Source organism: Pristis pectinata, chromosome 38, assembly GCF_009764475.1.
Source record: "Pristis pectinata isolate sPriPec2 chromosome 38, sPriPec2.1.pri, whole genome shotgun sequence".
Lineage (NCBI taxonomy): Eukaryota > Metazoa > Chordata > Chondrichthyes > Rhinopristiformes > Pristidae > Pristis > Pristis pectinata.
The window spans coordinates 3,450,858-3,520,051 of NC_067441.1; the positions used below are offsets into that span (position 1 = coordinate 3,450,858).

Here is a 69,194-nt window from a genome sequence, read left to right on the forward strand (position 1 = left end):
CTCCGCTGACTCTGAACTCTTCGAATCCTCCAACCCAGGGTTGAGCACGCTGTGGGTGTAGACAGGGCTGAGGGCTGTCGAATTTTGGGTGCGATAGAGAGCTTTGGGACTGGCAGGAAGAGTTGGCCAAAGGGAAAAGATCAGCCATGAGAGGCAGAACAGGCTCGATGGGCCGAACGATCTTCTCCCCTATCATCTCATTATTATTATTAGTTATTTGTTGTAACTGATTTATATATAGCAATTATGCAGTTACTTATTTTGTGGTTAGTTTATATTTAATTATGCAAATAAGAATTATATTCCTGAGTACAGGAGCTGGGACATCATGTTACGCTGTATAAGTTGATGGTGAGACCGCACTTGGGGTGTTGTGTGCAGTTCTGGTCGCCCAGCTATAGGAAGGATGTCATTAAGCTGGAGAGGTGCAGAGAAGTTTCACGAGGATGTTACTGGGACTGGAGGGCTCCATTTGTAAGGAGGGGCTGGACAGGCTGGGACTGTTTTCTCTGGAGCGAAGGAGGCTGAGGGGTGACCTTGTATAGATAAAATCACGAGGGGTGTAGATAAGGTGGATGTTCACAGTCTTTTCCCAGGATAGGGGAGTCTAGAACTGGAGGGCAGAGGTTTAAGGTGAGAGGGGGAAGACCTGAGGGGCAACTTTGTTCACACAGAGGCGGGTGGGTAATATGGAACGAGCTGCCAGAGGGAGTGGTAGAGGCAGGTACAATTACAACATTTACAAGACACTTGGACAGGTACGTGGATAGGAAAGGTTTAGAGGGACATGGCCAAACCCAGGCAGATGGGACTAGCTCAAGTAGGTAATTTGGTTGGCATAGACGAGATGGGCTGAAGGGCCTGTTTCTGTGCTGTATAACCCTATATGTTCCTATTGTGATTTAATTAATGCAATTGTATCAATAATTATTGAAATATTTTTAACTGATCAATGGCATAACTAAGTGTGCAATTACCTATGGGGGAGAAAGGTTACCAGGGTAGATGAGAAAGCGGAGTTCAGCGTATAGTGAAATCAACTGTGATCCTATCGAATGGGGCAGCAGGTTCGATGGGCTGAGTGGACTCCCTGCTCCTAATTTGTATGTCAATAATTATTATTCATATGTTATAATTTAAATGCTTGCATATCATGGTGCAATTGCATTATTTTGATAAATTGTTATTAATGTTTAACAGTTAAATTGTTATCGGTAGTTTCAATTAAATGTGATTTATTAGAACATAGAAACCTACAGCACAATTCAGGCCCTTCGGCCCACAAAGCTGTGCTGAACATGTCCCTACCTTAGAAATTACTAGGCTTACCCATAACCCTCTATTTGTCTCAGCTCCATGTACCTATCCAAAAGTCTCTTAAAAGACCCTATCGTATCTGCCTCCACCACCGTTGCTGGCAGCCCATTCCACACACTCACCACCTCTGAGTAAAAAACTTACGCTTGACATCTCCTCTGTACCTACTCCCCAGCAGCTTAACCTGTGTCCTCTTGTGGCCACCATTTCAGCCCTGGGAAAAAGCCTCTGACTATCCACACGATCAATGCCTCATCATCAACTCATAATCCATAATTGCTATAATCATTGGCAATTATTATTAAAAATGTTTAATAAATAAGTAGTTAATTGCATAGTTAATTATTAGAGATGGGTGGTTGCAATGAGCTGCCACTGTCTTATAGGATGGGTTAACAGTCTCGAGGGGCCAATTGGCCTCGCCTTGCTCGTAGGTTGTTGCCTGTAATTGCCCCGTGATCCTGTCGTGAACCACCCCTCTCTTGCAGCAATTTAACATGACCCTGCCAAACCCTCTGCAAATCTTCGAGCTGCTGGTGTTCCCGGACGAGGAGTACCCACAGGTGTGTCTGGGGGTGCGCGCTCCCGCACACCCGAACCAGGTGCTGCAGTTCGAGACCGTCCAGCTCGTGTCTTCCGGGACCCTGGTTCGGCATTCACGGCCAGGTATGGTGGGACAGAGGGCGGCGCCGGCTGGCATCGGGTCACGGTCAAAGTCGGGGTTATTGTCAGATGCACAAGTCCATGTGTGCACAGGGGCAATGCAAAACTTACCTGCAGCAGCATCACAGGCACAGCGCATCAGAGACACAACATCCACAAGAAAAACATAAATTAAACACAATTTTTACAAGAAAGAACACAATTAGAATGGAAAAAAGTCCATCAAAGTGCAAAATGGTCCCAGTGTTGCTGCACTGAGGCAGCGATTAGGGTTTGCCGGTTGGTTCAAGAACCGAATGGTTGAAGGGAAGTGGCTGTTCCTGAACATGGTGGTGTGGGACTTCAGGCTTCTGTACCTCCTGCCTGATAGGAGCTGCGAGAAGATGGCACGGCCCAGATGGTGGGACCTTTGGATCCCTGTACCTCCTGTAGATACTCCTGATGTGCCCCCCAACGCGCCCCCCCCCCCCCCAGCCCCCCATGTCCCCCCCCCCCCCCCATTCAACCCACCCCATCCTGTTCTCACTGATGAAACCAGTAACTGGTTCTCAGTAAAATCTTGACTTTGAAATTCCCATCCTGGGGCCCAAACCATCTGCGGTCTCGCCCTACTCGTCTCTCAGCAACCTTGTCCCCTCAGAGCTCCTTCCTCCTCCAATTCCAGCCCCTCCCTCCCTCATCCTCCGATTTTTCCCTCCCCCTGCTTCCTCAGCAGCCGGACCCCTCTCGTCTCCTTCCATATGATCCTTAAAACTGACGCTGAGCTTCTTCAGAGCTCCGATGCCAAACGATGTCCGATTGCGTGTGACGATCCTCCTGTGTGTGTGTCCAGAGCGCTGCTTCTGTGTGTGACAGGGAAGGGGGTTTAGCAGTGAGAGTGCGGGCTGGGGAGGTGCTGTGGATGGGACCACACGGACAGTGCGGTTTAACTCATGGCTTTCTCTCCTGTGGTTTTTGGCAGAGACCTCTCTACTGAACGCCAGCCACGTATCCCAGCTGGACAGAGACAGTGTTCTGGTTTGCATCGACAGTAAGTGCATCATACTGGTATTCCTTCATTTACATCTTTACTGGGGGTGCCTTTAAATTACCCCTGGCCAGGGACAGTTTGATGCAGAATAAAACTCTCACTGTCCCTTTGAACATGCTCGAGGCAGGGACAGCCCAGGTTAAAACGGAGTGAAGCTCCCTCTACACCGTCCCATCACACACTCCTGGGGTCAGACACAGAGTGAAGCTCCCTCCACACTGTCCCATCGCACACTCCTGGGGTCAGACACAGGGTGAAGCTCCCTCTACACTGTCCCATCACACACTCCTGGGGTCAGACACAGAGTGAAGCTCCCTCTACACTGTCCCATCACACACTCCCGGGGTCAGACACAGGGTGAAGCTCCTTCTGCACTGTCCCATCGCACACTCCTGGGGTCAGACACAGAGTGAAACTCCTTCTACACTGTCCCATCGCACACTCCTGGGGTCAGACACAGGGTGAAGCTCCTTCTGCACTGTCCCATCGCACACTCCTGGGGTCAGACACAGAGTGAAACTCCTTCTACCACCATCCCGTTGATAGTCACAGAGTGAAGCTCTACACTGTCCTGTCACACACTCCTGGGGCACGGGTCAGACACAAGAGTGAAGCTCCCTCTACACCGTCCCATCGCACACTCCTGGGGTCAGACACAGAGTGAAGCTCCCTCTACACTGTCCCATCGCACACTCCTGGGGTCAGACACAGAGTGAAGCTCCTCTACACTGTCCCATCGCACACTCCTGGGGTCAGACACAGAGTGAAGCTCCCTCTACACTGTCCCATCACACTCCCAGGGCACGGATTAAACAGAGTGAAGCTCTCTCTACCCTGTGCTGTCACATACAGTCAGGACTGGGACAGCACAGGTTAGTAAAGCACACTCCACACTGTCCCGAGAAAAACAGGTCAGATACAGAGTGAAGCTACACCTAGACTATGGTGTCAGACATTCCCATGGCACTGTTTAGACAGCAGACTGCCGTCCTATCGGCACAGACCACACCCTGCGGAGTTAGCATGCGCTCGCTGTTATTATGATCCGATGCAGTACGTGGTGGCTATTCACTGATCTCAATCATGTCCCTACCCCGGGACTACATGGGAGGATGCAGTCTGCTGAGGGCTGGCATCTGAAGGAACGGGTTAGACCCAGAGTAAAACTGTTGGCCGTAAAATGGTGTAGGGTGTCCGGAGGTTGCATCAGCCACGGTGTCAGCAGAGATTGTATCATCTCCCACAGACTGTGTGAAGATTGTGAATTTACGGGGAGAGAGGAGTTACAGGATGACGGCAGACCTGAGCTTCCGATTCTGCGTCCAGACAGTGGGTGAGTGCACCCGAGGGTGTGGGCAGTGTGTCGCTCTCCCCCGTGCTCGCCACCGTGGGCTGTTGTACAATACTGCTGGAGGATGTGACCCTGTACCCTGGGCACGTCACACAGTGAACGGCTGTTTCTCTGTTCATCCAGATTTCTGTTAAGGCCACATTCATTCTGCGGCTATCCTCCAACCACTGCACTGCAGGGGAAATAATCCTGCTATTATCGGCAGACTCTGCTGTAGTTTAAGTGTTTTCATCACGGTGGTGGAGTCGTGCCCCACGGAAACAGGCCGTTTGGCCCATTCAATCCAGACTGATTGTCACCCATGACCCCATCAGCCCCCGGAGACGGTCCCCCTCCACCCGCCCTCACCAACCTACGACCCCTGTCAAACCACGACCCCGATCACCCCTCGGACTCCCTGACCCCTGTCACTCTTACCTCTGACCCCATTATCTCGGTCCGTGACCCTATTACCTCTGTCACCCCTGACCCTTGTCATCCCCTTGACCCCACTCAAGCTCTCCCCATAAACAGTGCACTGCCCACCCACCCCACTAAACCCCACTGTTCAATCTCAGCTTCCCATCCCGTCCTGGAATCGCCATGGTGACCCAGCCTCCAGGCAGTGTCATTCCTGTACGACAAAGGGTGAGGGGACAGGAGGGCAGAACCCACACTCACCCATGTGTCTCCATTGTGCAGTTTGTCTGCAGGACAGTGTGCTGGCGTTCTGGACACACGGAATGCAAGGGCAGAGCCTCCACTCAAATGAGGTACAGTACCGGTGGGGGTGGGTCTGTTGCTGTATAACACTGGAGTACAGTACCGGTGGGGACGGGTCTGTCACTGTATAACACTGGGGTATGGTACCGGTGGGGGCGGGTCTGTCGCTGTATGACACCGGGGTATGGTACCAGTGGGGGCAGGTCCGTCGCTGTATAACACTGGGGTACGGTACCAGTGGGGACGGGTCTGTTGCTGTATAACACTGGTGTACGGTACCGGTGGGAACAGGTCTGTCACTGTATAACCATGAATGGTTTATTATGTATTTTATCTTCCTGTCACAGGTAACTCAGGAGATCACAGATGAAACTCGAAAGTTCCGTGTACTGGGCACCCAGCGGTGAGACTCTTGGTGTGGGTGGGGTTCGGGAATCCACTCTGACACCCACACCCACCTTTCCAAAAACATCCGCAGCCCTCTCCGCCCCTCCCCATCCCTGTAACCCCCTCCGGCCCCTACACCCCTCCCTGTCTCTGTAATAAACGATTCTGCCTCTCATTTCTGGGCCCCCTCCTCCTACCCCACTTCCAATAGTTCTCTGCCCACCAAGTCCCTTCAACCACCCCAGAGCTCCTCTTTCCCCACCCCCTGTCAGATCACCTGTGAACCCAGGGATAACACGGCAAGTCCATGTGTGGTCGGGGGATGTCTCGTGTTGTATAAATGATCTGGACGAAAGGTGAGGGCTATGGTGAGAAGTGGGACCATTCGAGAGGCTCCGTCCATGGGCCAGCAGGGCTATGATGGGCAGGGTGGCCTGCTGGCCCTGCAGGATCCCACGTGTGCTGTTGTTTGGTGACGCTGTTGCTTCCCTCTGCCTCCTGCAGGGACATTATCCTGGAGAGCACCCCCACCGACCACCCCGAGGCTCAGAGCAACCTCTACATCCTGACAGGACACGAGAGCAGCTTCTGACCCTGGGAGGTGGGGACTTGAACCAACACCACCCCCGCCCCCCCTCCCCAACACACCCAGCCGGAAGCTGTGTACATCTCAGAGAAGCAGAGAAGGAACCCCAGGCGGAGGTGACAGGAGATGTTTGTTAATTATTATTTAAATGTAATTGTATAATAAAAGTGGCATTTTAATTGGAGCGATTTACTGGTGGTTGGATCGAGCCAGCTTCAAAACATTTGTACCCACCCACCGCCCCCCTCGCCCTATCTCTGTAACCCCCTCCGGCCCCTACACCCCTCCCTGTCTCTGTAACTTTGGAGAGGGTGCAGAAGAGGTTCACCAGGATGCTGTCTGGATGAGAGGACATGTGCTACAAGGAGAGATTGGACAAACTTGGGTTGTTCTCTCTGGAGCGGCGGAGGCTGTGGGGAGACCTGATAGAAAGTTATAAAACTATGAGAGGCACAGATAGAGTAGACAGGCAATATCTTTTTCCCAGGGTCAAAATGTCTAATACTACAGGGTGTGCATTTAAGGTGAGGGGGGAAAGTTCAAAGATGTGCGGGGAAATTTTGTTTTACACAGAGAGCGGTGGGTGCCTGGAATGTGGAGGCAAATACGATAGAGGCTTTTAAGAGGCTCTTAATAAGCACATGAATGTGCAGGGAATGGAGGGATACGGATCATGTGCAGGCAGAGGGGATTAGTTTAGTTAGGTGTTTAATTAGTTCGGCACAACATTGTGGGCTGACGGGCCTGTTCTTGTGCTGTACTGTTTTATGTTCTATCCTGGGAAATCTTCTCTCCAACTTTCTTCCTCAAAGTTCAGTGGAAATTTTTGAATAGTTTTAAGGCAGTTTTCTCAGTAAGTAAGGGGTTGAAGGTTACTAGGAGTGGCAAGTGAAAAGCTGAGGTTACAGTCAGATCTTCCCGAATGGGGCAGCAGGTTTGAGAGGCCGAGTGGCCTACTGCTCCTAATTTGTATGTAGCAGGAGACCAGGAGACCGATCATGTTGTTTGTGGGATCTTGCTGTGTGCAAATTGGCTGCTGCGTTTCCTGCATCACAACTGTGGCCACCCCCAAAATGGTGAAAAGTCAACGAAACGTAAGAAGATGTCAGTTGGTTTCCGTGTTGTATGTTTATTGGTGATACACACGGGTGAGGAAATCAACAAAAAATCTTTGCAGATGCTGGACACCTGAGGTAAAAACAAGTGGCGAAAACACTCAGCGGGGCAGGCGGTGTCTGCAGAGGGAGAATCAGTTCTGTAACTGCTCCATACCTCCACCCACTGGCCGGAGGCTTCAACTACAGGGCAACAAGCAACTACAGTAAAACTCTTCACCTGGCAAAACTTGTGACTCTGATGTTGACTGGCAGATTTTCCCAGATGTTATTCCTATTTAATACACAACACATGTTTAACTCAGTTAGTTATTACATAGAACTATAATACTGTGGAAGTTTATGAAATTATGGGAGGCATAGATAGGGTAGACAGCCAGAATCTTTTTCCCAGGGTAGAAGTGTTGAATATAAGAAGGCATGCATTTGAGAAGGGGAGAGTTTAAAGGAGATGTAAGGGGCAAGTTTATTTTTACACAGGGAGTAGTGGGTGCCTGGAATGTGCTGCCAGGGGTGGGGGTGGAGGCAGATATGATAGAGGCATTCAAGTTTTTCTATAGGCACTTGAATATTCAGAAAATGGAGGGATATGGACCATGTGCAGGCAGAAGGGATTTAGTTTAAGTTGGCATTGTGTTTGGCACAGACCTTGTGGGCCGAAGGGCCTGTTCCTGTGCTGGACTGTTCTATAATACATTTCCCAGTGAACCTGGTAAAGTTAGGGAGTGCAGGAAAGAGTCAAATTTTAGTTTATTGGAGTTTACTGTCAGATGCACAAGTCTGTGTGTGCACAGGTGCAATGAAAAACTTACCTGCAGCAGCATCACAGGCACAGAGCATCAGATATGCAACATTCACAAGAAAAACAAACATAAATTGTACACAATTTTAACAAGAAAGAACACAATTAGAACAAAAAAAATGTTCATTTTAGTGCAAGGTGATTAAAAATGGTCATAATGTTGCAGGGGTAGTGATTAGGGTTGTGCCGGTTGGTTCAAGAACCGAATGGTTGAAGGGAAGTAGCTGTTCCTGAACCTGGTGGTGTGGGACTTCAGGCTTCTGTACCTCCTGCCCGATGGGAGCTGCGAGAAGACGGCACGGCCCGGATGGTGGGGATCTTTGATGATGGATGTTGCCTTCTTGAGGCAGCGCCTCCTGTAGATACTCCCGATGGTGGGGAGGGATGTGCCCGTGATGTGTTGGGCTGAGTCCACTACTCTCTGCAGCTTCTTGTGTTTCTGTGCATTTGAATTGTTGTACCAGATAATGATGCAACCAGTCAGGACACTTTCAACAGCCCTGATGAGTGACAGAGATACACCAGCTCAGAAACAGGCCCTTCAGCCCACCAAGTATGTTATAAGATAAGATTTCTTTATTAGTCACATGTACATTGAAACACACAGTGAAATGCATCTTTTGCGTAGGGTGCTCTGGGGGCAGCCCGCAAGTGTCGCCATGCTTCCACCGCCAACATAGCATGGCCACAACTTCCTAACCCGTACGTCTTTGGAATGTGGGAGGAAACCGGAGCACCCGGAGGAAACCCACACAGAGCCGACCATTGAGCACCTTTTTACACCAATTCTGCTCTAACCCATTTCATTCTCCCCACGTTCTCACAACTCACCCACACACCAGGGGCAATTATCCCACCAACCCTGCACGTCATTGGGATGTGGGAAAAAACTGGGGGGAAACCCACAGGGTCACAGGGAAAACATGCAATCTCCACACAGAGCCAGTGTCGGAGGTTGGGTGAGTTTCAAGGGATTGCGGGAAGTGTCACCCGGTGAGCCGGATGCAGAACAATTGGAAAGCGGATTATCGGAGTATTATCGTATTTGAGAAAGGAGGAAGAGAGGAAACTACCAACCTGTTCACCTTCCGTCAGTGTAGAGGAAATACTGGAATCTATAAGAAGGGTGGACTAATAGCACATAGACGATTGAGCAGAGTCAGCATAGAGTTCTGAAATGGAAGTCACGTTCGACTAATCTTGTGTTCTTGGAGGATGTGACAAACAGCAGATAAACTGGAAAGAGTGCAAAGAAGATTTACGAGAGTGTTGCCGGGACTCGAGGACCTCAGTTATGGAGAGAGGTTGGGCAGGCTGGGACTTCATTCCTTGGAGCGTAGGAGACTGAGGGGTGACCTTATGGAGGTGTATCAAATTATGAAGGGCATAGATAGGGTGAATGCACACAGTCTTTTTCCCAGGGATAGGGAACCAAGAACCAGAGGGTACAAGTTTAGGGTGGGGTGGGTGGGGGGCAGCAACCACGCAGAGGATGGTTGGTATATGGAACGAGCTGCCAGCTGTTGAGATGAGTACAATAACGATATTTAAAAGATATTTGGACAGGTATGTGGATAGAAAAGATTTAGAGAGATATGGGCCAACCACAGGCCAATGGGACTAGCTTAGATGAGCATCTTGGTTGGCATGGACAAGTTGGGCCGAACGGCCTGTTTCTGTGCTGCATGATAAGGAGGAACCGATAATTGAGAGATTTTCTGAAGGCCTTCAATAAAATCCCACACAGAAGATTAGTCGTCAAGGTTAGAGCACACAGAGCGAGATTAATGTCCTGGAAAGGACTGAGAATTGGTTTACAAACAAAGTTGAGAGAATTGGCTCTTCCTCTGACTGCCACGCTGTGGGTCACTGCAGGGAGCTGGACTTGGGGCCCTGCTGTTCACAATCTAAACGTCTGGGTAAGGTGACCAGTTATCACTTCTGCAGATTTACTGTTGAAAGTATCCTGACTGGTTGCATCATGGCCTGGTACGGCAATTCAAATGCGCAGGAACACAAGAGGCTGCAGGGAGTGGTGGACAAAGCCCAGTCCATCACAGGCACATCCCTCCCACCACTGACAGTATCTACAGGAGGTGCTGCCTCAAGAAGGCAGCATCTGTCATCAAGGATCCCCACCATCGGGGCTATGCCCTCTTCTCGCTGCTACTGTCGGGCAGGAGGTGCAGAAGCCTGAAGTCCCACACCACCAGGTTCAGGAGCAGCTACTTTCCTAGAACCATCTGGGTCTTGAACTGACCTGCACAACTCTAATCCTACCTCAGTAACGGAACACTACAGACCACCTCTTGCAGTGGACTAGTCTTCGATTGTGTCTTTGCTTTTTTTGTACTAAGGTCTTGTATTTTTTTCTCTCTCTCTCTTCATTATCTTGTATAACCTGCATATAATTTATATTCTGTGTGTTGTTTGTACCCACACGCCTGTGATGCTGCTGCGCAAAATTTTCATTGTACCTGTACCTCACCGTACTTGTGCACACGGCAATAAGCTCCACTTGACTTGATTTCCAAGTCTGCCGATGATTCACAACGAGGTGGGTTTGTGAGTAGGGAGGACGATGTAAAGCACTTGGACAATGTGAGTGATGGGTGAGAATATTGCAGATGGAATATAGTGTGAGGTTGCCCATTCTGGTGCACATAATAGAAGCAGAACTTTTATTAAATGGTGAGATACTCGGAAATATTGATGTTCAAAGGGACTTGGATGTCCTTGTACAAGTCACTGAAAGCGGACACACAAAAGCTGCAAATAATTAGGAAGGCAAATGATACATTGGCCTTTATTATTAGAAATTTGAGTGCGGGAGTAAAGATGTCTCATAGCTCCTGCGAGCCAGGTTCAATCCCAGCCTCCGGGGCTGGTGTGTGTGTGTGAGTGTGTGTGTGAGTGTGTGTGTGTGTGTGTGAGAGTGTGTGTGAGAGTGTGTGTGTGAGAGAGAGAGTGTGTGTGTGTGAGAGAGAGTGTGTGTGTGAGAGAGAGTGTGTGTGTGAGAGAGAGTGTGTGTGAGAGAGAGAGTGTGTGTGAGTGTGTGTGTGTGAGAGAGAGTGTGTGTGTGTGAGAGAGAGAGAGTGTGTGTGAGTGTGTGTGTGTGTGTGTGTAGTTTGCACGCTCTCCCTGTGACCGCGTGGGTCTCCTCCAGGTGCACTGGTTTCCTCCCACATCCCAAATGGTGGGATATTTGCCCCTCGTGTGTAGGTGAGTAGTAGAATCTTTGGGGGGGGGGATGTTGTTGGAATGAGGGGAGAATAAAATGGGTTAGGGTAGCATTGGTGTAAAAGGGTGCTTGATGGTCAGCATTGACACAGTGCACCGAAGGGCCTGTATCTCTCTGTCACTCACCAGGGCATTCTTTCCCATGCTCCTTAACTTTACCACTGGAAAATGTACTATACTAAAATTGCCCCCAGTGTGTGGGTGAGGGGTAGAATCTGGGGGGAGTTGATGGGAATGTGAGGAACTAATAGGTTGTTGGGCTACAGGGAAATAAGGAGAGGGGGAAATGGGACTGATAGGGTTGCTTTGTTGGGCGCCAGCATGCAGCTGATGGGCCAAACAAGCCCTCCCCTGTGTTGTAGTAGGTGAACAAATCACACAGCCCAGATTCCTAGACAGGAAGGACGTGGTTGCAGTGGAGAAGGTGCAGAGGAGATTCACCAGGACGTTGCCTGGGATGGAGCATTCCAGTTATATTGAGGGAGAATTGACAGGCTGGCTTTGTTTTCCTTGGAGCAGAGATGGACGGGAGGGCCTGATGAAGGTATACAAAATCATGAAAAGCAATAGATACGGTAAGGTCAAAGTTAAAGTGGAGTTTACTGTGACATATACAAGTATATGTGTGCACAGGTGCAATGAAAAACTTACTTGCAGTAGCATCACAGGCACCTAGCATTGCAGGTGCAACATTCACAAGAAAAACATAAATTAGACCTAAATTATACAAGAAAGAACACAATTAGAACAAACAAAGTCCATTGTAGTGCACAGTGGTCCCAGTGTTGCTGTACTGAGGTAGTGATTAGGGTTGTGCAGGTTGGTTCAGGAACCGAATGGTTGAAGGGAAGTAGCTGTTCCTGAACCTGGTGGTGTGGGACTTCAGGCTTCTATACCTCCTGCCCGATGGTAGCGGCAGGAAAATGGCATGGCCCTGATGGTGGGGATCTTTGATGATCTATGCTGCCTTCTAGAGGCAGTGCCTCATGTAGATACCTTTGATGGTGGGGAGGAATGTGACTGTGATGTATTGAGCTGAGTCCACTACTCTCTACAGTTTCACGTGGGGATCTTTGATGACAGATGTTGGGCAATGTTTATAAAAGATCTGGATAGGAAAGGTTTAGAGGGATATGGTCCAAATGCAGGCAAATGGTACCAGTTTAGGTAGACAACTTGGTCGGCATGGACAAGTTGGGCTGAAGGGCCTGTCTCCATGCTGCACAACTCTATGATATCACAGACAGTAGGAAATGTTTCCTCATGGCAGTGGCATGTAAAGCTAAGGGCACAGCTTTGGGTAAAGAGATCTGAGGAGGAATTCTTTCACCCAGAGGGTGAAATCCAGAACGCATTGCCTGAGGGGGTGTTGGAGACAGACTCCCACAACATTTAAGAAGTATCCTGACGAGCACTTTGAGCAGAGGAGGCTACAACCCAAGTGCTGGGAAATGGGCTGAGTGCAGTTGGGGGGGGGGGTTTGATGGACAGAAAGTTCCTTTGTTAAGATTCCAGCAGAATTTTCATCCCAAAACTGGAATTAAGAATCACTGTTCAAAAAAATAAAGCTTTTAAGACAGAGATGGATCAATATTTCTCTCTCAGAGGGTGGTGAGTCTTTGGAAGGCTCTTCTTTAATGGGCTTTAGTAGCCAGACCTTAAAAATTCTCCAACCAGCCATGATCTGATGAAACGGTGGGGAAGGCTCCAGGGGCCGATCCTATTCTTGAGATTCTCGCCGCTTCATTGGCGGCTACATTGACTGACGGGTGGCTCGACCAATGGGGAAGACGTAGGGCCGCAGACCTGCATAGCGAAGGAGCAAGCCCCTGACGTGATGAATGTGGGCAGCAGCCAATCAAAAGGACAATCAGCAACGATCCAAACGACCAATGAGCGCGGAGGGAGGGAGCTGGGGCGGGATGAAATAGCGACGGATTTCATTGACGTGAAGGTAAGCCAATTAGAAGGAAGAGACCTGTGGCACAGGTAACCAATGAGAGGGAAGAGATAGGGCGTTTACCGGCCACGTACGTCCTTAGTATGACCGACTCGGGGATTAGCCAATCGAAATCGAGAAACGACGTTTACCCGTTGACCAATGAACATCGGGAGAGTGGGCGTTGACCGAGGGAGAGCGGGAGTGCGCAGGCGCGGGCCTATTCTGACGTGCGCAGGGCGCCAAGATGCTGGAGGCTGAGTGAGGCGAAGGCCGAGGTGAACAACGCGCTCCGATTCCTGGGCACCGTCGCACCCATCCGCGGTCCCCAGTGCTCGCGTCGTCGGTGCGGACGGACGACGCCTCGACTCACCGATGGAGGAGCCGAGCCGATTCTACATGATGTCTTCGTTCGGTCAGGCGCCGCGCGAGCGAGGTGGGGGGTGCTCCGGAGCCTTTTTTCTCCCTCCTCTCCTTCCGCCGTCTGAGTGACAGCGACGCCGGCCAATCGGAGGCCGAGCTGTCCGTGACTGACGTGGGTTCGGCCAATGAGGGTGGGTGAGCGGGGCGGGGGGAATGGCCGTCCTGCCCCTTGGCCGCCAACCGTCTTTTTCTGGCCGCCATGATGTGACGGCGACGCCGATTATTAATCGGGTTCTCTCCCCTCACCGCCTACATTAGTCGGGCCGAGCAGACTAATCGCCTCGACTTTACCTCACCATTCGCGTCTGTCACCGTGTGGGGAGGGGAGGGGGCGAATAAAATCGGCGTTATGGTTGACCGGGTGGCGGCGGCGGGCAGAGCCGCCAGGAAAGGCCGTGGATCGAGCAGGCGGACTAGGCCTCACTCGCGGTCTCCACAAACCTTCCCCCCCCCCCCCCGTCAAACATGTTAAAACAGCGGTTAAATGCCTAAAAGGGGTGGCGCCGGGTGTTTAATTCGGCGGGGCGTCGTTCCCATTGTGATCCGCACATTTCTCCCTCTGTTTTTCATTAATTCTTTTAAAACGAGGGCTTTCTGTGTCGACGCCTCACACTGTAGTTCCGGGGGGGGGGGGGACGCTCTCGGGGAGAGTTTCATCCTTTCCCCGCCCCACCCGCCATGTGAACCTCCGGTAATCCGGCAGCCGCCGGGCGTGCCGGACGGTCGGGTGTTCCCTCGCCGGCGCCCGTCCGGGAAACGTGGGGTCAAGGGGGGAGCCTGGATGGGGGTTGTCAAGGTGGGTGCTCTTGGAAGGAGGGGAAGCCGAGGCGGGTGTGGGGGGGGGTCGGGGGGGAAGGGGGGTCGAGGTGGAAGGGGGGTCGGGGGGAGGAAGGTCGTGGTGGGGGGGGTCGAGGCGGGGGGAAGGGGGGTCGAGGTGGAAGGGGGGGTGGGGCGGAAGGGGGGGTCGGGTCAGAGGGGGGAAGGGCGGAAGGGGGGTGATGGTGGGGGGGTGGAAGGGGGTCGTGGTGAGGGGGGCAGGGTTGGGAGGGGGGTTGTGGTTGGGGGGTGCGGTGGAAGGGGTGTTGATGTGGGTGTTCCGGGATGTGGGGAAGGAGCCGAGGTGGTGGGTTGGGGGGGGGGGGGGGGGGGGGGGGGGGGGGGGGGGGGGGGGGGGGGGGGGGGGGGGGGGGGGGGGGGGGGGGGGGGGGGGGGGGGGGGGGGGGGGGGGGGGGGGGGGGGGGGGGGGGGGGGGGGGGGGGGGAGCCAGGTCCTGATCCATCAAGATTCCCAAACACTGGGATCGTGGATTATCGGGTTTTACTGTTTATTTGGAGGTCTGGGTTTTTAATGGAATTTCCAAGTAACGTGGCCTGCTGTAATTCCAGCTGCTTACCAGATACAGCGTTGTGGATGATGCTACCCCCTGTCTCTTCTGGAAGGCATCACTTCATCCTTTATTTCTCCCATAAATGCAGCATCCTACAATTCCATCTCTTCCAGAGGTGGTTGCATTTTGCCCCCTGCAATCCCACCCTATTTGACAACAAATTGCATCTGTTCTCCAGATTGCTTTTAATAAATTTTCACTTGTTGCGATGGAGATTTTTGTGTAAGTGTCCCATTGTAATTCTGTTGGAGAACATCATTTCCTCATGCCCTCGACTGCATTAAATCCCATGCATGCAGACATCTGAATTTGTTTTTTTTTTTCAGATGAATGTAAAAATGTGGTATTGCAAGTATTAAGGCTTGGACCAAAGTAACCAGGCTTTCACATTGCACATAGTGGAGTGTGTAAAATGCCAGGAGTTCAGATGAGTTATTCCAACTTTTATACCCCCGAGTGAGCAGAAAAGTTATCATGGCCATTGTTTAAAGAGATAGAGGAAGTTTTTCCTGGCAATCTGAAACATACTTAACTCTTGAGCAACATTAAGAAAACAGATGAACTGATTGCTACCACGTTGCTGTTTGATGGAACTTGCCATGCACAAATCGGCTATCATGTTTCCCACATTACATCACTGACTGCACTTCCCACATTACACCACTGGTCGCACTCCTATAGCATTGTATTGGCTTTAGGCTGCTTTTGGGAATACTGAATGGGGTTGGAAAAATGCAAGTCTGACATCACTGGGTCATGCAGTTAACCAATCATTGAATTGTCCTCGTATGAATTATGTGAATTTGGGGCTTCGGAGATTGTACAGGGCGTATGGCAAATAATTGGACCTTTAGCCACTCAGTGCTGTGTTTACTCTCCACCTAGTGCCTCCATTTTTTTCATATAAATCTATTGGGTAACTATTCCCTGTTCATTGACACCTTTCCATCTTCCTCTTAATCTATCCATACTATTTGCTTTAACTGCCATCCCACCACTATCTAAAGATTCACCACTAAAGTCCTGAATTCCCTGCTGAATTTCTTGGCAGCTACCTTATGTCCTTGATCTTGTCCACATCTGGAAACATTTCTTGCATCCATGATCATAACATCTGTTAGGTCACCCCTCAACTGCCTTTTTCTCAAGAAAAGGCATCTGCTTCATTCATCCTTTCTTGATATGGTAGACCCTTGCAATCTGGTATCATCCTTGGATGCACCATTGCCTCTATATCTTTTTATAATGTGGCCAGCCAAGATCCAACGTAGATTTAGCTTGTCTGGCATAGTAACCACGTTCCAAAGCTGCTAACAAATCCATAATATGGTTTTATGTTTGTTGCTTCCTTCTCTCTATTCGACAACCAAAGTTTTATGCAACTATTGGTCTTGCAACACATTCGTTTCAGATGTGAAGGTGCAGGAAATCTTGTGGTTAATGTCACTTCCAGTTTGCTGAATATTGTGAAATGCTTTTACAGAATTTTGCCTGCAAGTATAAACTAATGCATCATGTATACTTCATAGCAATTATTGAGAGAAGGGTGTGTCAAGGTTGGAAATTGTGTAGTCTTCGTTTTAGGAATTAATTTAAAGCTCTGGGACTTGAGCTGTTCCTTTGAACCTTGGAAAGATGGTTATTCAAAGGTGCTTAAGGTCACTGATTGTTGGAGACCATCTCTTTCAGTTGGATACGTTTATGGCAGTGACCTTTTATTGTACCATGGTTTTCAAACTTTAACACTTGTGAAATCTGATTTAAGAGAATGTGGAATTGTGCATAACCTTTGTGAATTAGATTCTGCTCAGTTAGGTAGTAGGAAACTATCAATAAGGGCAAGAACACCTTCTTACTTGTGTGGCAGGCGTCTTGGGCCCCAGAGAAGTTTGTTGCTTTCATTTTTCAACATGTTCCCAGCCGTCAAATTTTGAGAATCTAGCCAATTTATTCCTGACTCCACAAGACCCATGTGTCAGGAGTTATAGCTGACATTTTGTTGAACTATGAGGAAAGGAAGATGATGCCAAGCGTGCCATCTCTCTGGTATATTCTGTCAATGATTGGCCACTATATTGGTCCTTATTCTGATCCTTTTTCTTGTATTTCCCGTTTTAAGATGACTTTGGGCAGAAGAGGAGGAAGAGAAGTCGCTGGAGCAATGAGACGTCTGATCAAAAGACGGTGATTCCTGGAATGCCAACCGTGATTCCGCCAGGTCTGACCCGTGAGCAGGAGCGAGCTTATATCGGTAAGGATTCACACCAATGTCACTACTGGTAAACAATTCGCGTCATAAGGAAAGGAGATTAGTATCATCTTGGAGAGGCATGTATTGCAAATGTTCACTGCAAAACTTTTTAAAGTTGCGATGTATTTGCTGTAATCTCATTAAGTTATTGAATATATTGGGGTGCCACAATAATTAGTTTATAACTCGGTGAGCTATATGTTTATCAAACATTTGCCTTCTCATCTTTATGCTCATGGCTTCTGCTTTTACAGCCGTTGAACAAGATGTTGTTAATATAACATATTGTAAATGAGTCTAGATTCTGTGCAATGTTCTGTTTGGATCAGCTAACGTTGTCACAAGGTTTGCAGTAAACCTAAATATAGTGGGTGTGTGAGATGCTTGCATTATATCCAACTGGATTCTGGTGAGGGATGTGACCAACAGTGCAATTACAAATTATGTCTGGCCACAAATGGGAAAGGCATTTTGAGCTGTTTAACATTAGCCTGTGTGCCTGCCGGGGCAGGTTAATCTGCTTGCATGTAGGAACAATGCAAATATTGGAAGGGTAAAATCAAATACTACGCTGGCACAAAGAATGTACAAGACACAGCAGCAAGTCATGTTAATCTGCAACTTTTGAATTCTCTTTACCTAGAGCTCCATTGCTGTAACTTCTGGGTACTTGTCCAGTAAATCATCGGTGTACAAACTGTCATTTAACTACAGTCAGTGTTTCAAAATAATTTAATTTCCTCCAAATGTTCTTCTAAATTTTCTTGTATTAATGTTTTCCATCCCCTCACTTTCTTCCTTGTCTTTCCATATTTTGGACATTAATTACAATGAAAAACATTTGATCAGCCATGCATTTGGTCATTGTTTCATGTGCACTTGTTCCTGCTTGCACAGGAGCTTTTATTTTGAGTGAGCAGACAAAACCATGATTTTGGGATCTGAGATTGAGAATTTGAGAGTCCAACAAGCATTAGTTAAGATGTGAAGCTCCTTGCCTGACTACTTTTAACATATTTCCACCTTTTGTAGAAAATTTTATATAGCCAGGATTACTATTTGAAAAATGATGTAGTCTCTTAAGTTTCTAAAGATTTAAATAGTGCTGATTGTTTTTGCCTTGTAGGTATTTTGCTGCAGTGCCATGTTGACTTTATAATTTTCCATTGCATATTACTGAACAGATGCAATTCCTAATTACCTGTATTATATTCTTAATTGGATTGGGTGTTAATTGGCATATCAGGAGAGGTCTTGAGTAAGCTTACTGGGTGTCCTGCCTTCTAACTAAACCCTGAGTCAGCCATCTTACAAAGCTTTATTTAGTGGCAGAAAAATAAAAAAAAACACTAACATGCATTGAAAGTTCAACCTGTGGAAAAAGTTACCCATCTGCTTCTGTGTAGCCTTTTGGGTGTTGTTGCTTGATGTTTGCGCTGTTCCAAAGGCTGTGCTCGCCAGTGGTTTGTGGCACTTGTTCTGTGTTGCCAGTCCCATTTATATTGCACATTCAATATGTTGTGTGCTTGTGTATCAGTGAGGTGACCTAAGGCAACATGACTTAGATTGGGAGGCTGGTGTATATTAATGAAATTATAGAGCTCTGTGTTCTTACTCTAATTATATCAGGAAACTCTGATTTTCTCTGTTCCTTAAAGTCTGGATATTTCCCATCTAACAGTAAGTACATCAATATGGCCTGCTGTTGAAGGTCAATTTGTCTAAAACAATTACTGTGCATATCCCTTTTGTCGTTTGTATCCAAGTATCACACATGGGACCTGGATGAAGAAAGAAATGTTTATATTCCTTGCAGTAAGCATTTTGTAATGTGACTGCTGCCCACTGTAGTTTGAGTTCAGCTAGTCTAAACAAGTTGTCCTCTTCATTCATATGAAGGAAAGTTTATGAATTTCTTCATTTCCTTTTCTCTTCCCAATGTCTTATGAGCAGCTAAGTTATTGATTTTTGAGCAGGCCTGGACCTGGTTATTTTTGTCCTTAAACCAAGGGAATATTTGTAATTAGAAGTTTTACTTCTGTCATATTGCAGCTTAGTAAGATGGCTGAGAGTGTTTAGTGGAAAATAGTGGAGCGAGTCCTGTGTATTACCTGTGCTACTTGACAGATGTTGATGCTTTACTGGCTAGAAGATAACAGTATCAACAGATTTAGCAATGGTTTGCAAAACGATTCAAACTGAAAGAAAATAAGTTTTGGGTAATTGTTAACCTCTTTAAACTAAGATGCTGAATCTCTTGGTCCAGAGAGTAACTGATCAGTTTTTTTACTCTTGTAGTGAGTTTGCAATAAGGACTTCTGGTGAGGTCACCAGTTGCCTGGCTAGTGATTTTTTTTTTGCCTGACAAAATGAGGAGGAAATTGGCCTCAGTCTATATTAGTGCTTGCTGGTAGTGGGATATCTGAAGAGAGTAGAGTCAGGCTCCAGAATACCATTCTCTTTTAACCCACGCAATTGCTAACATGTTAAATAGATTGGTAGGTAAAGTCACCCGGGAGGCATCTTTTCTCAGAATAAACCATTTCTGTATTATCTCACATTTGCAGACTCTTGCCCTGTGATATGTACATACTTGTTTAATGCAGTCCCATGAGGCGTACCTCTACTGAGAAGTTTTACCGGTAACGGGAAAGGTTTTCGCTTGCACTGCCAATGAGCATTTCCTCTCCATGTGAGAATTTTGAGTAACACCAATGAATTGGTCTTGTATTGTACAGCCATTAAGCACTGTCCAGCCAGAGCTGAGATGAACTGAGCTCTCTATTGATTATTTCACATTAAGCTGTGATGTACAGGGATTGATACAGCGCTATTGTTTACTGGATTGAAAACAAGAAACTGCAAATTTCAGCATTTCATGACTGAGACTTGATTAATTGGGCTTGTAATACTCTTTTTCTTCCTCTTCTTCCCTGCCCCTCCTCACCCCCACCCCCACCCCCCCAAACCCTATGTAGGTAAAATACATTTTTATCCCCTGTATAGGTTTTTGGTTATTTTGTCTGTCAGCTGTGCACAACCACCAGATTTTACCTGTTAAGTTGTTAATTTGATCAATTTTTTCTTACCATTAAATTGGCTGTGTCCATCTCTACCTAGCCTTCAAATTGGGCCCGATAGTTACATGACCAGGTGTTAATATCAACAGGGCTGGAAGAATCAGATGGCCCCCTGAACCCAGACTAAATTGCTACAGTCTGGAATCTGGATTGGCCTGTGATTCATTTGTCAAGCTCTAGCCTATCCCAATTTTCATGGTTGACCTTAAGACACTAGGAAATTTTGTATGATACAGAAATGGTTCTATTTGAGGTGTGTGGATGTTTATTACTGAGCCTATTTGGGAAGTGCATTTTGAAATATTAAAGGGGTTTAAATTTGGCTTCCTTGATTGGAATAAGAAAAAGGCTGATAACTATTTTTAAATTAAAGTAATTCTTCCAGCCCTGAAGGAGCCCTAAAGCTACTGACTTAAATCAAGCTTTCTAATTTAATACACTTTTCATATTGTGGCAACCCTAATATTTACTAGTCGTAATGTTAATGTTTTTTTTGACACTGTTACAGAGCTCATGTTTTAATGGTATCTGTATTAGGATTGTGTTGCAACTTGGGCCAAGCCTCTGTTCAATGTTAATGAAATGCCTCATTTCTTGTTTTTATTTTTTGACTAATATTCATGCTGTTGAAACGTTCATTGCACTGTCTCCAAGCTCCGTGCTGTGTGTTGATAACGATTTGAGAATTTATGTAACTTTTCTTTTCCGTCCTTTTTTTTCCTAACCTGGTTTCTTCCAGTGCAACTACAGATTGAAGACCTGACTCGCAAACTGCGTACCGGAGACCTTGGTATCCCCCCAAACCCTGAGGACAGGTTGGGAAAGTTTTAAACCAGCTGACAGTAACAATTTTCCTTTTCAATACTTGGTGTCATCGCATAAGAAACGTGTGATGTGGTTTTATTGGAATGGTTAATCTCACAATTATGGTATCCTTTACCTGACGCTATTTTCAGTACAGGAATGGAAATGGTCACCTTTATTACTTTTTTTTCTCTTGAAGTTAAACCATATTAACTTAAGTTGGATAGGGGACAGCTGTGGTCTAAGTTCATAGTTTTTGTTTTTCTGATAAGGGATAGTTTAGAGGCAAGGCAGTGAATTAAAATAATATTCAGTGAATAAAGGTTTGGTAACTTCTCGTCAGCTACTGCTGGTTCTAGTGGCAAAACTTTGTTTGATCAATGTGCCCTTGAATTCCAGTCCTGCTGTGGTTAAGGTGAAGGCTCCACAGCTTTGCAGAGAGGGTGTCATCAGATCAGCTCCAACGTTCTTGTTCAGCCAATTGCATGATCTATATACGTTGCCAGGGCCTAGTAGTAAGGGCCAACGTCTTCCCCCATCCATCTCAGTCTTGCACTATCCAGCTACGTCTTGGTCCCGATTTCAACTTCCTGGTGTCGGAATTCTCATTTCACTTCAGCCCTATTGTGGGTCTTCCTCTTGCTGCCCCTGCTTTGATTCCAACAAGTGGCCCCTATTTCTTCTGGGTGTTCAAAATACACAAGGTGGGAAATCTCTTTCAGCAGAACCCAACATGTCCTCACTCTGGAATGCTACTTAAGTTTGAAAGAAAGAAAGTACTTGAGGCTGTCTTGGCAATTTGCTGGAATTTGGAAGCCATCACCCCAGAAAAGCCTGTTGCTTTGATTTATCCCAGTCAGTTAATTCTCATTACTTCAAGATAATCGTCAGGATATGTCTGATACATTTCTGCTGGTCCTTTTTTTATTTCAAGAGTCCCACTTCTTCCAGGTTGGACATGGATATTGACAGAACAAGCTGTCCTGAATAGCTGTTACCTGCATCTGTGCTTTAAAACGGTCTGTCAGTCAAGTTAGACAATTTACCTCAAATTTGCTTGAAGCACTTTTGCCATGAAGTTTACAATGAATTGGTTAAAATCTAGTTCAATTATACTTTTTTTTTGGCACCTGCCATTTTCCAGAGCATAGGTTGGTGTGATATTGCAACAAGAATAAATGCAAGAAAAGCCTTTGGTGCTTAACAGGTGCAAGCATTTTAATCAACTAATTATTGAGGCAACTCCAAGGGTGGTGTGGGGTACATTGCATTGTTCACAGGCTACCTCTTAACATTACTGAGTCTTGTTCAACAGCCTTCTAATGTGAACGACTCTTAATTTCCATCACAGGAGGGTGGAGGGAAATGTCTTTATAAAACTAACGTATATTATAAACACAACTGGTGTGGTTACAAAACAATATTTTGTTGCTTGCCTACTAGCACAAAATGAACCGAGATCTTCCCATGTAGATTAGGAGGCCTGTGGCCTTTTAAGATCATTAATGCGGGCAGCACATTCCTGCTGACTTGCCTTAGGAGCGATAATTTGTGAGGATGTGCGAGAGAGAAATTTCAAGCGACTGTCTTATTGTGTCCCTACCCATCTCTTTATCCCACCCCTAAACCAACCAGGATACAAACTCTGAGCATCCTTGCTCATGCATAATGTACTGTTAGCTTGATTAAATTTAAGGTCACCCTCTTAACAATGCTATTTCCTCCTGAAATTAGTTTTAACTGTGTTTAGTAGCTGTAAAACCATCTTACTGCACGTGCTCTACATTAGTGCATGGTTTGCCAGGAATTTACATTTGGGACCTTTTAAATGCTCTTTGTAATCCAATATTCTTTTTACTATGCTCCATTGCTTACTTAACTGTTTATTTTCCATTTAACGAATATGTCACAACTTGAATCCCATAGTTACATTCTTTCAGTTTGAACAGTTTAAGGTGCTGGTTTTGGTTGAACTTTTAACTTGCTGAAATTTCATTTAGAGTACTTTCGGTTTGCTGCCTTTTTTTATGGTGACATTAGGAGGTGACCACAGCTGTCCTTCAGTAATCGTTAAAACTGTAAATAGGTTTTTACTGAGTAACAGCTTTTCTTATTGTAATAATGAGAAGAAAATCTTGCTTTCTCATTTGCATGCTGACAGTCTAAAATGTTCCATTTGAGCAGGAAATCCACTGGTCCTGGTCAGCCAAACATTTAGGTACTAAGTTGGAAGTAGAGAACCATGCTTAAGGACTATTGTTGCAACAAGAATATCTAAAGTACTTCCGCGTTACCAACTCATTTGATGAAACAATTGATTGCTGGAACGACCAGTATTAGCACATATTCAACATTACAGATATTGAATGAAGTACTCATTAAGCAAACAGGTCACTTGCAATGGTAACACACCAGACAGGTAACTAAATTGTAGGTTTCCACTTCTGGGAAGTGGCAGGTGCTAGGATGATCAGTTGGGAGCCTTCTTCATTCCATGGGAGGGCGCATCAGAAAAGGGCAAGCTCAGTGCGGCTTCAAACCATCCTATGACATTGTGGTGCTTTTGAGTTAATCCTTGAAGAGCCAAAGTAATTGGGCTGATGCACTGAGTGTAAGACCTGGCTGGAAATTTCAGGGCCCAGTTAACAATCCAAGATTTTTTTTTATTATTAAAAGTCTGTTTCCACTGGTAGGTAGATAGAGATAGCATTGAGCCATAATGCACAAAATGGAACGTTCCCTTAGAAAATTGTTACTAGGAAATGGAGAAAGCGTGGCAATTCTAAATATCACTCAGAAGTAAAAGCTGCTCTACATGACGGAAGTGCCAACACTAATAGATAACGGATTAAAGGGGTGCAGGGATTTAAAGCAATTTTTATCACTAGAATGAAATGTACTAACAAATTGGACCTAATGGTTTGCTTGCTGTGGTTTTAATGAAAGGAGCTGCAGAAATGGGTGCATTGGTTGTGATCTACAGAAATTCTGCAGCAGTCCCAGAGGTTTGGAAAATAACAAATGTCTCCCTTTCTTGAAAAGTGACATACAAAGTGGGGAACAATAGGCCAGTTAGCTTAACATCTGTCATTAGGAAAATTCTGGAAACCAAAAATTAAGCAGAGTTAATGTGGTTCTATGAAAGGGAAGTTGTGTTTGATAAATCTGCTAGTGTCCTTTGAGGATGTAACATACTGGGTGGGTAATGTGGAACTGGATGTGCTTGGATTTCCAGGAAGGATTCGATAAAGTGCCACAAGTGGTTACTGCACAAGATAACACAAGGGGTTGGGGCACAAATATTGGCATAGGGTAGAGTATTGTGTAACTAACAGAAAACAGAATTCAGATAAATGTATTTTTGGGATTGACAGTCAGTGCTGGAGCCTTAATTATTTATAGTCTATTATTGATGCGGATAGAAGGAATGGAGTCTATAATGTAGCGAAGTTTTACTGATGATACAAAGGTAGATGATGAGAAAGTGGTGAGAAGAACAGAGCCAAACGAATATAGGTTAAGTGAGTGGGCAAGAAGTTGGCAGGTGGAGTATAATGTGGGAAACTGTGAGGTAATCCCTTGGGAAGGAAGAATGTAGAAGCAAATTATTTAAATGGCAGTTAGTGCTGCAGTATTGCAGCTCCAGGGACGAGAGTTTAATCCATTCTCTGTGACTGCTTGAATTTCCTCCGGGTGCTTTGATCTCCTCCTTTGATATCCACGTGACCCATTGGATAGGTCAATGATTTTTTTTTAAAAAATCAAGAAAGAGTTGGTAGCATGTGTGAAAGAATAAGTGACAGGGTACAGGGAAAGGATGAGAGGAGAATGGGATTGCTACCATCAGAGCAATGGAAGATGGAATCACCGAATATATTCAAGGTAGAGATTGGCAGACATTAAAGCGACAAGGAACTCTAGAGAGATGGGTAGTGATGAATCATCCGTGATCTTGCTGAATGGCACAGCAGGATGAGCTGACGCTGTCCTCTTTCTTGCTTTTCTGAAGCATTGGTCTCAGCAAGGGAATAGTTGGATGTCATGCTTGGTGAGGAGAGAAATTGACTAGGATTTGTCCTCTTGATAATTATCTGGTGAGCAAGGAGCCATGGTATCCTTTACTGAATTTCCTGCCAGGACTTGCACTTTAAATGGCCACCATTTAGATGAAGCATCCAGTTTACTCATGCCCTGGGAACTGCTTAACAGTGAGTCAGCACCTTCAGTTGCAGAGGGGTAAATAAAGACAATTAACTTGACAAATTTTGTGTGCAATTTCCTGTCAACAGCTTTAATTCGTGATTGTGACTTTCTTTATAGTGTAATAACTTGAATTCTTGTTTCTTTGGGATTAAAACTACTTTAAATCTAGACTTCTAAAACTTCAGAGCACCAAAGTGAGGTCTTCGGTTTTAATTGGAATTTGTGTTTTCTATCCTACCTTCCTGTCAGATCAAACCATGAGTGTTTGTAGAGAGGAACAGAGGCCTGAAGTGGCTGCAGGACCAGTTGCTTTCTATTGGCTGTCTGCAGCACAAGGCAGACTGATTACATTTTCCATTCTGCGTTATGCCAATGTCCACTTAGTAATTGGGTGGTCTCAATAGTTTAAAAGCAAGTTTGGATTCTGTGAGCTGAAGCTGCACAGGTTAGCTCGAAGGTATTTGTCCTTGAGCTTCAGCACATGGTGTCTAACTAGCCAAAGTGATTGTTAACTAGTATTGAAAAATGTGCCTCAAGTTCTTAGGGTTGTAACGATGCTGAACCAGCAGATTCATTCTTCTTGCATGTTCACCAAAGGTATGATTGAATTCCTAATCTTTTTGATTGATTCCTTGCGGATTTGGATCAAATGGATATGAACAAGTGAAAAAGAGATTTTATTTTGAATCATTCCGCCTTTCATTTGGATATTGTACATGTTCAAATTTCATTTATGAAAGAGTAGTTGCAACCCTAGCAATGACGAGGCCTGTGTTTATAAGATTGAAATGTTTAATCATACGTATATTGACGTACAAACCCCTGATTTCCTTTTAACCAAAATTCCCCCTTTGACTCCTTTCTAAAACAAAACTTTTAAAAATTTATATTTAGAGCAAACTAATAGCAGGGTTTACAGGTGCACTGCGTGGGACCCAACCTGTAATGCATGGTTTGGAGAGAAGCTGTGCTTTTCCTGACCATTTTTCTTCATTTACTTCTATACAAAAAAAAGGGGAAGAGTGCAAGCTTGGGACTGCCAGTAAGGCTTAACATGTCTCTTTAGCACAGATCACAGAAGGTAGCAGCGCTAGTTCAGTAGGTGCAGGAGAGCTTCAGTCGACATCTGAAGAAACCGGAAAAGGCCATTCCGTCTTGAATAACTCCAATATTTAAGTCTGCTGATTGTACCAGCCACTAGACAGCTCCCACCACCCCATCTTCTCCCACCCCCCACCCTCCCCCCAAAAATTCTATTTAGTACATAATTTATCTTCTGTGGCAGGTTAATGTTTTTGCTTGAAGATTTGTAAGATGCTAGCTGAAAGTAAAATTTTACAAGGTCACCGTAGGAATAAGAGAGCACACACATTTATAATTAATGAGCTGTGTGGTAAAGCAAGTTCCAAAATCCCCTTTCCCTGTAGGGTCTGGGAGGTGGTTGGAGGGAAAGCACCTCTTGTTGACTTGAGTCTGTGTTCAAAGTTCAGAAGACATAATATGGAACAAAAAATGTGTTGGGGACATACTTGCACAGAAACTGTGCCAGTGGCAGATGCAGAGTATTCTTGATCTCGGTTTAATGCTGATGCAGGCACATATCCCACCCCTCATTCAAAACCTGGCATGCTTTTAGTGATTCATGGAGAATAACTGCAGCTAACTGGAGAGCAGACGGCGATCATTAGGCTATTGTTATTCTTGTTTATTAGTAGAATGCACATGCCTTTGGGGCCTGGGCTTTGCTTCTCTGCATATAAAGTATTTGAGAGTGAATGTGGTATAGCACTGCCACCTGAGAAATATTCCTATTGGCACTCATCAACCCAAGTCTCAAAAACATTAGTGAGTGGCATCTTCATATACCTGCTGTTTCAAGTCTTGATACACTTAAAGCCTTTGGCAGCCCAGAGTTTCATCTGTGTATTTCTCTGTGGAACTGTAGTTGGATTTATTTTAACAAACTTTCCATTTTATAGAATAATGAGTCTTGAATCTGAGAGTAGTTACATTGGGAATGAAGGAACAGGGGGAATTAATGGCTGTTATCAGAATGTTGCGTGCTTTTGTCTCTGGGTGTATGGCATAGACCCTAGGGAGTTAGACATGAAGCTTAAGATTATGGTCCATTTATCTGTTTACATCTCTTAAATAGTTGAGGCAATGATCCAAAACCAGCCAGGTCCACCGTGTGTAAAAACTGGCACTGAGTGGATTGGAATAGAAGGGCCCACTGGAGAGCCTGTTCTTCCTATGTTGTCATCAAGTCAGTGCTGCTTTCCTTTGACTTCTTAATCTGCTTTGCTCTTGAAGGGAATGAAACCAAAAATAATCTTAGCAGGTTGGTCACTGAAATGAGCAAAGGATCATGGAATTCAATGTGCTTGGGTATCTGTAAAGCATTGCTAGTCCCAGTTGCGTTTTGCTCTGTTGCTGTCACAGTTGTGCATGGGTGGGGTCAGGACTCGGGACGTACACAATCTGCTTGTCTGGGTGGAGGATGGTGGGGTCCTGATGGGATTTTCCTGTGTGAGTGCAGTCTGCTTAGTCAACAAGAGGGGCTGACCTGTCCTGCTTAAGTGACCTCAAGCTTGTTCTACAGTGTGAAATGTTACTTGATATTTTCCTAAAACTGTCTCATTAAATCCCTGTTCACAGCCTTAGTGCAATTCAAAATGACTCTAGCTTAACCTAGCTACTGCCTCTTCAGTCAAGAGCGTGACTACCGAGTGTTCATTGTGTTCCGAGTGCAGACAGTGGTGTTAACCAGATTAACTGTTCAGGAACCATAATCAGCTCAGGTTAACAAAGTTTCCTCATCTCGATGCCGCCAACCAAATTGCTAAAGCCATGGTAAACACATTTTGGGGATAAGGTGTCTCAGTGAATTAGGAAAACGCAGGAGAGATGTTTTAATTAAACCATGAAATAGAATTACTAAGGTGAACCAGTAACTAGTGAGGTGAATGTGACAGTTTGTGATTCCCTGCACAGGTCTCCCTCTCCTGAGCCCATCTACAACAGCGAGGGCAAGAGGCTGAATACTCGTGAGTTCCGAACTCGGAAGAAGTTGGAAGAGGAGAGACACAATCTTATTCAGGAGATGATTGCCCTGAATCCTGATTTCAAACCCCCAGCAGATTACAAGTACGTAAAAAGCATTTAATAGGTTCACTCGCCCTCCCACTGCATGAATTGTGTGAGATGTGGGAAGAGTACAAGGTTATAAAGTGACAGGTTGAGGGTTGAGTGGGAATGGGGAGAAAAAAAAGGAAAGCAAATGTAAAAGTTTATTATAGTGTTTAAAATATTCCTCCAATGCAATAAAGCTTAAGGATTTTCGGGGAAAGCAGGTTAAACCTAAAGGGACCTGTGTGGAGCTGTATGTGAGAAAGGGTGGTGAGTGCTTTGCTCAGGTGGTTCTGAGGGGAACTCAAAAGGCCTGTAAAAATGCCGAACAATACTTATTGGTGAGCAAGTGTGCTTAACCAATCACCACTTTGCAAATGAGGGGAGCATTTGGATCTGTAATGAAAGGGGTAGAGGTTCTCACCCACCTCTGAACTTGAAGACTGGGAAAGCAGGCATCTGACTAAATTATTGGCACAGATGTGTTGGTTTATTATTGTCACTTGTACCGAGGTACAGTGAAAAACTTGCATACCGATCACACAGGTCAATTCATTACACAGTGCAGTTACATTGGGTTAGTACAAAGTGCATTGATGTAGTACGGGTAAAAACAATAACAGCACCGAGTAAAGTGTCACAGCTACAGAGAAAGTGCAGTGCAATAAGGTGCAAGGTCACAACAAGGTATTACGTGAGGTCAGAGTCCATCTTGCTGCCTGGTTTGTAAAGCCTCCCTATCACTACTTGCTTGAAGTATCAGGAAATGGACCCAATAGAAATCTGCGTGGCTCTTATCCTTGGAGGAAAGTTTAGAATAACCCTTCAGTTGCTGGTGTCTCTTACTGGAAGCTTGTCCTAGGACCTCATTGTTTGGATGCAACGATAGTGGCAGTAGTTCATATTTGGTAAACCTTGCCCCCTCGTGTGTTGGTTTTTTAAACTTCCATTCCATTTTACTTTCCACAGGCCGCCAGCCACACGTGTAAGTGACAAAGTGATGATTCCACAGGACGAGTACCCAGAGATCAACTTTGTTGGACTACTGATTGGACCCAGGTAAGGAGCTCCTCTGGCCTGTTCTTCAGCTAGGAAGAGTAAACCTTTGTGGTGTAATGAGCCCATTGACGGTTCTGTGTTGTGCAGGCAAGTGCCAGGCCATGTGTTGTGAGGCAAGGGCACTACTTGTGCAGTGATGGCCATGCATGTTTTGTGCACAGAGTAAGGAGAACTTCAACCCTCTTGCAGCGTGCTTCACTAGCAATTCATTATCTTTTTGAAATGTAGTTGCTGTTATGGAGACCAAGATGGCAAATGAGTAGTTTGTCTGGTTCTGGTGATGTTGGTTGAAGTTTACCCAACCATCAGGAGATGCCGTTGAAAGTCCCAGCCAGAGGGTTGCATAGCACTTCCTCGTTATAGCACCAGTTTAGATTATAGCCTCATCCTAATTGAACCGACTAAAGACTTGGGTGAAGAGTCCTGGTGCTGAGGCACTTTCAGTCCTGAATTTTCCACTGTGCAGTTGACATTGGCTTCCCTCCTTAAGAGGAAATATTTTTAGAAGTTGGAATGTAGCATGCATAGGCTTGAGTGCTCAGGTGAACCCTTCCTCTCTTTCAGGGGCAACACACTGAAGAATATTGAGAAAGAGTGCAATGCCAAGATCATGATCCGAGGGAAGGGTTCAGTGAAGGAAGGGAAGGTGGGACGGAAAGACGGGCAAATGCTCCCTGGAGAAGATGAGCCACTGCACGCGCTTGTCACAGCAAACACCATGGAGAATGTGAAGAAGGCAGTGGAACAGGTAAAGCCGCCCCACTCAAATCGCTCTGCACCTTGCCTGCTCGTCTGAATACAGCCAGAGATGAGACCCATTGGGCTACTTGACCACTAGGTGCATCCCTGGGAGCCTGTACCTTGTTTCATTACAACTCATTCCAGAGTAGATCACTGGTTTGTAATCAATAGTCCCAGTGACCACCCAGTTTGTGATTGAAAAGGCTCAGAACTGCATTTGCGTATGTGATGGTCAGGCAGCTGATCATGTACTTGGTTGGAATAGGACAGTCCCAGCTCTGTACACGTGGGAGTTTTTTTATTCAGAGGTTTGGGTGGCTTAAATTCCAACCAATGAATCAAAGGTTTTGGGTCACTGCTCTAAACATACTCATAAAGGAGAGACATTGGATGGTGTCTGTGTACAGACCCATGAGATTTGATAATGCCCCTGTGTCATTTGCAGTAAAGTTAAGGGTTGGCGTACTTTGAAGTACAATGATTTATTTGGGGTTAATGCATTCAAACTACAACCTGTGTTAGAACCTTAAAGAGAAAACATTCCAAAATACTTCATGAGAGCATAAGTTGGGCACTAATCTGGCATGGTCCACAAGGAGGTATTAGGACAAGTGGCTAAAATCTTGGGTCACAATAGTTTGTTCTTGTGAAGTATATTTAGAGAGATTGGGGTGCGGGGGGTGGGCATTGGTGCTAAGGAGGGAATTCCAGAGCTTGGGGTCCCAGGCAACTTGCCAATGAACTTAGAATCATAGAATTGAAACAGGTCCTTTTGGCCCACCTCGTCCATGCCAACCATGATTCCTGTCTTAAGTCATCCATTTTCCACTCTCTTGGCTGTGCCTTAGACCATAGTAATGTGATCCCATATCAGCCAGCTGGTGTAGGAACGGATGCAGCTCTGATTAAAGGTACTGCTTGTTCTGTGCAGATCCGAGGTATCCTGAAGCAAGGGATTGAAACCCCTGAGGACCAGAATGACCTGCGGAAGATGCAGCTGAGAGAACTGGCTCGACTCAATGGCACCCTGCGGGAGGATGACAACAGGTACTGTTTTGTACACCGATCTACACACAGATGTAGTTGGCAATAACACCAACTATATGCTCTGCAGCCTATTGTGACGTTAGTAAAAAGCACGTGTATTATCAGGTACACCAGAGCCTGGAGATAAAAGTGGGAAACAGGACCCTGTGGTTCCTTGAGTCTGCTTGGGCAATCATTGGCCTTGGCTCTGTGTTCCTGTCTGATCCTCCTGACCTTTGATTTCCCCTTTGAGCATAATTAGATAAATGGGACAAAGTGCCAAACAGTGAAACACTTCCCATTTCACCCACCAACTGGAATTGCAGGTTAGATTCAGTACACGAGGAACAAATGCCCATACATAAAGCCCCTTCCTGTCCATGTGAATTTGCAGGCAATGAAGAACTATCAGGCTGCAGATGCTGCTGCATTGTAGCAGTCTTTAAATAGCAAGCTCTCACAGCCGGCACTGCCATTCAGGTATAGGTTGAGGGATAAATGTTCTGCAGGATGTAGGGGCGAGCTCTGCTTTTCCAAAATAATGGTCAAGAGAGAACAGGCAGGTCCTTGGTTTAGCATCTCACCTTATAGGCTGCCCTTCCAACAGAGCAGCACTCCCTTGGACCTGTTCGCTCGGATTGGGGCTTGAACCCCCAACCCTGACCTGCAGAGAAGGTGCTGCTGCCTAAGTCAGGCACTTCAGCTGTGTGCTGTTTGAAGCCCTGCCTCTGGCTGCTACAAACTAACCATAAGAAGACACTTGTTTACCATTTTGGGCAAATAAGGCCTGTTTAGGTTATTGCTGATTAGTTTTAAATTAGGAAAGTGAATTTAAAAAGAGTGAGGGATTTGTGTTCTCCATTACAACCCTGTTGAGTCAGTTCAGTTGGTGCCGAGTGCTCAGTGAGCTCCTTGGCCCAGGTTTGTGTCCTAAAAGATGAAACCGTGCAACTAAGATCAGTCCCTTTTGCTGAGCAGGATCCTGCGGCCTTGGCAGAGCACTGAGCCTAGAAGCATCACCAATACAACACTGTGTACAAAGTGCGGTGGGGCCGGACACATTGCTTCTGACTGCAAGTTTTCCAGGTCAGTAACTGTTGTTCTGAACTCTCAAAAACCGGGGGGTGTTGCTTTACCCTGGGGTTACAGGTGGTAAAGGTTCAAAGTCTCCACGGGCGTACAACTTTGTTTTGTGGAAGTGTGTGAATTGATTGTGAAGTGGGGGTGGTTGTTGAGCGATTTGTTGTGATAATGTGGTGAATTGAATGGACTGCTTTTGGCAGCTAGTTACCTTGTCTTTTCCTGCTGCATGGTTAACCCCCTGCAGTGGGGCCTCCTTCAACAGGCCGGGTGACCCGCAGTCGGCACAGGACAAGGCACGGATGGACAAGGAGTACCTGTCATTGATGGCTGAACTGGGAGAAGCACCGGTTCCAACATCGTCATCATCAGCGGGACATCCAAGTACCTCACAGCCCAGTGTCCCACGCACCACAGGCCCCAGTAACACCCAGCAGCAGATTCCAGTGAGTCGGGGCATTTCTTCCCCCCCCCCAACCTAAGTCCTGGTTTGTGGTGCACAGATGTATCAGTTGGTGCATTCTCTTTACTCTCTTCAACCCCTTTCCTTTTGTCTCTTCTTCAAACCCTTGTCCTTCCCAATTTTTTTCCTTTTTTTTGCCCCCCCCCCCATCTTAAAGATGAGCTTTTCCCCTGTTTATTGCCAAGCACAACCTCATTGTTCTCTCTATCCCTTGTCTCCTCCGCTCATTACTGTAGATCGTCAGTCACACTGTGTGGAAAATGGGCCCACCAAGAGCCCAGTGACCAACAACCCAGTTACACTAATCCCATCTTCTTTTTGCTCTCCCCGTGTTCCCATCAACTTCCCCCAGATCCTACCATCACCTAAACACTAGGGGCAATCAGCAACCAATTCACCTGCCATCTTTGCATTGTGTAAACCCACACAGTCGCAGGGAGAATGTGCAAACTTTGCACAGACAGCACCAGAGGTCAGGGTTGAACCCAGGCCACTGGAGCCGTGAGGCAGCGGCCCTACTAGCTGCAGCGTTGTGCCCCCCACCCCCCTCTTATTCTTTTATCTTCTGATGTGATGCCTCCCAGTCTGCTGGGCAATGAAGGCCTGTAATTGATGGACTGTTTTAGAGTCAGAAATGGGCCCTTCAGCCCAACTGGTTCATGCCAACCAAGGTGCCCACCTAAGCTAGTCCCATTTCCCCATATCCCTCCTAAATCTTTCCTGTCCATGTACTTATCCAAATGTCTTTTAAATGTTGTTATTGTACCTGCCTCAACCACTTCCTCTGGCAGCTGGTTCCACAAATGCATCACCCTCTGCGTGAAGAAATTGCCCTTCACTTCCCTTTTAAATCTTTCCCGCTCACCTTGTATCCTCTAGTTTTTGGTTCCCTTTCCCTGGGGGGAAAAGACTGTGTGCATTCACCCTATCTAATGTCCCTCATGATTTTGTATATCTCTGTAAGGTCACCCCTCAGTCTTCCACACTCCAAGGTGCCCAACCTCTCCCTCGAGTCCTGTCAGCATTCTCACAAATCTTCTTTGCTTCCTTTCCAGCTTAGTGATGTCCTTCCTATAACAGGGCGGCTAAGGCTGTGCACAGTTTTACGGCCCAAGTAAGCAGATGCTGCACCACTAAGCTGATGTTTGTCACAGCTTTAATGTGGGATATGTCCCATGGAGTGGCAGTGGAAGGGTTAATTGAAATGAAACTCTGGTGGGGAGTGCCGTGGATCGAGTGAGGAATGCCAGAGGTGCGTGCTGGTTGCACACACCGGGAGCTCTTGGCTGTCTACCTGGGCCTTAACTGTGGGCTAGCGCTGTGGGGGTGGGTTGGAGGGCAAAGGTCATCTCTCCTCCTCTCTCCCCTTTCACAGAGCAGACCTCCGTGGATGAACTCTGGCCCCTCGGATAGCAGCCGGCCTTACCACGGGATGCACGGCGGCCCTGGGGGCCCGGGAGGGCCGCACCCCGGCTTCCCTCCTCCGATGCCCAGCATGAGCGGACATCCAATCCCGCACAATCCCAACGGGCCGCCGCCGCCTTGGATGCAGCCGCCGCCGCCTCCGATTAACCAGGGCCACCCGCCTGTGCACCCACCTATGAGTAAGTGTGAACCTCGGTGGCTGCGTGTACCCTGGGCCGTCTTCAGCAGGCCCAGGTGGGGGTGGGAGCAGTGATTATTTAGTGGGTGGTGGCAGGTTCTATGGTCGGAGCCCAGTACTGGGGCCTCTGGCCAAGGTAGTTCAAAGGACAAGGCTGCTATAATTTTGCAAATAAAACATACTGTGCAACTCGGTCAATAAACACAAAGAGATCATGTAGAATGCAAAACTGACACAGACAGAGATCTACTTGCTGTTGTTCTCTCCCCTTTGCACCAGTGGAGGGTTGTTTAATGGGCAGTGGGGAAATTGGTGTTGAGCCCAGGCAACTGCCCTGCACGTTGTGGCTTTTTTAGTTGAACGAAAAAGCCCCGAGCAGAGGGTCAGAGTGCCGGACTCCTCCAGCAGCGGGAGAGATGATGGACAAGCCGCTGGGTGATGCTTGGAGAATGGAGGAGAGAAGACTGGTTGGGAAGAGTGTGAGTGTGTGTGTTTGGGTGGGGTGGAAGATGGTATCACGGGTTTCAACGGCAAAACGTTTTGCTGTGGCTGTATTTGGCACGTAATCATGCTGCTTAACGTGGCGTGGGGAGCACTGAACAGTTCTGACATGGCGCGCGTGTGGAACAAAGGCGCAGGCACTGTGCGGATTTACAAGGATGTGACCAGAACTGAGAGGTTTGAACTGTCAGAGAAGGCTAAACGGGCTAGAGCAGGAAAGGGTGAAGAGCTGAACAGGCGGAGATCTTTAAAGCAATGAAGGGGTTTGATGAGATCAATTATTAAGACGTTTCCACATGTGGGTGAAACCCAAAAGTATGAGCTGGCAATATAAAATGGTCCCGGATAAATCGGGGCCAGAACTCTGGAGAAACTTCTTCACCCAGAGAGTGGAGGAAAATGTATGAAATGTAAGCGAGGGTTGGTCGTTCGGCCCCTCAAGCCTGCTGCTGCACTCCACAAGATCGGCTCGTCGACTCCCTCGTCCACCTTCCCACCTGACCTCTCAGTTAAAAACTCTCTGCTGTAACTGTAAACGTATCGGCCACTGAGCATCCATGGCCCTGTGGCATGGCTCCCACAGGGAATGGTGGAAGTGAATAGCCAGGGAATGTTTTGGGGAAAATGTGGGAGGAAAGGTTGTGGTGTTAGGGGTAGGTGGAGCTCGGTGGGAGGAGGCTGGTGTGGATCGTACTTCAACTGCATGGGCTGTGGTTTCTGTCGTCAATGTGGTGGAAGGGCTATGAGCTGCCTCTCCGTCACCACCTCCCCCCACTCACCCCACCCCACCCCCCAACCCTCTCCTGCTGGTACCACAGGCTAGTAATCAGGTTGAATTTCAACTCTTCTGTTACCTGAACTCCCCTTGTAGGAAGTCAGTCACCAGGCAAAGATAAAATACCGATGAGCAAGCTCGCATCCCACTTCCCCTTTTTTTTAATGGACATTGCCAGTCATTTCTGCGCTGAGGGCCTTTTGAGACCGTGACCCAGTGATTTTGTACAGGCGACTCCTTGTCGTATCTGTTTAAAAAGGTTTCTGCTGTAAAATGAAGCCTCTGCGTCCACCTCATCACAACCTCCTTTGTGTTTCTGTGACAGACATGATGCCCCATCCGATGGGGATGATGCCTCCACCACCCCCACCGCCAGCCAGCCAGCCTCCACCCCCACCCACCGGCCCCATTCCCCCTTGGCAGCAGCAGCAGCCGCAGCCACAACCACAGCAGCAGCAACCACCGCCGCCACCTCCCAGCAGCAGCATGGCCTCCAGCGCACCCTTACCCTGGCAACAGAGTGAGTAAGGATGCATTTCTACACTTTGTTTGTTATTTTGGAAAGCCTTCAGTAAATGCTTGTTAATGGGCAGTGATCTGTGGTTAATCAAAAGAATCGTTCACTCTCAAATCATGCTGGCTCGCTTGCTCTCTGGCTGTCTGTCTCTGGCTGTCAGAATTCCTGTCTCTGTGTGTGTGGCTGTCTAGCTCCCTCTGTCACTTGTGTCCATCTGTATGTGTCCCTTCCTGTCCCTGTCTATGTCTGGCTCTCTCCCTCTTTATCTATTTGTCTCTCTCTCTATTTATCCCTATTTATTTATCTCTATTTATCTATATCTTTCTCTCTCTCTCTCTCCTCCACCCATTGCTCTGCCTGCCTGCCCGCCCTGCTTTCCGTCTGTGCCTCTGCCTCCCCTGCTCTGTCACTGTGCTTCAGCTTGGCGAACTCCATGCTGACAAGAACAAATTAGCTGCCCTCTCCAGTGCAGGCCCTGGGCCTCACTCTGTAAACTTGGAGCTGCCGGGCAGCTCTGCTCAGCCGCAAGTCTCCAGCCGCTCGTCAAACTCTGTGCAGGCGGGGTCAACCTGCCTCAGTAACAGGCCTGTCCTGGAGCTGAATGCCCAGTTTGTGCGTAGCACTCACTTTCCAAGTGACTGCCTCTGTGCCTCTCTTGCTTCTCTTGCAGATACCAACACCACGACGACTACTACGGCGACAGTCCCTCCGTGGCAGCAGCAGCAGCAGCAGCAGCCGCCTCAGGCCCAGCCCACACCGGCCTCCAGCGCGGCCCCTCCTCCACCGATGCCTGCCGCCCCTTCTATGGTTCCCCCTCCCCCTGGGGTCCAGCCTCCCCTCCCTCCCGGAGCCCCTCCTCCACCGCCCCCCCCTCCACCCGGCACAGCCGGTATGATGTACGCTCCCCCACCCCCGCCCCCCATCGACCCCGGCAACTTTGTAATGATGGGGGTAGGCGTCCCAGCAATGCCCCCCTTTGGAATGCCCCCCGCTCCGCCCCCTCCACCTCCCCAGACTTAAAAGACCCCTTCCTGAGTTACCCGTACCCTCGAAACATGTACAGATAAGGACGTTCACTCTAAAGCAAGCTGGGTCACGGTGTCATGACTGATGCAGAAACTCGCCAAGACACGCTTTTTGTTTTTTTTAAGATTTTAGAATAAAACAAATCGTAGGCACAACTGTAAATGCTAGAGGACGGCCTCTGTGTCTCGAGGGGACAGAGAGCCTGTTGTTGTATCCAGCTTAGAGGATGTAACAGAGTCTCCTGGTGCAGTTGGCTGTTGTTGAGAGGGTGGGGGGATGGGAGGGTGGTAGAATTGAGTGGGAATGAATACAGTATTACTGGCTATTAACGCCGCAAGCAGTTTCTCTCATAAATATACCATCTCTCTGAAGTTACCTGCGTCCGAGTGCTCATCTCTGTGCCAGCTGTGTTTTTAAGCTCGGCAGCTGGCCAGCCGACTATGGGTGTTTGTAGTCAAAGAAGTGGGTGAAGGGGTTAGAGTGAATTGCCATCCCATGGCTTGCACTCATTTCCCCCTCCCCCCCCACCCCCCCCCCCCCACGTTTATAGAGGGCGTGCGTGTGAGTATGTGTGTGCGTGCGTGCGAGTGCCTGTGTCTTGTGCGTTCCTGAACCTTCAGAAGCTGCATTAGTGATCTGGAGGTTACTAGGCTCCCTTCTGTGTCAGCTTTGTTCTGACTGAGAACAGGCTTAATGTCTGCTAGAGAAGGTTGTCTCTGGTTGAACCAGTGCCCACTAAATACAGTTGAAACGCCTGTCTGTGCTGATTGTGGGTGGGTGGGAGGGGATATAGGGATCAAGAATTTGTGTAGTTGAAGGCAGCAATATCTTGTTGTTCTCTCCATGATTCAACAATCAGTTCAGAAATTAGAAAGTTCCACTTGCAAAATGGCTTCCCAGGTGTTTCCAATGTGCTGACCATGTTGGTAACCCATGCTGGGATCCGTAGGCCATCTCGACAGTGGCTTATTTCAGTGCAAAACGGCGTAACTTGTTCTGGCGGTAAATGTTGCACAGCGATCGGAAGTTGTTTTTCTTTGTTGTTGTTACACCAACCAATGATCTTTCCTGGTGTTCCTCGCCCTCCATCCCTTCACCTGATTTTCGGTGCTACAAGCAAGAGAGACACGAGGAGGAGGAAGAGGTCTGTGCTTTCCCCCAAACCCAAAATTCAGAATTTGCAAGCACCCTCCTGCTGCGAGGAGGTGGATGGGGTCTCTTGCTCACTGCCAGATCCTGAACCAGAGAGTCCGTGGTCCATTGGTGCAGCAGTCGTTCCCTCGGTTGCCTCCTGCTCTGCTCTACTCCCGTTCTCCAGGACAGCGCCCCTGTCAGACTTGGGGGGTAGGATTGTCCCTTTAAACTGTCTATTGTCTTGGGGGTTTCGCTCTGTAAAACGTTCTTGCAGGAATGGTGTGTAAACTCTTTTTATTTTAGCTCGAGGTTGGAAGCCTGGAGCATTTCCAAGTTTGTTTCCTTGCGCTCTGTCTCAATGTGAAGCATTTAAACAGAGGACGATTCACAAAATAAACTCCTGTGTTTTCTTATAGTTTGTCAATTATTTTGCCCTTTATGGCCTGGTCTCTTGTGTACATTTTGCCTTGTGTTGAAAAGTACTCCTTTCTGAAAAAAAACCTCGGGAAATTAATGTCTATTGTTGGCTTTACAGCATAGTTTGCTGAAGCCTTGGTTGGCAGTTAGACGGTGCCTCATTGCATGTTGGACACCGGCCACAGATTTCAGCAGCAGTCTCTCATACCTCACTTTCAAGTGATCAGTTGATCTGCGTCAGCATTGCTTCTGAGCCACACCAGTGAGAACATGCTCCTTTTCCTATCCATCCTCACCTGGGTTCTTGCGGTCTCCACCTGAGCCATTACAAAGGGGTGTCTGTTTATGAACCACGTCGGTCTTTACACTGTAGAACATTCTATTTACTCATTCATGGGAGCTGATGTCATTGGCAATATCAGCATTTATTGTCGTTTCCACCCCCCCCCCCCCAAATTGTCTCTGAACTGAAGAGGCTGTGAAGAATCATTCACTGATGTGTCATATATTGGTCCTATGGCATAGAGGAGGAAATCTGTCTTCCTTGACGTTGCTATAAAAGGCCTCCTGATTCAGTCTGTTACTGTAGTGAGTGGGGGCTGTCTATCTGTGGTACCAGGTATGTGTGACTAGTAGGTTGTGGTACTGGGTCAGATGTCTGCAAATTCTGATCCCAAGTACTGGTCCATTAGCCTTCATCTTTAATCTTCCACATAAACTAGGAGTAGACCACTCAGCCCCTCAAGCCTATCCACCATTCAACATGATCATGGCTGATCTATTGCTGACCTTTTCTGTGCCGGTTTCCCTTATACCCTCATTCCTTGAGTTTTTTCCCCCAAATATTTATCTACCTTCATCACTCATGGGTGCAGAGAACTCCAGAAATTCACTACCCTCTTAGAAGAAATTTCCATGTACCTTGACTTTAAAGCCAGTTCCTTCTCTGTTGCTCTCCCACTGGTGATCATAACATTCATCAAGTCCCCTTGGATTACCCTTCATTCTTATAAACTCCAAGGAATTCTGACCCAAACTGCCTGGCTTGTCTCTCATCTCAGGAATTAGTCTGATGAATCTCCTTTGAACTGCCTGCAGTAGTACAATATCCTCCTTTAGATGAGGGGACCAAAACTGCATGGTATTCCAGGTGTACCCTATACAACTGTAACAAAGCCTCCCTATTCTTAAACTCCAATCCCTTCACAATAAAGGCCAACATGCTGTTTACCTTCCTAACTACTTTTTGGATCTGCCTGTTAACTTTGATTCATGCACTAGAATATCTAGATCTCTGAAATCATTTGCAGTCTCTCCATTTAGATAATCTGCCTTTTAATTCCTCTGACAGAAGAACATCACCCTGAATTTCCCCGTGTTAAACTTCATTTGCCAGTTTTTTTCCCCCCCCCAGTCACTCAGTTTATATCCTGTTGCAGAATCACAATGGCCTTGTGCCTTTCCACCTATTTTTGTATCAAAGTGGGTTTCTCTTGCAAGACTGGCTTTTAATTGCCTTTTGTACAAGTACAAAGTTTAAGGTGACTTCAAAAGGTAGTTAATTCAACTATTGTGGGTGAGGGCTGGTCATGGTTAGTTAAGTCAGCCTGAGCTGCTTTCTCTTTGTCATGGCTATCTTGGGCATGTTAACTTTTCTACCTAATCCTTATCTCCACGAACTTGTGTTTTCTGGGATTATTGGTCCAGTGGTACAGCATGCCAATGCTGGGTACCAGGGCTCTGATGGTGTACCTGCTGTGTGATGTTACCCAGCTAAGTATAGATGAGGTAACGAGTGTCAGTGACATAGAATCTCCTCCTTGGTCATAGAGTCATACAGCACAGAAACAGGCTCTTTAGCCCACCATGTCCATGCTGTCCATCATGCCTATCAACACTAATCCCATTTATTTGTATTAGGTCTGTAGCCTTCTATAACCTTGGCAATTCAAGTACTTGCTGAGATGCTTCTTGTGAGAGTCTCTGCCTCCATCACCTCTTCAGACAGCACATTGCAGAGTCCAACCACCTGTGTGAAAAAACTCTCCCTCAGACCCCTTCTCAATCCCCATCTTATCTAAGACACTGCCTGCTATGGGAAAAAGATTTCCACTATCAATCCTATCTCTTGTTATAATGTTAGACACCTCGATCACCACTGAGGTTCTTCCTCTCCAGCCAATCCAGTCTCCTATAACTAATGCTCCCATCCAGGCAACATCCTGGTGAATCTCCTTTGCACTCTCCCCAGAGCAATCACGTTCGTCCTGTAGTGTGGTGACCAGAACTGCACACAGTGCTGTATGTGTGACCTAACCTGTAACATCCCAGCACTTGCATTCTATGTCCCAGCCAATGAAGGCAGGCATAACTCCCTTCACCACCCAGTGCTGCCACTTTAAGGGATCTACGGACCTGGACCTCAAGGACTCTCTGTTACGTAACTCTCCCAAGGATCCTACCATTTATTGTGCATGACCTACCTGGTTTACCCCCACCCCCACAAAATTACATCACCTTGCTTTTGTCAGAATTAAATCCCATTTTGCCTTTGCTGTGACACAAGAGGTTCTGCAGATGCTGGAATCTGGAGCAACACAGTGCGCTGGAGGAACTCAGCAGGTCAGGCAGCATCTGTGGAGGGAAATAAATGGTCGCGGTTTCAGGTCAAGACCTTCATCTGGATTCCTGATACCAATAGTCGGGCAATGGGCTGATAACCGCCAAATAATGTTCATGCCATTAAAACATCAGGTAGTAACCATCTCTGACGTGATGGTCCAACTGACCTACCATTACTGTCACCATCAACATCTTGGCCAGAAATTCCACTGGACTTGCTTCAAGGTGCAGCCACGGGAGCAGCTGAAGGGATTGGATGGCCCTGTGACTAGTAATTCACCTCTGGACATCCCAAAGCCTTTCCACCGTCTGCAGATCCTGGAACTCCCTCCCCAACAGCACCTTCTCCCCACGGACTGCAGTGGTTTAAGGCGGCCACTCAACCCCACCCTCTCAAGGGTGATTAGAAATGGGCAATAAATGCTGCCCTTGCCCAGAACACCCGCAGACTGAACAATGAAAAGCTACTGCACATAAAGATTTACACTTCACTGCACAGCCAGTGTGTAGATTAAAACGGTTTATTGAATTTTAAACAATACATTGCTTAATCACAACAATCCATCAATTAAAAATCTTGGTTTGGGGGAGAGAGTGCATCAGCTCCCGGTTCTTTTGTCGTACAAACATTTCATTAAAAAGCAAACCGAGCTATGTCCTTTGTACAATAATCAGTAGGTTATAGTTGTGACACCCAATGTCCCTCCCTTCTCCCGAGTTGGTAACGTCTTGGCTTCAGTGGACAGGATTCCCTGTGCTATATCCAAATTTTGGAGCAATTGGCTTTTAGAAACCCCATTAAGGCTGGATTGAAACTGTAACGCATCAAATGTTCCTGCAATCCCCCAACCCCTAAGTCACCCGAGGCCACTACATCGCCACTCCCCACCCTCCTTGACGGGCAGAGGCAACAGTTCTTCAACTTGACCCACCGGTGTGTGTTTGGACTGACTGTGGGAGAGGACTAACCGCTGTGGCCACTGCCCAACAGATATCAGGTGTAAAGGGTTGAGGCACACTTATGGGTAGGAAGCCAGCTCAGCACGCTGAAGTTCAACAACCATGTTATAAAACCACTGTTGCACAGCAAAAGCCGGAGCTATGCAGAGAAACGGGGCATTCAAAAAAATGTTATTAAAATGCTTCTACAGTTATGATGCACAGTTCCCGGTCTCCATATCCCACACCCAGAGTCACTACACGGTTCCTGGTCTCCGTATCCCACACCCAGAGTCACTTTACACGGTTCCCGGTCTCCGTATCCCACACCCAGAGTCACTACACGGTTCCCGGTCTCCATATCCCACACCCAGAGTCACTTTACACGGTTCCCGGTCTCCGTATCCCACACTGGAGTCACTGTGCACAGTTCCCAGTCTCCGTATCCCACACTGGGAGTCACTGTACACAGTTCCCAGTCTCCGTATCCCACACCGGGAGTCACTGTGCACAGTTCCTGCCTCTATATCCCACACTGGGAGTCACTGTGCACAGTTCCTGGTCTCCGTATCTCACACTGGGAGTCACTGTGCACAGTTCCTGCCTCTGTATCCCACACCAGGAGTCACTGTGCACAGTTCCTGGTCTCTGTATCCCACACCGGGAGTCACTGTGCACAATAGAAAAAGCGTTACTGGAGAAGGCAAAAATTCACTGGGATCATACAAGGACTGAAAGATTCTTATTAAGGTCCTTTGGTGAATGGACCCTGTTGTCATACCCTAGCCTGGGTGCATAGGCAATTCCTGACCCCTAACCACCTTGCCGAGTTATAATCGCCCTCTGGAATTCCCCAGTGAGCTCACAGTTCAGGGGATGTTTAAGGACAGGAACAAGGCAATGCGAACAGACACATTTCGCCAATGAAGTAGACAGGAAGGGAAACACCCCGGCGAAGCTGCACCCATCGTCTGCCCAGTCCACTGTGGGCGTGGATTGAACATCCCCTAATATTCCGGCCCTCTGTGACCTGTCAGCGAGACGTGCCGGGGATGGCATGGATCCCACCCCTCACTGTGGGAAGGAACCAAGCCCAGAGGTTGGGCAGACACCGGGCCAATCTTGCTGGGGTGTGGGGTGTTTGCGGGAGGAACAATAAAAAAGATAGGCAAATTTAAATAGTCCATCAGGAATCGCCACTGGCCTTCCGGCTCCGAGGGAGATAGGTTGTCACCTTCCGGTAGACGTGGCTCACGATCGCACCAGCACTCTTCGAGATCCGCAGTTCCTACAGAGAGAGAAAGGGCAGAGAGTTTTCACCCCATGGCCAAGGTATGAGGGGATGGTGGGGAGGGCACGGGTGTGACCACCAACCCTCGAGGGACGACGTTTGATTCAACTGGCAACGCAAGTAGATGAGGGTGGTAAAGGTGGCGTGTGGGATGCTTGCCTTCATTGCTAGCGGCAGAGAGTTTAAGAGTCAGCAAGTGTCTTATACATCTGGTGAGGCCGCACTTTTGGTGTGCGCAGTTCTGGTCACTCCCATTACAGGAAGGATGTGGAGGCTTTGGAGAGGGTGCAGAGGAGGTTCACCAGGAGGCTGCCTGGATTAGAGGGCATGTGCTATCAGGAGAGGCTGGACAAACTTGGGCTCTTTTCTCTGGAGTGACGGAGGCTGAGGGGTGATCTGTTGGAAGTGTATAAAATTATGAGGGACACAGATAGGGTGGACAAGCAATATCTTTTTCCCATCACTGGGCGATCCAATACCAGAGGGCATGCATTTAAGGTGAGAGGGGGTAGATTCAGAACAGATGTGAGGGGTACGTTTTTTACTGAGAGAGTGGTGGATGCCTGGAATGCGTTGCCTGATGGGGTGGTGGAGGCAAATTCATTGGGGGCTTTTCAGAGGGGCTTGGATGGGCACATGAATGAGAGGGATGTGGGAATTCTGTAGGTAGGAGGGATTAGCTATGTCGGCACAACATTGTGGGCTGAAGGGCCTGTTCTGTGCTGTACTGTTGCGTGTTGTGTTTCTCGTGGATTTGCCCAGACCCTGCGTGTGAGACGGTTTGGGTCGGAGCCCTCATTCAAGGCCCATGACACAGACAGAGGATCCGAGAGGAGGGAGGGCCGGGGTCCCCTTGTATTCCACGCCCAGCGTAGGTAGGAACAGGTCATCCCATTGCTTGCGGCAAACTTCCCACAGAACCCTGGGAGCTGCGAAGTGCTGTGGGACATGGGAGAACTGGGAATCTGCCCCACAGGGTGGGGCGTGGGGACCACAGCGAGGGCGTCAGTAGAACGTGCCAACCTTCCTCTCTGTGAAGGTGGAGACAAACTCGTCACTCATCCTCCGCAGCTCCCGTCCGTACTGCAGGGCATACGTGAAGTTGGCTGGTTCCGATCGGGTCCGTGTCCGGAATGACGTGGCCTCTACCTCGGGTAGAGACACCCTCCGAGCCTGGGAGACCCCATCCTTGGACACATCGGGTTCAGTCTCTGCGGGAGATGGGGGAGGGAGGGTGAGAGAGAGAGAGAGGCACTGTTGGTGCAGACAAAACGTTCTATAACTGTGACTGACTCTCAGCCTGGGTTCAAAGAATCAGCGTCATACAGCACAGAGGCAGGCCCTTCGGCCCAACTCGTCCATGCTGACCAAGATTCCCAAATAAGCTTGTCCTATTTCCCTGCATTTGCCCCATAACCATTTCCTGTCCGTGTACCTGTCCAAATGTCTTCTAAATGTTGTTACTGTACCTGCCTCACCCACTTCCTCTGGCAGCTCGTTCCACATACCCACTACCCTCTGTGTGGAAAACTTGCCCCTCAGGTCGCCTTTAAATCTTCTCCCTCTCACCATAAACCTGTATCCCCCCCCCCCCCCCAGTTTTAGACTCCCCTACCCTGGGGAAAAGGCTGTGACTATCTATGCTCCTCATGGTTTTATAAACCTCTATAAGGTCACCCCTCAGCTTCCTTCCCTCCAGGAAAAACAGTCCCAGCCTATCCGGTCTCTCCCTATAACTCGAGCCCTCCAGTCCTGGTGACATCCTCGTGAACCTGTTCTGAATCCTCTCCAAGCTTCTCCCTACAGTGCGGTGAGCGGAACTTCACACAGTACTCCCAAATCTTGTACAGCTGTAACGGGACGTCCCAACTCCTGTACTCAGTGCCCTGACCGATGAAGGCCAGTGTGCCAAACGCCTTCTTCACCGCCCTGTCTACCTGCGTCACCACTTTCAGGGAACCAGGTACCCCTGGGTCCTTCTGTTCTACAACACTCTCCAGGACCCTGCCGTTCACTGTGTAAGTCCTGCCCTGGCTTAACTTCCCAAAGTGCAACACCTCGCACTTGTCTGAGTTAAACTCCATCTGCCATTCCTTGGCCCAACTTTCCCAGTTGTTCTAGATCCTGTTGTAACCTTAGACAACCTGCTTCGCCGTCCACACCACCAATTTTGGTGCCAACTGCAAACTTATTAACCACACTGACTACACTCCCATCCAAATCGGTAACACAGACGACAATCGACAGCGGACCCAGCACCGATCCCTGCGGCACACCACAGGTCTCCAATCTGAGACACAACCCACCACTACCGCCCTCTCACTCCCACCACCAAGCCAATTTTGTATCCAATTGGACCCGGACCAGCCGACCATGTTGGATCTTGACAAAGTCCATGTAGACAACATCGACCACCCTGCCCTTGTCAGTATTCTTGGGCACCTCTGCAAAAAACTCATTCAAATTCACAAGACACGACTTCCCACGCACAAAGCCACGCTGACCATCCCGAATTAGTCCTCGCCTTTCCAAATGCCGGTAGGTCCTGTCCCTCAGAATCTCCTCCAGTAACCTTCCCACCGCTGACGTTCAGCTCACCGGCCTGTCGTGCCCTTGCTTGCCCCTGTGGCCTTCCTTAAACAAAGGCACAACATATCCCCCCCTCCAGTCTCCCGGTACCTGACCCGTGGATAATGATGCTACAAATATGTCCGGCAGGGCCACAGGAAGTTCTCCTCCCGCTTCCCACAAGGTCCCAGGATACACTCGGTCAGGTGCCAGGGATACACGTCGAGACCACGAGGTCAGGTAAGGAGCCCTGGGAACCAACAGCCAGGACACACACATAGAATACTACAGCACAACATCATGGAACCCTTCGGCCCACAATGTTGTGCTGACATTTTATCCTGCTCTATCTAACCCTTCCCTCCCACATAGCCCTCCATTTCTCTATCATTCATGTGTCTACCTAAGAGTCTCTTAAATGTCCCTAATGTATCTGCCCCCACAACCTCTGCCGGCAGTGCGTTCCACACACCCATCACTCTCTGTGTGAAAACCTTACCCCTGACATCCCCCTTATACCTTCCTACAATCACCTTCAAATTATGTCCCCTTGTGTTAGCCATTGTCGCCCTGGGAAAAAGTCTCTGATTGTCCACTCGATCTATGCCTCTTATCGTCTTGTGCACCTCTATCAAGTCACCTCTCATCCTCCTCCTCTCCAAAGAGAAAAGCCCCAGCTTGCTCAACCTATCCTCATAAGACATGTTCTCTAATCCAGACAGCATCCTGGTAAATCTCCTCTGTACCCCCTCTAAAGCTTCCACATCCTTCCTAATAATGAGGCGACCAGAACTGGACACAGTACTGCAAGTGTGGTCTGACCAGAGTTCTGTAGAGCTGCAACATCACCTCGCGGCTCTTGAACTCAATACCCCGCCAACACTCGATACGCCTTCTTAACAACCCTATTGACCTGCGCGGAAACCTTGAGAGATCTATGGACGTGGACCCCAAGATCCCTCTGTTCCTCCACACTGCTAAGAGTCCTGCCATTAACCTTGTATTCTGCCTTCAAATTCAATCTTCCAAAGTATATCACTTCACACTTTTCCAGGTTGAACTCCATCTGCCACTTCTCAGCCCAGCTCTGCATCCTACCAATGCCCTGTTGTAACCTACAGCAACCTTCTACACTATCCACACCACCAACCTTTGTGCCATCTGCAAACTTACCTACCCTTCCACATCCTCATCCAAGTCATTTATAAAAATCACAAAGAGCAGGGGTCCCAGAACAGATCCCTGCAGAACACCACTGGTCACCGACCTCCAGGCAGAATATGCTCCGTCTACCACCACCCTCTGTCTTCTATGGGAGAGCCAATTCTGAATCCACACAGCCAAGTTTCTCTGGATCCTGTGCCTGAACGAGCCTTCCATGAGGAACCTTATCAAACACCTTACTAAAAACCCATGTACACCACATCCACTGCTCTACCTTCATCAATGTGCTTTGTCACATCCTCAAAGAATTCAATCAGGCTCGTGAGGCAAAACCTGCCCCTCACAAAGCCATGCAGATTGTCTCGAATCAGCCTATGCTTCTCCAAATGCCCATAAATCCCCTCTCTAAGAATCTTCACCAGTAATTTGCCCACCACTGAAGTAAGACTCACTGGTCTGTAATTCCCAGGGTTATCCCTTTCTTGAACCAAGGAACAACATTTGCCACCCTTCAACCATCTGGCACTACTCCTGTGGTCACGCATGGCTATCTCAGTGCCACAGACAAATACTAGTGATGGGAAGAGAGGCCATACGTCAGTGGGCAGTGCACCTCTGTCCGAGGGCTGGTGAAGTGGGAGATGGGAGAGGTTGGGATGGAATCCATTCCATCCCTGGTGGTGGTGTTTGGGGGCGGGGGGGGAAGAGGATCTGATCTCCTGGGAGGAGGGAGTGGGGTCCACAGGTACCTCTGACCGGCTCCCCTTCACTGAGCGGGGGGTCCCTACCTCCGACACACCTGCTGCGGCCGATCGCTGCCTCCTCAGGGAACGGCTCTGGAGGGAAGTCCGTGATCTGGAAGTGCCTTTCCATCACATGTCCCCGGGGGCTCTGGAGGAGAGGAGAGGTCAGAGTCAGAGAGGGTTGGGGGGCGGGGGTCAGGGCGGGTATCAGAGATATGGGGGTGGGGGGGATATCAGAGATAAAGTGGTTGGGACAGAAACGGGGGGGTCAGATGGGGGGGGACAGACGGGGGGGGGGAGACAGAGGGCCCTGAGGGAAACTGTAAGGGACTCCCCCCCCCAATACCCACCCCCTTCACCTCCCCCGGACCAGACCATGCGACCCTCTTGAACAACATCCCCACCTCCCCCCCACCCCGGATTACGGATTACCCTCCCACCCCCTCGGGATACGTATCTCTCCCACCCTTCCCCCGGGATACGGATCTCTCTCCCCCGGGATACAGATCTCTCCTCCCTGCCCCCGGGATACGGATCTCTTCCCCCCCCCGCCCCCGGGATACGGATCACTCTCCCCCTCTCCCGCCGGGATACGGATCACTCGCTCCCCCTCTCCCCGGGATACGGATCACTCTCCCCCCCTCTCCCCGGGATACGGATCACTCTCCCCCCGAGATACGGATCTCTCCTCCCTGCCCCCGGGATACGGATCACTCTCCCCCCGAGATACGGATCTCTCCTCCCTGCCCCCGGGATACGGATCTCCACCCCCGGGATACGGACCCCCCCAACCCTCACCTCTTCGCCTGGCGCCCGCGGACGCTGCGCTTCCGGGACTGACGTCACGCGCTCTCGGCCAATGGCGGAGCGGGACAGGAAGTGACGCGGGTGACCGCCAATGGGAGAGGGGAGGAGGCGTTGTGGGGGGGGGGGGACTGGAGGGGCTTAGGGGTGGGGGTGAGGGGGGTGAGGGTTGAGTGAGGGGGTGAGGGGTTGAGGGGGGTTGGGGCTGAGGGGTTGAGGGGGGTTGGGGGTGAGGGTTGAGTGAGGGGTTGAGGGGGGTGAGGGGTTGAGGGGGGTGAGGGGTTGGGTGAGGGGTTGAGGGTGAGGGTCTGTAGGGGGTTGAGGGAGAGGGGGGTTGAGAGGGGTGAGGGGTTGTGGGGGGTTGGGGTGGGGGTGTTGAGCAGTGAGGGGGTTGAGGGGTGCTGAGGGGGTTGGGTGAGGAGGGGAGGGGCTTGAGGGATAGGGATGGGTGGGGGTTGAGGGGGTGAGGTTGGGGGTGAGGAGGGGAGGGGGTTGAGCTTGCGGGTGGGGTAGATGGGCTTGAAGGGTGGGGAATTGAGGGGTGAGATGGTGGGGAGTTGGGCAGTGATAGGTGGTGGCGTGGGGCGTTTGAGGGTTGAGTGGGTAAGTTGTGGGGGTTGAGGGGGGTGATGGTGTGGGGTGGGTGGTGGGGTGAGGGGGTTGAGGGTTAGGGGGCTGAGGGTTGGGTGCTGAGGGGATTGGGGATGAGGGTGTGGGAGGTGAGGGGGTGGGGTGGGTGGGTGAGGGTTGGAGGGTGAGTGGTGCGAAGTGGGGGGTGGTGGGTGTGGGGAGTTTGGGGTGGGGTTGGACTGCGGTGGGGGTGGTCGTGGTGGTGGGCAGGCAGTGGGGTAGGTGGAGGGTGGGGGATGTGGGGTAGCAGGGGAGGGGTGGGAGGATTGGGGCGTGGTGTTGGTGGGTGGGGGGAGTGTGGGGCGTGGTGTGAGGGAGGGGGGTGGGGATTGGGTGAGGTGGGGAAGGAGGTGTGGGGAGAGGGGGAGGAGGGGTGGGGAAGGGTTGCCGGGGGAGGGGACGGATGAGGGAGGGAGGGTAGGGGCGAGGGGGTGGGGGAGGTTGTGGGGCTGAGGGTGCATTGGGTGAAGGGGTTGAAGCAGTGAGGGAAGGCACTGGGTTGAGGGAGGTAGGGTTGGCGGCTGGACAGGGTGAGGGAAGCAGTGTGTAGACAGAGGGGTGAGGGGTGGGCATGTGCAAAAGTGAGGGGGAGGAACGGTCAGAGTGAGGAGTTGGGGAGGTGGTGAGAGGGAAAGATTGAGTTTGTTGGGGTCTGGCCCTACGCTCTCTGGGGTTCAGAAGAACGAGAAGATCTCTTTGAAATACACAGAACATTTGTGGGGTTTGACAGGGGAGATGTGTGGAGGACCAGGGGTCCCAACCTCAGAGGACAGTCCAGCCATTCCGGAGCCTCACCAGAAGAAATGTCTTCACCAAGAGGGTGAATCACACAAAATGCTGGTGGGTCAGGAAGCATCTGTGCAGGAAATAGACAGTCGACGTTTCAGGTCGAGACCCTTCATCTGGACTGAAAGCTGGAGGAGAGCTGGCCAGTGTCAAAATTGGTGAATTGGTTTATTATCGTCAAAAGAAGCAGGTACCGTGAAAAACGTTCTGCATGCTGTCCATACAGATCATCTCATCACATCAGTATATTGAGGTAGTACAAGGGAAAACAATAACAGAATGCAGAATAAAGTGTTACCGTTACAGAGAAAGTGCAGTGCAGGCAGACAATAAGGTGCAAGGGCCACAACGAGGTAGATTGTGAGGTCAAGAGCCCACCTTATCGTTCAATAGTCTTATAACAGCGGGGTAGAAGCTGTCCTTGAGCCTGGTGGTACGGGCTTTCAGGCTTCTGTATCTTCTGCACAAGGGGGGAGAAGAGAGAATGTCCGGGGCGGGTGGGGTCTTTGATTACATTGGCTGCTTTCCTGAGGCAGCGGGAAGTGTAGACAGAGTCCATGGAGGGGAGGCTGGTGTCCGTGATGCGCTGGGCTGTGTCCACAACTCTCTGCGGTTTCATGTGGTCCCGGGCAGAGCAGTTGCCGTCCCGAGCCGCGATGCATCCAGATAGGATGCTTTCTGTGGTGCATCGATAAAAATTGGTGAGGGTCAGAGGGGTCATGCTGAATTTCTTTAGCCTCCTGAGGAAGTAGAGGCGCTGGTGAGCCTTCATGCCACATTTTAATACCAGTGACCTCCCCTCCCATCTCTCGGTCCAGGTGAAGGGTCTCGACCTGAAATATCAACTGTCCGTTTACCTCCCCTCCATTGACTCTGTCGACACTTCCCACTGCCTTGGGAGAGCAGCTGACGTAGTCAAGGACCAAGGAGTTTGAATCCAAAGAGCTTTCTATCGATGGTGCTCAGTCGATGAGATTGCAGTGATGGGTAGACTTTCAGAAAGGAAATGGAGCCAGCTCAAAGATCAGCCACGGTCTCAGAGAATGGTGGAGCAGAGATGAGGGGCATTCAAACCATGTGCCCAGGGCAGGGGAGAAACTTCAGAGATTCTTGCTGGGAATCTGTGTCCAGGACTGAGAGGATGGAACCTGTGTGCTGGAGGAGTCGGTACCTCGCTCCATGAACAGCAGAGGGAGCTGCTGCTACACACCTGCAGAAGGCTGCGAGTCCATTCAATTCCCGGGTCCGAACACCTTCCCCGGGTTTATCAGAGGGGGACTGACCCATCTCTGCAACCCCCTCCAACCCTGAACCCCTCCCCACCTCTGCGACCCCCTCCAACCCTGTACCCCCCGATCTCTGCAACCCCCTCCAACCCTGAACCCCTCCCCACCTCTGCGACCCCCTCCAACCCTGTACCCCCCGATCTCTGCAACCCCCTCCAACCCTGAACCCCTCCCCACCTCTGCTACCCCCTCCAACCCTCCCTCTGCAACCCCCTCCAACCCTGAACCCCTCCCCACCTCTGCGACCCCCTCCAACCCTGAACCCCCCGATCTCTGTAAACCCCTCCAACCCTGAACCCCTCCCCACCTCTGCGACCCCCTCCAACCCTGAACCCCTCCCCACCTCTGTGACCCCCTCCAACCCTGAACCCCTCCCCACCTCTGCAACCTCCTCCAACCCTGAACCCCTCCCCATCTCTGCAACCCCCTCCAACCCTGTACCCCCCGATCTCTGCAACCCCCTCCAATCCTGAACCCCTCCCCACCTCTGCAACCCCTCCAACCCTGAACCCCCGATCTCTGTAAACCCCTCCAACCCTGAACCCCTCCCCACCTCTGCAACCCCCTCCAACCCTGAACCCCTCTGCAACACCCTCCAACCCTGAACCCCCTGATCTCTGTAAACCCCTCCAACCCTGAACCCCTCCAGATCTCTGTAACCCCCTCCAACTCTGAACCCCTCCCTCTGAAACCCTGAACCCCTCCCCACCTCTGCAACCCCCGCAACCCTGAACCCCTCCCCACTTCTGCAACCCCCTCCAACCCTGAATCCCCACCTCTGCAACCCGTTCCCCATCTCTGCAACCCCCTCCAACCCTGAACCCCTCCCCACCTCTGCAACCCCCTCCAACCCTGAACCCCTCCCCACCTCTGCAACCCCCTCCAACCCTGAACCCCTCCCCACCTCTGCAACCCCCTCCAACCCTGAACCCCTTCCCATCTCTGTAACCCCCTCCAACCCTGAACCCCTCCTGATCCCTGTAACCTCATCCAACCCTGAACCCCCCCTGATCTCTTTAACACCCTCCAACCCTGAACCCCTCCATCTCTGAAACCCCTCCCCATCTCTGTAACCCCCTCCGGCTCCCACACCTCTCCCCGACTCCGTAACAATCAATCTCTGCGTCTCCCCATCCTGCGGCCCGAGTTTATCATCAGAGAGAATTTTGTTGGGCCGTTGAATTTTGGGAGGTATCACATTGCAGCACTCCCTCCTCACTGCCCCCCCACCCCCACCGCCAGCCACTGCTGACCTCCTGCCATCCTCCCTCCCACCCTGGTCCCAGGCGCCAGCTGCTGCTCAAGTCTGCCTGGGGAACAGGTCGGCCCCTCCTTCTCCCTCGCCCTTTGTCCCCACCCCCCCCACCCACACTGCTCCCAGGCTGGAGTGGAGGGAAGGGGCCACAGTGCCTCCCCTTCACCCTTATCCTGCTACCCCTCCTGTGAAACTCCCTGCCTTCTGTATCATCTCCCACCCTCCTCTTACCCCCTCCTGTGTTGCCCTTTTAAGTCTTCCCTCTCTCTCTCTCCCTCTCTCGCTCGCTGACTCTGGCAGAGAGCGTGTTTGTCTGATCAGTGACAAGGCTCAGGGGAGATGTGTACGGGAGAGAAAGGAGGAGGGGTGGGGGTGGGGGGGGGTGAGCTGATTTTGGTAGCAAGGTGTTACCGTGCCTCGGTGAGAGCTGTAATGGGAGGCTGTGGGACTGAGCCTGCCCGCAGTTAGTTCGGGAAGGTTGGGAGATTTTATTTTAAGGTGCTTTGTGTGTTTCCCAAGTCTCTGCAGTCCCTACTTCAGTGTTTGCGTAGGTGTGTGTCTCTCTGATTGTGTGTGTGTTCTGTAACCATTCTCTACGTGTGTGTCTCTCTCTCTGATTGTGTGTGCTCTGATTGTGTGTGTGCTCTATAACCATCCTCTACGTGTGTCTCTCTCTCTGATTGTGTGTGCTCTGATTGTGTGTGAGCTCTATAACCATCCTCTACGTGTGTCTCTCTCTCTGATTGTGTGTGCTCTGATTGTGTGTGAGCTCTATAACCATCCTCTACGTGTGTCTCTCTCTCTCTGATTGTGTGTGCTCTGATTGTGTGTGAGCTCTATAACCATCCTCTACGTGTGTGTCTCTCTCTCTGATTGTGTGTGCTGATTGTGTGTGAGCTCTATAACCATCCTCTATGTATGTGTGTGTCTCTGATTGCGTGTGTGTGTGTGTCTCCATATCACCCTGTGTGTGTCTGAGCCTCTGATTGTGTGTGTCTCTTCATTGTCTTGTGTGTGTGTGTCTCTCTCTATATATATTTTTATATATCCTGTGTGTGTGTTTCTGTGTGTAAGTGCCTCTACATCATCATCTTTGTGTGTGTGTGTGTGTGTTCCTCTCCCCATCACTGTGCCTACATCTCTGCAGGAACGTGTGTGTCTCTCCCTGTCGCTCTCCGTGCACAAGGATAGTCCTTGCTGTGATTCTCCCCCGCTGCCCGCCTCTCCCCCCTCCACCCCTCCCTGGCTAATAGTCTGTGACCGACTGCACAGGCGAAGCAGGTGAGAGAGAGAGAGTGTGTCTGTGAGTGGGCGGGTGTGAGGACGACGATTCCTTCAGACTGGAGATGGAGGCTACAGTGCCTCATTCTGCCTGCTTCCTGGGTTAAGGACGGTGAGACCCCGGCCCCACAGAGACCCCTGTCCACCCCCCACCCCCTCCCTTGCCCCACCTCCACCCCTCCCGCCCCACAACTGCCCTGGAATGCAAATCACAGGCCAGCGTCCGGCAGCCGAGGGAGCAGGACCGAGGAACCAGGAGCAACAAGGGAATCTCCAGAGCTACACACGGCAACAGGTGCGTCACCCCCCCCCCACCCCCAGCTGCCCCTCGCTAACTCCGAGAGGGGGAGGAGGGTTGAGAGGATGAGGGGAGGGGGAGGAGGTTGAGGGGTGTGGGAGGAGACAAGGATGAGAGGAGAGGAGAGGGGGGAAGGCTGTGGGAAGGGGGGGGAGGTTGAGGGTGTGGGGAGAGAGAGTAGACAAGGAGGGAAGAGGGGAGAGGAAGGGGAGAGCGATCAACTTCACCTTGTGGAGCTGAGACAGTTTGCTCCATAATATTCCCTCTGCTTCATCCCACTCTTCCACCCCCAGTTTCAGGATGATGCAGTCTTATCCTGAAATGCAAAAGCTTTTACATTCTGCAAGATTCCAGGAATCCGAAAGTGTTCCCCACCCCCACCCCTCTCCCAGATGAGAACCGAGTGCTCAGTTCACAGAACCTCACCTCCCCCCGGCCTCTGTGAGTGTGGAGGGTCATCCCAACAGGAGGGGTAGGCTAGGAGGGAGCACTGCCCTTGGGAGGGACGGCGAGGAGGGAAGGGCAGTGAGGAGGAGGCACTGCACTGCAGGACGGAGCGCCGCGCCACAGGAGAGGCAGTGAGGAGGGAGTGCCACGCCGCGGGAGGGGCGGTGAGGAGGGAGCGCCGTGCTGTGGGAGGGGCGGTGAGGAGGGAGCGCCGTGCTGTGGGAGGGGCGGTGAGGAGGGAGCGCCGCGCTGTGGGAGGAGCGGTGAGGAGGGAGCGCCGTGCTGTGGGAGGGGCGGTGAGGAGGGAGCGCCGTGCTGTGGGAGGGGCGGTGAGAAGGGAGTGCCGTGCTGTGGGAGGGGCGGTGAGGAGGGAGCGCCACGCCGCGGGAGGAGCGGTGAGAAGGGAGTGCCGTGCTGTGGGAGGGACGGTGAGAAGGGAGCACCACGGAAGGGGCGGTGAGGAGGGAGAGTCGCATTGAGAGGTGCTGTTTTTTTGCCTGTTCCATCTGCTCGCTTGGGAACACATCAGAAGATGATCTGGGGAGTTCTGGTGTTCTGGGGCCAATGTTATTTGTAAACTGACATCTCTGATGGGTCATCTGTTTAATTGTTAGTCAGAGATCGAGGGTGTCAACGGGCTTCCTTTCCATTAATCCCTGCCAGCAAATAAACTTTCATCAATTCAACACGTACTGTCCCTGCCCTGGGCGAGTGTGCTGGGATGGTGTGGAGGGAGCTTCACTCTGTGTCTGACCCCGGGAGTGTGTGATGGGACGGTGCGGAGGGAGCTTCACTCTGTGTCTGACCCCGGGAGTGTGTGATGGGACGGTGCGGAGGGAGCTTCACTCTGTGTCTGACCCCGGGAGTGTGTGATGGGACGGTGCGGAGGGAGCTTCACTCTGTGTCTGACCCCGGGAGTGTGTGATGGGACAGTGTAGAGGGAGCCTGGGTGTGTGTGAAGGGACAGTCCCCCCAGGTCTGAGGTTAACGTTCCCAATGACAGCCCGCAGTAATAGCCCACAGTGCACTCAGCTGGACAAACCGCAGACTGTGTGTGCACTGTCGTGCTGGACGGGAGCCATCACGCAGCGCAGGGGGTGGACAGAGAGCACACACCTTCACCAAAGTCAGTTCGAGCAACGGAAGCCCTACTTCACAGGTAGACCATTCGGCCCAGCATGTCTCTGCAGGCCGGTGAAGTGCCAGAGAGCTTCATCCCACTGTCAATCCATAACCCTGGACGTCGAGGCTCATCCAGACACTGGTTAAACGTGGAGAGTGTTTCCCTTTGCCTCTTTCCCCCCCCACCCCCCAACAAGGGCCAGACCCCTTCCCTTTCTCCCCCTACCCTTGCAAATAACAAATCCACCACCTACCCAGTTCCCAACCTGGGTGGAAAAAATTTGTTCCGAAGAAAACTACCCCTGACACTCAGAACTTGGTCTCTCCTGCCCTTGGCAACCTTCCCATCCAGTGTTCCTGCACTGTCCCTGTGCCAGTAAACAGAAGCAGGGATAACCGACCAGTTACCGGCTCTCCAGCAGTTCAGGTTACCAGCGGAGGGTTGCATAAACTGGGGCTAGATTACCCGGGTTAGAACAAGGACGGCACGGTAGTGTAGCGGTTAGCACGACGCTATTACAGCGCCAGCGATCGGGGTTCGATTCCCATCGCTGTCTGTAAGGAGTTTGTACATTCTCCCTGTGTCTGCGTGGGTTTCCTCCGGGTGCTCCGGTTTCCTCCCACATTCCAAAGACGTACGGGTAGGTTAATTGGGTTTAAAATGGGTGGCGCAGACTCGTTGGGCCGGAAGGGCCTGTTACCACGCTGTAAATAAAATTTAGAAAGGAAGATCCAACTGAGGCCCTGAATGTTTAACACAGGGACTGGAGAGAAGGGAAGTCCATAACAGAAACACCCAGCAGGTCAAGCAGCATCTGTGGAGACAAATGATATTTCAGGTCTGTTAGTGGACTGATGGGGGCCAGGTTAGCAGAGGTTGGGGACAGGAGTCAGGACAAACCTTCTCGCTGAAAAGCGTGGAATTCTTTACCAGTTGATGCACCGTCTGTTAACTGGATCAGATGTGGGAGAAGTAGATATTTCACAGTCACAGAGGGATACAGCACAGAAACAGGCCCTTCGGCCCATCAAGTCCGTGCCAGCTGTCAATCACCTGTTTTTGCACTGAGCCTACTCCATCCCATTTTATTCCCATCACCTACCCCCCCCCACCCCGCCCCCAGATTCCACCCCTCACCCACACACTGGGGGCCAATTAACCTACCAACCCCGCACGTCGTTGGGACTTGGGAGGAAACTGGAGCATCCCGGGGGAAAGCCACGCAGTCACAGGGAGAAGGTGCAAACTTCACACACACAGAGCGCCGGAGGTCAGGATCGAACCCGGGTCACTGAAGCTGAGAGGGAACGGCTCTACCCGCTGTGCCACCCTGTTGTGTCACTGATCAGACTGACAACGTACAAGGAGTGTTTGATGTCTCTGGGCCTGAAGGATGAGGGGGGCTTCTCATTGAAACCTACCAGATACTGAAAGGCCTGGATAGAGCGGACGTGGAGAGGATGTTTCCATCAGTGGGAGAGTCCGGGATCCGAGGGCACAGCCTCAGAATAAAGGGACGTCCCTTTAGAACTGAGATGAGGAGGAATTTCTTCAGCCAGAGGGCGGTGAATCTGTGGAATTTGTTGCCACAGACGGCTGTGGAGGCCAAGTCATTGGGTGTGTTTAAGGCAGAGGTTGATAGGTTCTTGTTTGGTAATGGGGTTAAGAGTTATGGGGAGAATGGGGTTGAGAAAAAGAATCAGCCACGATTGAATGGCGGAGCAGACTCAGTGGGCTGAATGGCCTAATTCTGATCCTATATCTGATAGTCTTGTGGCTTCAATGGATGGTGGATAGTCTCAAGAGGGCTGAGTGGCCTCCTGCTGTCCCCAGCTGTTGTTGGGAGTGGCAGCCCCCTGATTAGTTCCTCCTCCTAGTTGCTGTTCCCTCCCCATCACTCGGGGAGAGCAGGGCTGAAGCGAGTGGACTGTTCCCAATGGGTCACTGGCGTGGTGTGGGTGGTCTGAGATCAGGGCGGGTGATCAAAGCCTGTGCTTCCTGTCAGTCTGCGCCTGACCTCCCAACAATGGTCCGAGCCGTCCGTACACCTGGAGGTTCCTGGGAGCTGCTCGAGGGCACTGACCAGGGGCAAAGGTGGACGGTATTGATGGGGGCACATGTAGAACACCCAGAGAGGGTACTTACGGAGAATGTCAAGGGAGGGTATTTACAGGGGGCAACAAGGGAGGGTATTTATGTGGGCAACAAGGGAGGGTATGTACAGGGGGTGCCGAGAGAGGATACTTATGGGGACATCGAGGGATGGTATTTCCAGGAGCGTCAAGGGAGGTATATAAGGGGGGGGGGGGGGGGGTGGTGTTGAAGCAGGGTATTTTTGGGGTGGTCAGAAAGTACTTATTGAGGGTCAAGGGAAGGTATTTACGGGGGGGGGGGGGGATTGAGGAAGGGTATTTAAGATGGGGGACAATTATGGAGGTTCCTGACCAGGGCCCAGATGAGCTGATGCCCAGGGTTATCACTGGGGCTGGGTTGTCTGGGACCCGCTCCCACAGATGGTGACTGAAGCCTCTTGCTGAGAGTTACTGCTGGGGCAGTGGGTCCAGTTCTGGTGAAGGATTCTACAGTCGAGGTCTGTGGATGAGGCAGTGTCCTCATTGGAAACCATTGCCAGGGGCTGTTGTCAAGTGCTGTTGCCGAGGGTGGTCACCCAGGGCTCTTGGCAGGTGCAGTCCAAGGGGTGTTGTTTGGGAGTTATCATTATAGAGTCACAGAGTCGTGCAGCACGGAAACAGGCCCTTCGGCCCAACCGGTCTATGCTGACCAAGATTCCCATCTGAGCTACTCCCATTTGCCCATGTTTGGCCCATATCCCCCTAAACCTTTCCCATCAAGTGTTGATGATGTACCTGCCTCAACCATTTCCTCTGGCAGCTCGTTCCACATACTGACCACCCTCTGGGTGAAAAAGTTGCCTCTCAGGTTCTTATTAAATCTCTCCCCTCTCGCCTTAAACCTGTGCCCTCTAGTTCTTGATTCCCCAACCCTGGGAAAAAGACTGTGTGCATTCACCCTATCTATGCCCCTCAGGATTTTATACACCTCCATAGGGTCACCCCTCATTCTCCTACGCTCCAATGAAAAACGTCCCAACCTGCTCAACCTCTTTCCAGCTTGATGGCATCTTTCCTATAGCAGGGTGACCGAAACTGAACACAATACTCCAAGTGTGGCCTCACCAATGCTTTGTACAACTGCAACGTAACATCCCAACTTCCATACTCGGTGCCCTGACTGATGAAGGCCAGTGTGCCAAACACCTTCTTCACCAACCTGTCTATCTGTGACTCCACTTTCGGAGAACCATGTACTTGTACTCCTTGGTCCCTCTGCTCTACAGCACTCCCCGTGACCCTACTGTGTTGTCTGGGGGCTATTATGGAGGGTTATAGCTGGAGTCTACTGTCAATGATATTGCAGTGAGCTGTTGGTGGGTTCTGTCACCAGGGTCTCCTGTTCGTCACACCTATTGTTGAGGGGAGTCACTGCAGTCTGTTGTTTGGGACGATCTGATCACACACTCCTGGGACAGGGCCAGTACAGGTTAGATAAGCTCCCTCCACACTATCCCATCAATCATTCCCAGGGCATGGACAGCACTGATTAGATGCAGAACGAAGCTCTGTCCTACCACACTCTCCCAGCCCAGAGAGTGTCCAGTGAAAGTTAATGGTTGTCTGATGGCTCCCCTTCGCTTTGGAAGAGGTGTGCGTCAGTGATGCCCCATGTCCCACCAACTGTACTTAAAGTCAAAGTTGAGTTTATTGTCAGATGCACAAGTCCATGTGTGCACAAGTGCAATGAAAAACTTACTTGCAGCAGCATCACAGGCACAGAGCATCAGGTACACAACATTCACAAGAAAAACATAAATTAACAACAAATTATACAAGAAAGAACATAATAGGAACAAAATAACAGTCCATTATAGTGCAACGTGGTCCCAGTGTTGCTGTACTGAGGTAGTGATTAGGGTTGTGCCGGTTGGTTCAAGAACCGAATGGTTGAAGGGAAGTCGCTGTTCCTGAACCTGGTGGTGTGGGACTTCAGGCTTCTGTACCTCCTGCCCGATGGGAGCTGCTTGAAGATGGCAAGGCCCAGATGGTGGGGATCTTTGATGATGGACGTTGCCTTGTTGAGGCAGCACCTCCTGTAGATACTCCTGATGGTGGGGAGGGATGGGCTGTGTCCACTACTCTCTGCAGCTTCTTACGTTCCTGTTCTTTGGAATTGCCGTACCAGACCAGGATGCAAAAGTCAGGTCCGTCTGCGTGGAGCCATTTGTGTGTCTTCCTGGGAGGAGGTTGACAGGTCTGGCTCTGCGCTGGTCGGTTGTGGAGGTGGTCCTATCCCATTGAGCTGAGGGAGCATGCACGAGTGTCAGCAGGTCTTTCCATCCGCGTCCTCCACACATCATGGCAGTCTGTTCTGCCATCCGCAGGCAAGGGGGGTCCACAGTGGAGGTCTCTCTACATAGGAGTCCTCCCCATTTAACATCAGGGACACGGGGTGGAGAGTGTTGCACAGGGCTGTCAAGGGTTCCGCCTGAGCCGATTGCCTGCCCCTCTTCTGAGGGTACGTCCATGTCCAGGTGTCCTGGGGAGGGAGCAGCGGGTGTCCACTGGCTCTCCGGAGACCTTCTGGAACCAGTGGGCAGTACAGGGGCTGGAGAGTGTCCTGGCCAGGGATGGTCATGTTTTAATTTGAAAATTATGTGAATTTGAAATGTGCACTTTCAGTGAAAATGATGTAAATATTGGAAATGTGTAAATGAACCTTAAAAAATGGGGGCTTAGACAGAGACACTCCCTCCAAACCTTCCCATCACACACTCCCAGGGTCAGACACAGAGTGAAGCTCTGTCAATGCTCCCAGAGCCAGACACGGGGTGAAGCTCCCTCAACACTCCCGGGAACAGACACAGGGTGAAGCTCCCTCCACACCGTTCCATCACAGACCCCCTGGGTCAGACACAGTGAAGCTCCCTCAACACTCCCAGGGCTAGATACAGAGTGAAACTCCCTCTACACCGTCCCATCACACACTCCTGGGGTCAGACACAGAGTGAAGCTCCGTCAACGCTCCCAGGGCCAGACACAGGGTGAAGCTCCCTCAACACTCCCAGGGCTAGATACAGAGTGAAGCTCCCTCCGCACCGTCCCATCACACACTCCCGGGGTCAGACACAGAGTGAAGCTCTGTCAATGCTCCCAGGGCCAGACACAGGGTGAAGCTCCCTCAACACTCTGGGGAACAGACACAGGGTAAAGCTCCCTCCACACTGTCCCATCACACACTCCCAGGGATAGACACAGGGTGAAGCTCCCTCCACACTGTTCCATCACAGACCCCCTGGGTCAGACACAGTGAAGCTCCCTCAACACTCCCAGGGCTAGATACAGAGTGAAGCTCCCTCTACACCGTCCCATCACACACTCCCAGGGTCAGACACAGAGTGAAGCTCCCTCTACACCGTCCCATCACACACTCCCAGGGTCAGACACAGAGTGAAGCTCCCTCTACACCGTCCCATCACACACTCCCAGGGTCAGACACAGAGTGAAGCTCCCTCTACACCGTCCCATCACACACTCCCCAGGGTCAGACACAGAGTGAAGCTCCCTCTATCAACACCGTCCCATCACACACTCCCAGGGATAGTCACAGGGTGAAGCTCCCTCTAACACCATTCCCATCACACACTCCCAGGGTCAGACACAGAGTGAAGCTCCCTCTACAAACCCGTCCCATCACACACTTCCCAGGGTCAGACACAGAGTGAAGCTCCCTCTACACCATCCCATCACACACTCCCAGGGATAGTCACAGGGTGAAGGTCTCCTCTACACCGTCCCATCACACACTCCCAGGGATAGTCACAGGGTGAAGCTCCCTCTACACCATCCCATCACACACTCCCAGGGTCAGAGCACAGAGTGAAGCTCCCTACTACAAAACCGTCCCATCACACACTCCCAGGGATAGTCACAGGGGTGAAGCTCCCTCTACACCGTCCCATCACACACTCCCAGGGTCAGACACAGAGTGAAGCTCCCTCTACAAGACCGTCCCATCACACACTCCCGGGATAGTCACAGGGTGAAGCCCCCATCACACACTCCCAGGGATAGTCACAGGGGGAAGCTCCCCTCTACACATCCAATCACCACTCCCAGGGTCAGACACAGAGTGAAGCTCCCTCTACAACCGTCCCATCACACACTCCCAGGGATAGTCACAGGGTGAAGCTCCCATCTACACCATCCCATCACACACTCCCAGGGTCAGACACAGAGTGAAGCTCCCTCTACACCGTCCCATCACACACTCCCAGGGATAGTCACAGGGTGAAGCTCCCTCTACAATAACCGTCCCATCACACACTCCCAGGGATGTCACAGGGTGAAGCTCCCTCTACACCATCCCATCACACACTCCCAGGGTCAGACACAGAGTGAAGCTCCCTCTACACCGTCCCATCACACACTCCCAGGGATAGTCACAGGGTGAAGCTCCCTCTACAACCGTCCATCACACACTCCTGGGGGTCAGACACAGAGTGAAGCTCCGTCATGCTCCCAGGGCCAGACGACGGGGTTGAAAGCTCGCCTCAACACTCCCGGGAACCGACACATGTGTGAAGCTCCCTCCACAACCGTTCCATCACAGACCCCCTGGGTCAGACACAGTGAAGCTCCCTCACACTCCCAGTGCTAGATACAGAGTGAAACTCCCTCTAACAACCGTCCCATCACACACTCCTGGGGTCAGACACAGAGTGAAGCTCCGTCAACGCTCCCAGGGCCAGACACAGGGTGAAGCTCCCTCAACACTCCCAGGGCTAGATACAGAGTGAGCTCCCTCCGCACCGTCCCATCACACACTCCCGGGGTCAGACACAGAGTGAAGCTCTGTCAATGCTCCCAGGGCCAGACACAGGGTGAAGCTCCCTCAACACTCTGGGGAACAGACACAGGGTAAAGCGCCCTCCACGTCCCATCACAGCACTTCCCAGGGATAGACACAGGGTGAAGCTTCCCTCCACACTGTTCTCACAGACCCCCTGGGTCGACACAGTGAGCTCCCTCAACAACTCCAGGGCTAGATACGAGTGAAGCTCCCTCTACAACCGTCCCATCACACACTCCAGGGTCAGACAGAGGGAAGCTCCCTCTACACCGTCCCATCAACACACTCTCAGGGATAGTCACAGGGTGAAGCTCCCTCTACACTCCCAGGGCCAGACACAGGGTGAAGCTCCCTCTACACCGTCCCATCACACACTCCCAGGGCCAGACACAGGGTGCAGCTCCCTCCGCCCGTCCCCAGTGCCGTGGTTAGTGTGAGGAAGGGATGCCAGTGAACGAGTGTTGCCATTCACTCTCCGACCCGTGCCGGCTGCCAAGCTGACTGTGGTGTTTGTTTTCCCTGTTGTGGCGCTGCCTTCACCTCGGCTGCCAGGGTCCCCAGGTCGCTGGCGGGGGAGCCGGACGATGAGGCGAGGGCGCGGAGAGCTGCGGATGCTGCCCGCCGCCGGCCTGCTGCTGGCGGCCGAGCTGTGCGCCGGGGCGGCGCCGACTGAGCCCCCCGCCGCCTTCAACCTCAGCTGCGGGGGGCCGCACGGCTGCGAGCCGGGCGTCATCCTGCCGGTGTGGCAGCCGCCCGAGCCCTCGGCGGGCGACAAGGTGGCGAGGGCCATCGTCTACTTCGTGGCCATGGTCTACCTCTTCCTGGGCATGTCCATCATCGCCGACCGCTTCATGGCCTCCATCGAGGTGATCACCTCGCAGGAGCGGGAGGTGACCGTCAAGCGGCCCAACGGGGAGACCTTCACCACCATGGTGCGGGGTGTGGAACGAGACGGTGTCCAACCTGACGCTGATGGCGCTGGGCTCCTCGGCGCCGGAGATCCTCCTCAGCGTGATCGAGGTGTGCGGCCACAACTTCGAGGCGGGGCGAGCTGGGCCCCGCCACCATCGTGGGCAGCGCGGCCTTCAACATGTTCGTCATCATCGCCGTGTGCGTGGCGGTGGTGCCCGGCGGCGAGCGGCGCCGCATCAAGCACCCGCGGGGTCTTCTTTCGTCACCGCCTCCTGGAGCATCTTCGCCTACGTCTGGCTCTACCTCATCCTGGCCGTGTGGTCGCCGGCCGTGGTGGAGGTGTGGGAGGCGGCGCTCACCTTCGCCTTCTTCCCCTGCTGCGTGCTGCTGGCCTGGGTGGCCGACCGCCGGCTGCTCGTCTACAAGTACCTGCACAAGCGCTACCGCGCCGACAAGGGCGGCGGCGGCATCGGCATCGTGGTGGCGGGGGAGGCGCCCAAGCAGGGCGTGGAGATGGACGCGACCTCGGAGCGGGGTCTCCCCGAGGAGGAGGAGGAGGAGGCCGAGGAGGAGGAGGAGGAGGCCCGCAGGGCGATGGCCCGCATCCTGAAGGAGCTGAGGCAGCGGCACCCCGACAGGGAGCCCGAGCAGCTGATGGAGATGGCCAGCTACCAGGCGCTGCTGCAGCAGCAGAAGAGCCGCGCCTTCTACCGCATCCACGCCACCCGCCGCATGACGGGCGAGGGCAACATCCTCAAGCGCCACGCGGCCGAGCAGACGCGCCGCTTCCTCAGCCAGCAGGCCGGCGGCGGCGGCGGCGGCGGCCCGGGCGACGCCGAGGGGACGGCCCGGGCCGCCACCTGCGTCTACTTCGAGCCGGCGCACTACCAGTGCTTCGAGGACTGCGGCTGGATGCACCTGACGGTGGTGAGGGAGGGCGGCCCGGCCGACTGCCCGCTGGCCGTCGACTACCGCACCGAGGACGGCACGGCCAACGCCGGCTCCGACTACGAGGCGGCCGAGGGGACGCTGCGCTTCGGGCCGGGCGAGAGGCGCCAGTTGCTGCCCGTCCGCATCATCGACGACGACATCTTCGAGCAGGACGAGTACTTCAGGGTGCGGCTGAGCAACCCGAGGCTGGAGGGCGGCCCGGAGCCGGAGCGGGAGCGGGGCCCGGTCAGCCTGGGGGCCCACAGCCTGGCCACCGTCACCATCTTCGACGACGACCACGCCGGCCTGTTCGCCTTCGAGCGGCCCCACGGCCGGGTGAGCGAGAGCGTGGGCACCATGACGGCCAGGGTGCTGCGCACCTCGGGCTCCCGCGGCGTCGTCCTCCTGCCCTACAGGACGGTGGAGGGAACGGCCAAGGCGGGCGACGACTTCGTCAGCGGCAGCGGGCAGCTGGTCTTCCAGAACAACGAGACGGTGTAAGTCCACCTCCCCCCCACCCCCCCCTCTCTCCCCCCCACCCCCCCTCCCTCTCCCCCCCCTCTCCCCCCCACCCCCTCCCTCTCCCCCCCCTCTCCCCCCCACCCCCCCCTCTCTCCCCCCCACCCCCCCCTCCCTCTCCCCCCCCTCTCCCCCCCACCCCCCCCTCTCTCCCCCCCCCCACCCCCCTCCCCTCTCCCCCCCCTCTCCCCCCCCACCCCCCTCCCTCTCCCCCCTCCCTCTCCCCCCCTCCCTCTCCCCCCCTCCCTCTCCCCCCCCCCACCCCCCCCCCCCTCCCCCCCCACCCCCCCCCCCTCCCCCCCCACCCCCCCTCTCTCCCCCCTCTCCCCCACCCCCTCTCTCCCCCTTCCCTACCCCTCCCTCCCTCCCTCTCCCCCCTCCCTCTCCCTCCCTCCCTCCCTCTCCCCCCCCTCCCTCTCCCCCCCCTCCCTCTCCCCCCCCTCTCCCCCCCTCCCTCTCCCCCCCCTCCTCCCCCCCACCCCCCCTCTCTCCCCCCCCCCCTCTCTCCCCCACCCCCCCCCTCTCCCCCCCCACCCCCTCTCTCCCCCCCCCCCCCCTCTCTCCCCCCCTCCCCCCCTCCCTCCCTCCCCCCCTCCCTCCCTCCCCCCTCCTCCCTCTCCCCCCCCTCTCCCCTCCTCCCTCTCTCCCCTCCTCCCTCTCTCCCCTCCCCCCTCTCCCCCTCCTCCCTCTCTCCCCTCCTCCCTCTCTCCCCTCCTCCCCCCCCCTCCTCCTCCTCCCCCTCCTCCCCCTCCACCCCCCCCACCCTCTCCCCCCCCCCCCACCCTCTCCCCCCCACCCTCTCTCCCCCCCACCCTCTCCCCCCTCTCTCCCCCCCCCCTCCCCACCCTCCCCCCTCTCTCCCCCCCAACCCTCCTCCCCCCACACCTCTCCCCCCCACCCTCTCCCCCCCACCCTCTTCCACCCCTCCTCCCCCCTCCTCCCTCCCCCCCCCCTCCCTCCCTAACCCCCCCTCCTCCCCTCCTCCCTCCCCCTCCCTCCCTAACCCCCCCCCTCCCTCCCTAACCCTCCCCCCTCCTCCCTAACCCCCCCCTCCTCCCTAACCTGCCCCCCACCTCCTCCCCCAACCCCCCCTCCCTCTCCTCCCTCTCCCCCCCAACTCTCTCTCTCCCCCCCAACTCTCTCTCTCCCCCCCAACTCTCTCTCTCTCCCCCCCAACTCTCTCTCTCCCCCCCCAACTCTCTCTCTCCCCCCCCAACTCTCTCTCTCCCCCCCCAACTCTCTTCTCTCCCCCCCCCAACTCTCTCTCTCCCCCCCAACTCTCTCTCTCCCCCCCCAACTCTCTCTCTCCCCCCCCTCTCTCTCCTCCCCCCCCAACTCTCTCTCTCCCCCCCCAACTCTCTCTCTCCCCCCCCAACTCTCTCTCTCCCCCCCCAACTCTCTCTCTCCCCCCCAACTCTCTCTCTCCCCCCCCAACTCTCTCTCTCCCCCCCAACTCTCTCTCTCCCCCCCCAACTCTCTCCCCCCCAACCTCTCTCTCTCCCCCCCCAACTCTCTCTCTCCCCCCCCCAACTCTCTCTCTCCCCCCCCCAACTCTCTCTCTCCCCCCCCAACTCTCTCTCTCCCCCCCCCAACTCTCTCTCTCCCCCCCCCAACTCTCTCTCTCTCCTCTCCCCCCCCAACTCTCTCTCTCCCCCCCCAACTCTCTCTCTCCCCCCCCAACTCTCTCTCTCCCCCCCCAACTCTCTCTCTCCCCCCCCAACTCTCTCTCTCCCCCCCCAACTCTCTCTCTCCCCCCTCCCCCAACTCTCTCTCTCCCCCCCCAACTCTCTCTCTCCCCCCCCAACTCTCCTCTCTCCCCCCCCAACTCTCTCTCTCCCCCCCCAACTCTCTCTCTCCCCCCCCAACTCTCTCTCTCCCCCCCCAACTCTCTCTCTCCCCCCCCAACTCTCTCTCTCCCCCCCCAACTCTCTCTCTCTCCCCCCCCAACTCTCTCTCTCCCCCCCCAACTCTCTCTCTCCCCCCCCAACTCTCTCTCTCCCCCCCCAACTCTCTCTCTCCCCCCCCAACTCTCTCTCTCCCCCCCCAACTCTCTCTCTCCCCCCCAACTCTCTCTCTCCCCCCCCAACTCTCTCTCTCCCCCCCCAACTCTCTCTCTCCCCCCCCACTCTCTCTCTCTCCCCCCCCAACTCTCTCTCTCCCCCCCCAACTCTCTCTCTCCCCCCCCAACTCTCTCTCTCCCCCCCCAACTCTCTCTCTCTCCCCCCCCAACTCTCTCTCTCCCCCCCCAACTCTCTCTCTCCCCCCCACTCTCTCTCTCCCCCCCCAACTCTCTCTCTCCCCCCCCAACTCTCTCTCTCCCCCCCCACTCTCTCTCTCCCCCCCCAACTCTCTCTCTCCCCCCCCAACTATCTCTCTCCCCCCCCAACTCTCTCTCCCCCCCCCAACTCTCTCTCTCCCCCCCCAACCTCTCTCTCTCCCCCCCCAACTCTCTCTCTCCCCCCCCCCCCCAACTCTCTCTCTCCCCCCCCAACTCTCTCTCCCCCCCCAACTCTCTCTCTCCCCCCCCAACTCTCTCTCTCCCCCCCAACTCTCTCTCTCCCCCCCCAACTCTCTCTCTCCCCCCCCAACTCTCTCTCTCCCCCCCAACTCTCTCTCTCCCCCCCCAACTCTCTCTCTCCCCCCCCACTCTCTCTCTCCCCCCCCAACTCTCTCTCTCTCCCCCCCCAACTCTCTCTCTCCCCCCCCACTCTCTCTCTCCCCCCCCAACTCTCTCTCTCCCTCTCTCTCTCCCCCCCCAACTCTCTCTCTCCCCCCCCAACTCTCTCTCTCCCCCCCCAACTCTCTCTCTCCCCCCCCAACTCTCTCTCTCCCCCCCCAACTCTCTCTCTCCCCCCCCAACTCTCTCTCTCCCCCCCCAACTCTCTCTCTCCCCCCCCAACTCTCTCTCTCCCCCCCCCAACTCTCTCTCTCTCCCCCCCCAACTCTCTCTCTCCCCCCCCAACTCTCTCTCTCCCCCCCCAACTCTCTCTCTCCCCCCCCAACTCTCTCTCTCCCCCCCCAACTCTCTCTCTCCCCCCCCAACTCTCTCTCTCCCCCCCCAACTCTCTCTCTCCCCCCCCAACTCTCTCTCCCCCCCCCAACTCTCTCTCTCCCCCCCCCAACTCTCTCTCTCCCCCCCCAACTCTCTCTCTCCCCCCCCAACTCTCTCTCTCCCCCCCCAACTCTCTCTCTCCCCCCCCCCAACTCTCTCTCTCCCCCCCCCCAACTCTCTCTCTCCCCCCCAACTCTCTCTCTCCCCCCCCAACTCTCTCTCTCCCCCCCCAACTCTCTCTCTCCCCCCCCAACTCTCTCTCTCCCCCCCCACTCTCTCTCTCCCCCCCCAACTCTCTCTCTCCCCCCCCCACTCTCTCTCTCTCCCCCCCCAACTCTCTCTCTCCCCCCCCAACTCTCTCTCTCCCCCCCCCCCACTCTCTCTCCTCCCCCCCCAACTCTCTCTCTCCCCCCCCAACTCTCTCTCTCCCCCCCCAACTCTCTCTCTCCCCCCCCAACTCTCTCTCTCCCCCCCAACTCTCTCTCTCCCCCCCCAACTCTCTCCCTCCCCCCCAACTCTCTCTCTCCCCCCCCCAACTCTCTCTCTCCCCCCCAACTCTCTCTCTCCCCCCCCAACTCTCTCTCTCCCCCCCCAACTCTCTCTCTCCCCCCCCAACTCTCTCTCTCCCCCCCCAACTCTCTCTCTCTCCTCCCCCCCCACTCTCTCTCTCCCCCCCAACTCTCTCTCTCCCCCCCCAACTCTCTCTCTCCCCCCCCAACTCTCTCTCTCCCCCCCCAACTCTCTCTCTCCCCCCCCAACTCTCTCTCTCCCCCCCCAACTCTCTCTCTCCCCCCCCAACTCTCTCTCTCCCCCCCCAACTCTCTCTCTCCCCCCCCAACTCTCTCTCTCCCCCCCCAACTCTCTCT

The 69,194-nt window shown here is 51.6% G+C and overlaps 4 protein-coding genes and 1 long non-coding RNA gene across 13 annotated transcripts in view; 3 read left to right on the forward strand and 2 right to left on the reverse strand.

The window, feature by feature from the left end:
- Positions 1–6,203, forward strand: part of LOC127586985 (mitogen-activated protein kinase kinase kinase kinase 2-like) — a 50,615-nt gene extending 44,412 nt beyond the window's left edge. For all 3 annotated transcript variants that reach the window (XM_052045053.1, XM_052045051.1, XM_052045052.1), the window contains 6 exons: positions 1,806–1,983; positions 2,942–3,010; positions 4,257–4,343; positions 5,043–5,113; positions 5,411–5,466; positions 5,955–6,203. In XM_052045053.1, coding sequence (XP_051901013.1) covers positions 1,806–1,983; positions 2,942–3,010; positions 4,257–4,343; positions 5,043–5,113; positions 5,411–5,466; positions 5,955–6,042 — 549 coding nt within the window. In that variant the 3' untranslated portion in view covers positions 6,043–6,203. The remainder of the gene's footprint in view (positions 1–1,805; positions 1,984–2,941; positions 3,011–4,256; positions 4,344–5,042; positions 5,114–5,410; positions 5,467–5,954) is intronic.
- Positions 6,204–7,883: 1,680 nt separating this feature from the next.
- Positions 7,884–9,176, reverse strand: LOC127586991 (uncharacterized). Its single transcript, XR_007958734.1, has 2 exons — positions 9,031–9,176; positions 7,884–8,453 (listed from the first exon to the last, which is right to left on the reverse strand). It is a non-coding gene; the product is annotated as an uncharacterized LOC127586991 (long non-coding RNA).
- A 4,083-nt stretch (positions 9,177–13,259) lies between these two features.
- Positions 13,260–38,749, forward strand: sf1 (splicing factor 1). Of its 7 annotated transcripts, none has more exons than XM_052045056.1 (12): positions 13,310–13,568; positions 17,062–17,193; positions 21,013–21,088; positions 28,275–28,427; positions 29,379–29,468; positions 30,033–30,216; positions 31,141–31,256; positions 32,214–32,321; positions 32,563–32,761; positions 34,154–34,382; positions 35,983–36,177; positions 36,845–38,749. In XM_052045056.1, the coding sequence occupies exons 1-12, from the start codon at positions 13,508–13,510 to the stop codon at positions 37,192–37,194; spliced, it is 1,893 nt and encodes a 630-aa protein (XP_051901016.1). In that variant the 5' UTR covers positions 13,310–13,507; the 3' UTR covers positions 37,195–38,749. The 7 variants fall into 7 exon arrangements, with proteins under 7 accessions (XP_051901018.1, XP_051901016.1, XP_051901015.1 ...); XM_052045055.1 differs by having other exon boundaries at positions 13,324–13,568; positions 32,581–32,761; positions 35,983–36,181; XM_052045054.1 differs by having other exon boundaries at positions 13,324–13,568; positions 35,983–36,181; positions 36,845–38,460.
- Positions 38,750–41,878: 3,129 nt separating this feature from the next.
- Positions 41,879–48,928, reverse strand: badb (BCL2 associated agonist of cell death b). Its single transcript, XM_052045042.1, has 4 exons — positions 48,877–48,928; positions 48,124–48,226; positions 44,627–44,814; positions 41,879–43,600 (listed from the first exon to the last, which is right to left on the reverse strand). The coding sequence occupies exons 2-4, from the start codon at positions 48,206–48,208 to the stop codon at positions 43,499–43,501; spliced, it is 375 nt and encodes a 124-aa protein (XP_051901002.1). The 5' UTR covers positions 48,209–48,226; positions 48,877–48,928; the 3' UTR covers positions 41,879–43,498.
- A 14,549-nt stretch (positions 48,929–63,477) lies between these two features.
- Positions 63,478–65,258, forward strand: LOC127586970 (sodium/calcium exchanger 1-like). The gene is given in 4 exon segments (XM_052045026.1): positions 63,478–63,853; positions 63,855–63,959; positions 63,961–64,083; positions 64,086–65,258. Coding segments are annotated over 4 exon segments (1,755 nt in total). The 5' UTR covers positions 63,478–63,499.
- The last annotated feature ends 3,936 nt before the right edge of the window (positions 65,259–69,194 follow it).

What these genes read in the sequence shown, in the direction of transcription:
- sf1 (XM_052045054.1), top strand. Translation starts at nt 13,508, where the DNA reads ATGGAGGAGCCGAGCCGATTCTACATGATGTCTTCGTTCGGTCAGGCG. An exon ending in TCTGACTGCAAGTTTTCCAG is followed by an intron (nt 32,322 to 32,562) that starts GTCAGTAACTGT and finishes AACCCCCTGCAG; the next exon opens with TGGGGCCTCCTTCAACAGGC. An exon ending in GCCTGTGCACCCACCTATGA is followed by an intron (nt 34,383 to 35,982) that starts GTAAGTGTGAAC and finishes TTTCTGTGACAG; the next exon opens with ACATGATGCCCCATCCGATG.
- badb (XM_052045042.1), bottom strand. Translation starts at nt 48,208, where the DNA reads ATGGAAAGGCACTTCCAGATCACGGACTTCCCTCCAGAGCCGTTCCCT. An exon ending in CCGCAGCAGGTGTGTCGGAG is followed by an intron (nt 44,815 to 48,123) that starts GTAGGGACCCCC and finishes CATCTCCCGCAG; the next exon opens with AGACTGAACCCGATGTGTCC. An exon ending in CCACCTTCACAGAGAGGAAG is followed by an intron (nt 43,601 to 44,626) that starts GTTGGCACGTTC and finishes CTCTCTCTGTAG; the next exon opens with GAACTGCGGATCTCGAAGAG.